This window comes from Triturus cristatus, chromosome 11 (genome assembly GCF_964204655.1).
Source record: "Triturus cristatus chromosome 11, aTriCri1.1, whole genome shotgun sequence".
NCBI classification, from domain to species: domain Eukaryota; kingdom Metazoa; phylum Chordata; class Amphibia; order Caudata; family Salamandridae; genus Triturus; species Triturus cristatus.
In genome coordinates, this window is record NC_140594.1 from 92,998,167 (window position 1) to 93,070,255 (window position 72,089).

The window sequence follows — 72,089 nt, forward strand, 5'->3', positions numbered from 1 at the left end:
GGGTCTGTCCTCTGTCCTTTCTTGAAGATTGGCACAATGGTCGAATTTGCCCAGCTAGAAGGGAAAATAAATTCCCTTGTAGCATTAAAGATATTAGTTAAAATTTTTGAGCTAAGTTCAGGAGCGCTCTTAAAAAAGTCTGCAGGGACCCCATCTGGCCCCGGTGCCTTTTTACAGAGTGTGTCTTTAATTGCTTTTTTCACCTCTTCCTGAGTAAAGGGAGAGATGTGAGTTAACGGTTTTAGAAGAGGTGTTTCGCATTCTGTAGTGGTATAAGTATGACTATAGATATTGCTAAAATGTGTCACCCACTGTTCATCTGGGATAATGCAGTCAGCTCTCTGATTATCTAATCCCACAAAATATGGGTGATTTATAACTGCCCAAAATTTAACACTATCTTTCTGTATCTCGGGCAGTAGCAAATCATTCCAGGCCTCGTCTTTTATCTCAGATTTACTCTTCCTGATGGCTAGGTTATATTGTTTCCTCAATAACGCTATCAGCACTCTGTCTCTAGGTTGAAACTTTAGGGCCATAAGAAGAGTTGAATGGGCCTTAGAACAGTTTGTATCAAACCATTTGGGGCCCTTTGGTTTATTAAGCTTTGCCTTTATAGTCAAATCTAAGTTGACTTGATGGCAAATAACACTGAAGGCCTCGACCATAGTGACACTAGGGTTTTTATTGTCTAAACAGATGGCAATTTCGCCAGCGACTTTGGCCATAGTTTCTTGTAAAAATGGTTATTGGAGTAACTTGATCCCATTTGAGCCCTCGGTTTTGATCTCTTAGCACAAGATCTGTCGCACACAGTGTGTCCATCTGCCTATTTCCCAAGACTCCTTGAGCTAAAACCTCTAAAATCACAGGGTTGTGATCACTAAAAACAGAAGTTTCTACCTTATAAGCAAGTACTTCAGGTAGAACTCTTAAAGATACAAAAATATAATCAATAATTGTGCCGGAATCATTACCCACGTATGTCGGTAACCTCAGATCATTTGAGCAGGTACATGATTCATGAAGGTTGAGGGTAGCCAAGAGCAATTCCAAAACCTCTCCGCTTGGTGTGTGTTCAAAATGCGGCGAGAAGAAATAAGAAAAAAAATTCTCAGCTTCCCTTTGACAACCCGCCTGGCAAGGGTGAATGTTAAAATCTCCCATAAGGATCACCTCATACCCATAGGAACTGTTCTCAATGTGAGTGGATAAGAGATCCTCTAGGGATAGCAAATGCTCGTTAGGAAATTGACTGGCCGGGGAATTATAAAAATTAACGAGTAAAATAGAATTACAATTTGGTGAAGTCAGTTCAACCACTAAGCAATTTTTAGATTTAGACTTAATATGTCTAGGTTTACCTTTGACGTCAAGTGAAATATATACAGCCAACCCGCCCCTTGCTCTTCCTGCTTTGCTGGGGTCTGCAGGTACAAAAAAATGAGAATAGCCATCTAAGGCCAAGCAATCTAACGTTTCCCAAGTTTCCTGAAAAGCAAGAATGTCATAATTCCTGATTTTGTCCAACCAGTTCTTATCTTTAAATTTGATTCTAAGCCCAGCAATGTTCCAGCTCATAATTCTGCAGACCCTGGCGCCTGCAGAGGACTGAGCTGACAAACCAAGAGCAGGGTGTGGTCCCTCCACATCATTGTCTTGACTTGGCAAAAGTCAGTCATTTTGGTCCATAAAAGATAGTGGCGCAAAGCGGTTAAACAGTTCTAAGGGCTGTGTAACAGGGTTAAGCATAAAAGGTTGATGACGATGAACTGGTGCGTTGTTCCTTAAGTCTTGTCCCCATCTGAAGTGAGAATCCCAGTTGGTATTCCACCCTGGGGCAGGAGTCCTTGGGATGGATACGTTCTGCTGTTCCCCATAAAAGAATTTCAAAGTGAGGGGGACCACGGTGCCTTGTCTTCGTTGGGGAGGAAAGATGTTTGCAAGAATATTAGGAAGAACGAATTGATTTAAAAAGCTCACAGCCACACAGTCACCTTTAAATTTTTTTGCCCGATTTCCCAGCCAGGGAACCCTAGTTGCTGATTTAATTACACTTACTAGGTGATGCTGTCTCCCTGGAGCTAGCCGCATATTACTAGTTAGCCAATGTAGGGCTTTGCTACACAGTGAATTAGAACTTTCCGCTATGCCTCTTCCCAGCGGAGGGACATTTGCGAGGACTAAGACCACAGGTGTGGCTTCAACAATAAATTGCAGAGGATCCGTAGTAAACATTTGGGCTTGTACTTGTGTTTGCACTGGGGGAATATTAGCCGAAGGGGTTGGGTTTGTTGGAGAACATGGTAGCGTAGAGCCCTCAACAATAGCAGTCAAAGTTGATGGCGATGGATTCTCCCCAAGCAGTTCTATTCCTTCTCCAACACCCATATCGCTTCCGGCGACAACTCCCCTAGAATTATTGCCCAAATGAGTAACTAACGTAGTTATATTTTCAATGCCACTTGCAACTGTATTTTGGAGACCACCCAGCTTCTTAACCTCTGCTTGCAGTTTATCAATCTTGGATATGAGAGGTTTAACAATGATGTTGATTTTAATCTCAATGAGATCTGCAATTTTATCAAGAAGGACTTCTTCAATAGAACAGATAGGATGATCCTCAACGTGGGTCACTTGTTTGCATTTTGGGGTAGTAGCCCTCTTCCGTTTTGTCCCTGAGCGTAACCCACCCCGCTTTAGAGGAATCTTTGTACATTGTCGTTTAGGTCTGGCTGCGTGACCCATAGAAGATTGGTCGAGAACAGAGACCTGAGACTGTGTATCTTGGTCAGAATCATTATCATTGTGGTTATCTGCATTGCCCTCAACGGGCAAGCCCTCAGAAGCCGGGGTTGCATTATCCGGAGTGCCAGGTATGACTTGGGAAGTAATGTCAACAGTCGTGGCTGCACTATAAACATCTTGCATGGTAATTTCATCAGTCAAAGTAGTAACAAGTGTGGGTGGAGACAGACAAAGCAAATCAGGAGATTGGCTCAGCCCCAATAACTCCCTCCTTTGCATATTCATCTTCTGTACGGTCTGAACAAGGTAATTGTTAATCTTGTTTTGTTGAGCTCCAACAAGTTTTTTAGGCATAGCTTATAATATAACAACTGTTAAAGAAGAACGCAAGTACAACTGTAAGTAAGATCTTATATAGGCTAGGCTTACTTAAGGAATGATAACAGAAATGAATCCTGTGGCATTTCTGGCCCTGCCCCTGCCTCCTCCTGCCGATGAGGGCCGTAGAGGGCCCGCCCTTTGCCCGGGCTTCGCCCCGGGCGTCCCGCGACGCGGGGCTCCTTCTCCCTTTATGCTGCCTGGAAGCGCTCGCTGGCGCGTGTTGCGTCACCTCCACGCGCCGCCGCGAGGCCTGCCGGGAGTTATAGTCCCCCGGAGCGGTGGCGCGGTTTCCAATGCCCAGGATTGACTCTCGACGGTGGCGGCCAAAGCGTCAGGACAGTTAGGCAATATGTGCCCAGGATTGACTCTCGGGGATGGCGACTGGGATTCTGCCCAGTTAGGTTCAGGTAAGTACTAGCAAGTGGCTCTCGGCGGTGGTGGCAGGTTCGTAAGTCTCATTCACTCACTAACACACACATACACACACTCATCCACTCATACAGTCCTCCACACATGCTGTCTTCAACACATACAAACAGTGAGTCACTCATTCATGCATCTATGCACTAAGTAATACCCCCCACCGAACCATACAGACACTCAGACACTCATACTGATACTAAAAAAATAAACTAATTACCTATATAGACACTCATGTAGCTACTCACCAACCCATGCAGCCACTTATACACAAAGTGAGAGACTGATACAGATATTGATATATTTAAACATTACTCACTAACCCATGTATTCACTAAGATACACTTAATCAGTCAGTTATACAATCAATTTTTCAAAAACAAATCATCCATTTAGACACTTATATACCTATTTATTCTTCAATCGACCTTGAGATATACATATATAAAACATATTTAATTTTCAGAAAAACACACTTTCACTGAATGATGTCATCAGTGATGTCATCAGTGATGTCATTTGAGATGTCATCAGTGATGTCACTGACCATGTCATGAGTGATGTAATATGTGACGTCATCAGCATTGCATTGTGGGCACGTGAGTTATAGTTAGCTGAACTAACTATAACAGGGGAATTTCAATGGTTTTGTATAAATATATATATATATATATATATATATATATATATATATATATATATATATATATATATATATATATATTCAGTGAAAAAACCATAGGTTTCACACACGTTATAGTTAGCTGGACATTTCACTCGTAAAAAACCAATGAAATTTCCCTGTTATAGTTAGTTAAGCTAACTATAACTCGCGCGCCCGCAATGCACTGCTGATGACGTCACATATTACATCACTCATGACATGGTCAGTGACATCACTCATGACATCACTGATGACATCTCAAATGACATCACTGATGACATCATCCAGTGAAAGTGTGTTTTTCTGAAAATTACATATGTTTTATATATGTATATCTCAAGGTCGATGGAAGAATAAATGAGTATATAAGTGTCTAAATGGATGATTTGTTTTTGAAAAATTGATTGTATTACTGACTGATTAAGTGTTTCTTATTGAATACATGGCTAAGTGTGTAATGTTTAAATGTGTAAATACCTGTATCAGTCTCTCACTTTGTGTATAAGTGGCTGCATGGGTTGGTGAGTAGCTACATGAGTGTCTATATAGGTTATTAGTTGGTTTTTTGAGTATCAGTCTGAGTGTCTGCATGGTTCGGTGGGGGGTATTACGTAGTGCATAGGTGCATGAATGAGTGACTCACTCTTTGTATGTGTTGAAGACAGCATGTTTGCAGGACTGTATGGGTGGATGAGTGTATGTATGTGTTTGTTAGTGAGTGAATGGCTGTCTCAATAGTGTCTTTATGAGTAACTACATATGTTTTAAACTAGTATATGTGACTATTGGTGTATATAAGTGAGTATATGTGAGAGTGAGAGATTGAAAGAGTTCCTGTATGAATAAGTATGTGTTTTTATAAGTGATTATTTAAAAGAGTAAGTATGTGTAAGTTTCCGTAGAAGTAAGTGTGGTGGTGTGTGTATAACTGTATATACAAATTAATGTATGTTTGATTCTTTATTAGCATGAGTGACTATGTGTGTGAGTAACTCTATGGATGAGAGGCATTGTGTTACAGGATGTATAGGTGTATGAGTACATATGATGTGTGAGTACACGTATGAGTGACTGTACAGGACTGTTGGTGAATGAGTGGATGTTTATGTGGATCTTAGAATTATTGAAGAGGTTGTTGTAATTGGTATTGGTATGTCCATTTTTTAGAAAATTTCAGTCTCTATTTTTGAATGTTTGTATCAAAGGTTATATTAGGGTGAGAGGAGGTCTACCACTCTGTCACAAGGATGATGTCATCAGTGATGTCATTTGAGATGTCATCAGTGATGTCATGAGTGATGTCACTGACCATGTCATGAGTGATGTAATATGTGACGTCATCAGCAGTGCATTGCGGGCGCGCGAGTTATAGTTAGCTTAACTAACTATAACGGGGAAATTTCATTGGTTTTTTACGAGTAAAATGTCCAGCTAACTATAACGTGTGTGAAACCTATGGTTTTTTCACTGAATTTGCAAGGTTTTTTAAATGCTAATTCCTAACTATAACGTGTGTGAAACCTATGGTTTTTTCAGTGAATTTGCAAGGTTTTTTAAATGCTAATTTCTAACTATAACGTGTGTGAAACCCATGGTTTTTTCAGTGAATTTGTATGGTTTTTTAAATGCTAATTCTTACCTATAACATATGTGATTCCCATATTTTTTTTCTTGATTTTGTATGATTTTTTTATTATAAATTCTTATATTAAATGTGTTTTTTTTTTAAAAAAAAGCAAGTTTTTTTAAAAACTTTTTATTCTCTTAAAACATTATGGTTTTTTTTTTTTAAATCTGCAATATATCAATTTTTCTCTTTTTTTTTTTAACCAAACAGCTAAGATATATTAGTATAACATAGAAAATATATATATATTTTTTTTTAGTGCGCGTACGGTAAGCGTACGGTAAGCGTACGGTTTACGCAATGTTCGTAATTTATGTACTCTGTTTGCGTATAGTTACGCAATTTGCGTAGCCGTGCGTACTGCGCGTGGGGCGCGTAGGCGTGTACGCTACACGCGCACGTTACGCGGAAGTGTTGTGGAGTGACTGTTTTGCGCATGCGCGCGAGCGCGTGTCTTTTTTACGCGCATGCGTACTTTTACCGTAAGCGCACCGTAAGCGCACCGTAAGCGTAACGTACGCGCACGGTGGGTCATGTGATCATGAAACACAACTTTTGATTGGTTGAAACTACTTTCAGTTCTAGAACTCTCCTACACCACACCCATTCCCCTCATTTCTGCTTGTGATCCCTTAGGAGAAGGAGCTGACTTGTCTTTGTGATACGATGGCAGAACAGCAGACCTCTTCTGAGAGTGAGGCTAGCAGCACTACCTTGAGGCAGAGAAGGAGGAAACAAAAGAGTTCTTTCATATGGGAGTATTTTTCTTTTCCAGCTGGCTACCGCCAGTAGGTAATATATATTCACTAAAAAAACATAGGTTTCAGGCACGTATTAGTTAGAAATTAGCATTTAAAAAAACCATAGAAATTCACTGAAAAAACCATAGGTTTCATGAATGTTATAGTTAGTTGGACATTTCACTCGTACAAAGCCATAGAAATTCCGGTGTTATAGTTAGTTCAGCTAACTATAACTTGCGCCCCCGCAATGCACTGCTGATATTGCATCATTCATGACATGGTCAGTGACATCACTGATATCATCACTGATGACATCTCAAATGACATCACTGATAACATCACTGATGACATCACAAATGACATCACTGCTACCATAACTGATGACATCATCCAGTGACTGTGTGTTTCCGTAAAGTTTAAATTTGTTTTATATATATGCCAAGCTGTATTGAAGAATGAGTGGGTGTATAAGTGTCTATATGGACGATTTAGTAGGCACATGACTAACTGTATAAGTGAGTGATTAAATGTGTCTTTCTGAATGCATTAGTTAGTGACTAAACTGTGTGAAAGTCTGTATCAATCAGTCTGTTGTTGTGTAAGCTGCTGCATGGGTTGGTGAGTAGCTGCATGAGTGTCTATATGGGTGTTTTATTGCTTGCCTGAGTATTTGTATGGCTGCCTGAGTGTGTGTATGGGTGGGTGGGAGGTGTGTGACTCTGCATAGATGTGTGAGTGGTTGATTCAATGGGTGTATGGGTTCAAGAGTGCATGTGGAAACAGTTGTATGGGTGGGTGGGTGTGTGTATGGGTGTGTTGGTGAGTGAATGGATGTCTCAATGGTACATGTGCAAGTAAGTACATATGTAAAAGGCAGTATATGTGAGTGATGGTGTATATAAATAACTGTATGTGAGAGTCAGTAATTGTGAGAGAGGCTGCATGGATGAGTGTGTATTTGTATCAGTGAGTCTATAAGAGAGTAATTATGTGTTACTTTCTGTATGAATAAGTGAGGTGGTGTCTGTATAACTGTATAGGTGAGTAAATGGAAGTATGATTGATTCTTTGCATGACTGACTAGGTGTGTGAGTAACTCTGGATATGTGGCAGTGTGTGAGTGTCTGTATAGGTGCATGAGTGCATATGATAGTGTTGTATTGATGAGTGACTGCATGTATGAGTGACTGTATGGGTGAATGAGTGGATGTGTGTGTAGACCTAGGAATCAGTCAGCGCGTATTTAGTAACTGGTATTGATGAGTCTATTTTTTCAAAAATGGTAGTCTGTATATTAGTGTGGGTGTATCAAAGGTTATATTCAGGTGTGAGGAGGTGCATCAGATTTTCATGTAGATTATGTCATCAGTGATGTGATCAGTGATGCCATTTGAGATGTCATCAGTGATGTTATCAGTGATGTCACTGACCATGTCATGAATGTTGTAATATGTGACGTCATCAGCAGTGCATTCCGGGGCCGCGAGTTATAGTTAGCTAAACTAACTATAAAACCGGAATTTCTATAGTTTTGTACGAGTGAAATGTCCAACTAACTATAACATTCCTGAAACCTATGGTTTTTTCAGTGAATTTCTATGGTTTTTTTAAATGCTAATTTCTAACTATAACGTGTCTGAAACCTATGATTTTTTTTTTTAATTTCTATGGTTTTCTAAATGCTAATTTCTAACAATAACTTGCCTGAAACCTATGGTTTTTTCAGTGAATTTCAAAGGTTTTTTAAATGAAAATGTGTAAGTCTAATGTACCTCAATCCTGTTTTTTTATTTTCTATACATATAAGGGGCAGATTTATGTTTCCTGGCGCATCCCAGCAAATCAGCAGGGATGCGCCAGGAAAGATGCGTCTCGCAAGTTTACCCTTGCGCCACCACAGATGCGCCGCATTTACAATGCAGCGCATCGTGACGCAAGGATAAACAGATGCGTGACGCACCTGATGGCGTAAGGGCAGCGCATTGCTGGAGTCGTGTCTTAAGCACGACGCAACTCCAGCAATGGTTAGGGGCTGCCGATACCTAACATGCTGCATCATGCCTTACGCCTGCCTCAAACAGGCACAAGGTTTTGACGCAGCAGCGTCGGAAAAGTGACTGAGTGAAATCTGCGTCACTTTTCCAAGGCTTTTTCCGATGGAACGCCCACCCAGCATATATTAAACCTGACGCAGGTTTAATGTGGCGCAGGGCTTTACACCGTGACGCATCTCCATAGATGCGTCACGATGTAAATAGGGCGCAACATGGCGCAGGGTTTACGCCGCCGCTGCGTCACAAAAGTGATGCAACGGCGGCGTAAAAGTGGCACCAGTCTAACATAAATCTGCCCCTAAATGTATTTTTAAAAATTGTGAATCATTTTTAGTTAGGAAAACTGTATTCATTCTTTTTTTTTTGTAATACTATACAGAAGTCGCGCACCCTTCGCGCATCCAACACAATGGCTGTGCGCATCCCGATAGCCATTTTGAAAAGTAGCGCTGGGGTCGCGACTTTGGCGTAATTTGTAAAGTATGAAATATCTTTAAATGAATTATAAATAAAAGTTTTCCTTTTAGTGGTTGTCTAAATTTATTTATGAAAGTATTTTTAAAGTATTAATTTCAATATACTTTCGACGAAAGTAAAGTTCTGAAATGCGCGGTGTAATCGCTTAATGTGCGCAACATCTCCCCACTCGTATTTCCGGGGTTGTGCCGTGATTGCACTGAGATCGAGCAGAAGTCGAGACTTCGGTGTAATTTTAAAGTTGAAAAAATGTGTTGTGTTTAGGGTTTAGGGTAGTGCAGTGGTGTTTTGGTAATGTTGGGGGTCTTGCTGTGTGTAGTGTTTTAGGGTTTAAAGTAGAGCAGTGGTGTTTGTGTAGTGAAGGGGGTCATGTTGGGGGTAGTGTTTTAGGGTTTAGGGTAGTGCAGTGGTGTTTGTGTAGTGTAGCGGGTTGTGCTGGGGTAGTGTTTTAGGGTTTAGGGTAGTGCAGTGGTGTTTGGGTAGTGTAGGCGGTTGTGCTGGGGGTAGTGTTTTAGGGTTTAGGGTAGTGCAGTGGTATTTTGGTAGTTTAGGGGGTCATGCTGTGGGTAGTGTTTTAGGGTTTAGGGTAGTGCAGTGGTGTAAGCGTAGTGTAGGGGGTCATGCTGGGGTAGTGTTTTAGGGTTTAGGGTATTGCAGTGGTGTTTGGGTAGTGTAGGAGGTCATGGTGGGGTAGTGTTTTAGGGTTTAGGATAGTGCAGTGGTGTTTGAGAAGTGTAGGGGGTCATGCAGGGGATACATTTAGGGTTTAGGGTAGTGCAGTGGTGTTTGGGTGGTGTAGGGGGTCGTGCTGGGGTAGTGTTTTAGAGTTTAGGGTAGTGCAGTGGTGTTCGGGTAGTGTAGGGGGTCGTGCTGGGGTAGATTTTAGGGTTTAGTATAGTGCAATGGTGTTTGGGTAGTGATAGGAGTGGTGCTGGGGGAGTGTTTTGGGGTTTAGGGGGAGTGCAGTGGTGTTTTTGTAGTGTAGGGGGTTGTGCTGGGGGTACTGTTTTAGGGTTTAGGGTAGTGCAGTGGTATTTGGGTAGTGTAGGGGGTCATGCTGGGGGTAGTGTTTTAGAGTTTAGGGTAGTGCAGTGGTGTTCGGCTAGTGTAGGGGGTCGTGCTGGGGTAGATTTTAGGGTTTAGTGTAGTGCAATGGTGTTTGGGTAGTGAAGGGAGTGGTGCTGGGGGAGTGTTTTAGGGTTTAGGGGAGTGCAGTGGTGTTTTTCTAGTGTAGGGGGTTGTGCTGGGGGTAGTGTTGTTGGGCTTAGCGTAGTACAGTGGTGTTTGTGTAGTGGAGGGGGAAGTGTTTTAGGGTTTAGGGTAGTGCAGTGGTGTTTGTGTAGTGTAGGGGGGTGTGCAAGGTTTAGTGTTTTAGGGCTTAGGGTAGTGCAGTGGTGTTTGGGTAGTGTAGGGCATACTGCTGGGGGTAGCGGTTAAGGGTTTAGGGTAGTGCAGTGGTTTTTGCGTAATGTAGGGGTACTGCTGGGGGTAGTGTTTTATGGTTTAGGGTAGTGCAGTGGTGTTTGGGTAGTGTAGGGGGTTGTGCTTGTGGTAGTGTTTTAAGGTTTAGGGTAGTGCAGTGGTGTTTGTGTAGTATAGGGGTAGTGTTTTAGGGATTAGGACAGTGCAGTGGTGTTTGTGTAGTGTAGGAGATTGTGCTGGGGATAGTGTTTTAGGGTTTCGGGTAGTGCAGTGGTATTTGGGTAGTGTAGGGGGTCATGCTGGGGGTAGTGTTTTAGAGTTTAGGGTAGTGCAGTGGTGTTCAGCTAGTGTAGGGGGTCGTGCTGGGATAGATTTTAGGGTTTAGTGTAGTGCAATGGTGTTTGGGTAGTGAAGGGAGTGGTGCTGGGGGAGTGTTTTAGGGTTTAGGGGAGTGCAGTGGTGTTTTTCTAGTGTAGGGGGTTGTGCTGGGGGTAGTGTTTTTGGGCTTAGGGTAGTACAGTGGTGTTTGTGTAGTGGAGGGGGAAGTGTTTTAGGGTTTAGGGTTGTGCAGTGGTGTTTGTGTAGTGTAGGGGGGTGTGCAAGGTTTAGTGTTTTAGGGCTTAGGGTAGTGCAGTGGTGTTTGGGTAGTGTAGGGCATACTGCTGGGGGTAGCGGTTAAGGGTTTAGGGTAGTGCAGTGGTTTTTGCGTAATGTAGGGGTACTGCTGGGGGTAGTGTTTTATGGTTTAGGGTAGTGCAGTGGTGTTTGGGTAGTGTAGGGGGTTGTGCTTGTGGTAGTGTTTTAAGGTTTAGGGTAGTGCAGTGGTGTTTGTGTAGTATAGGGGTAGTGTTTTAGGGATTAGGATAGTGCAGTGGTGTTTGTGTAGTGTAGGAGATTGTGCTGGGGATAGTGTTTTAGGGTTTCGGGTAGTGCAGCTGTGTTAGTGTAGTGTAAGGGGTCGTGTTTTATGGTTTAGGGTAGGGCAGTGGTCTTTGAGTAGTGTAAGGGGTTGTGTGGGGTAGTGTTTTAGGGTTTAGGGTAGTTCAGTGGTCATTGGGTAGTGTAGGGGTCGTTCTGTGGATATTGTTTTAGGGTTTAGGATAGTGCAATGGTGTTTTATGTAGTGTAGGGGGTCGTGCGGGGGTAGTGTTTTAGGGTTTAGGGTAGTGCAGTGGTCTTTGCCTAGTGTAGGGGATCGTCTAGGTATAGTGTTTAGGGTTTAGGGTAGAGCAGTGGTGTTTTGGTAATGTGGAGGGTCATGCTGTGGGTAGTGTTTTAGGGTTTAGGGTAGAGCAGTGGTGTTTGTGTAGTGAAGGGGTCATGCTGGGGGTAGTGTTTTAGGGTTTAGGGTAGAGCAGTGGTGTTTGTGTAGTGTAGCGGGTTGTGCTGGGGTAGTGTTTTATGGTTCAGGGTAGTGCAGTGGTGTTTGGGTAGTGTAGGGGGTTGTGCTGGGGTAGTGCGTTTCAGCATTTAGGGCAATGCAGTGGTGATTATCTAGTGTCGGGGTCGTGCTGGGGGTAGTGTTTTAGGATATAGTGTCGAGCAGTGGTGTTTCGGTAGTGTAGGGTGTTGTGCTGGGGGTAGTGTTTTAGGGTTTAGGGTAGTGCAGTGGTATTTTGGTAGTGTATGGGGTCATGCTGTGGGTAGTGTTTTAGGGTTTAGGGTAGTGCAGTGGTGTTAGGGTAGTGTAGGGGGTCGTACTGGGGTAGTGTGTTAGGGTTTAGGTTATTGCAGTGGTGTTTAGGTGGTGTAGGAGTCATACTGGGGGTAGTGTTTTATGGTTTAGGATAGTGTAGTGGTGTTTGAGGAGAATAGGGAGTCATGCTGGGGATAGATTTAGGGTTTAGGTTAGTGCAGTGGTGTTTGGGTAGTGTAGGGGGTTGTGCTGGGGGTAGTGTTTTAGAGTTTAGGGTAGTGCAGTGGTGTTTGGGTAGTGTAGGGGGACTGCTGGGTAGATTTTAGGGGTTAGTGTAGTGCAGCGGTGTTTGGGTAGTGAAGGGAGTGGTGCTGGTGGAGTGTTTTAGGGTTTAGGGTAGTGCCGTGGTGTTTTTGTAGTGCAGGGGATTGTGCTGGGGTAGAGTATTAGGGCTTAGGGTAGTGCAGTGGTGTTTGTGTAGTGGAGGGGGAAGTGTTTTAGGGTTTAGGGTAGTGCAGTAGTGTTTGTGTAGTGTAGGGGGTCATGCTAGGTGTAGTGTTTTAGGGTTTAGGGTAGTGCAGTGGTCTATGTGTAGTGTAGGGGATCATTCTGGGGGAGGTTGTTTTTGGGTTTGCGACAGTGCTGTGGTGTTCGGGCAGTGTAGGGGTTGAGCAAGGGGTGGTGTTTTAGGGTTTAGGGCAGTGCAGGGGTGTTTGGGCAATGTAGGGGGTCGTGCTGTGGGGTGGGGTTTTAGGGTTTAGGGCAGTGCAGTGGTGTTCGGGCAGTGTAAGGGGTCGTGCAGGGGGTTGGTATTTTAGGTTTTAAGGCAGTGCAGTGGTGTTCTGGCAGTGTAGGGGGTCGTGCAGGGGGGTGGTGTTTTAGGGCAGTGCAGTGGTGTTCAAGCAGTGTAGGGGGTCATGCAGGGGGGTGGTGTTTTAGGTTTTAGGGCAGTGCAGTGGTCTTCGGGCAGTGTAAGGGTCGTGCAGGGGTTGGTGTTTTAATTTTTAGGGCAGTGCAGTGGTGTTCGGGCCATGTAGGGGGTCATGCAGGGGTAGTGTTTAGGGTTTAGGGCAGTACGGTGGTGTTCAGGCAGTGTAGGGCGTCGTGCAGGGGGTTGGTGTTTTAGTGTTTATGGTAGTGCAGTGGTCTTCGGGCAGTGTAGGGGTCATGCAGGGGTTGGTGTTTTAGGGTTTAGGGCAGTGCAGTGGTGTTCGGGCCATGCAGGGGGTCGTGCAGGGGGTTGGTGTTTTAGGTTTTAGGGCAGTGCAGTGGTGTTCGAGCAGTGTAGGGTGTTGTGCATGGGGTTGGAGTTATGGGGTTTAGGGCAGTGCCGTGGTGTTCGGGCAGTGTAGAGTGTCGTGCAGGGGATAGTGTTATTGGGTTTAGGGCAGTGTTGTGGTGTTCGGGCAGTGTAGGGGGTCGTGCGGGGGGTAGATTGAGGGTTTAGGGTAGAACAGTTGTGTTTGGGTAGTGTAGGGGGTCTTGCTGGGGGAAGTGTTTTAGGGTTTAGGGTAGCGCAGTGGTGTTTGTGTAGTGTAGAGGGTTGTGCTGGTGGTAGATATAGGGTTTAGGGTAGTACTGTGGTGTTTGGGTAGTATATGGAGTCGTACTGGGGGAGTTTTTTAGGGTTTAGGGTAGTGCAGTGGTGTTTGGGTAGTGTAGGGGGTCATTCTGGGGGTAGTGTTTTAGGGTTAAGGGTAGTGCAGTGGTGTTTGGGTAGTGTAGGGCATACTGCTGGGGGTAGTGGTTTAGGGTTTAGGGTAGTTCAGTGATTTTTGTGTACTGTAGGGGTACTGCTGGGGGTAGTGTTTTAGTGTTTAGATTAGTGCAGTGGTGTTTGGTTAGTGTAGGGGGTTGTGCTGGTGGTAGTGTTTTAGGGTTTAGGGTAGTGTGGTGGTGTTTGTGTAGTATAGGGAGTAGTATTTTAAGGTTTAGTGTAGTGCAGTGGTGTTTGTGTAGTGTAGAGGGTTGTGCTGGGGGTAGTGTTTTAGGCTTTCTGGTAGTGCAGCGGTGTTTGTGTAGTGTAGGGGGTCGTGTTTTATGGTTTAGGGTAGTGCAGTGGTCTTTGAGTTGTGTAGGGGTTTGTGCGGGGGTAGTGTTTTATGGTTTAGGGTAGTGCAGTGGTGTTTGTGTAGTGTAGCGGGTTGTGCTGGGGTAGTGTTTTAGGGTTTAGGGTAGTGCAGTGGTGTTTGGGTAGTGTAGGGGGTTGAGCTGGGGTAGTGCTTTAGGGTTTAGGGAAGTGCAGTGGTGATAATCTAGTGTCGGGGTCGTGCTGGGGGTATTGTTTTAGGATTTAGTGTCGAGCAGTGTTGTTTCGATAGTGTAGGGGGTTGTGCTGGGGGTAGTGTTTTAGGTTTTAGGGTAGTGCAGTGGTATTTTGATAGTGTATGGGGTCATGCTGTGGGTAGTGTTTTAGGGTTTAGGGTAGTGCAGTGGTGTTAGGGTAGTGTAGGGGGTCGTGCTGGGGTAGTGTGTTAGGGTTTAGGGTATTGCAGTGGTGTTTAGGTAGTGTAGGAGGTCATACTGGGGGTAGTGTTTAGGGTTTAGGATAGTGCAGTGGTGTTTGAGTAGTGTAGGGAGTCATGCTGGGGATAGATTTAGGGTTTAGGGTAGTGCAGTGGTGTTCAGGTAGTGTAGGGGATCGTGCTGGGTAGATTTTAGGGTATATAGTAGTGCAGCGGTGTTTGGGTAGTGAAGGGAGTGGTGCTGAGGGAGTGTTTTAGGGTTTAGGGTAGTGCCGTGGTGTTTTTGCAGTGCAGGGGGTTGTGCTGGGGGTAGAGTTTTAGGGCTTAGGGTAGTGCAGTGGTGTTTGTGTAATGGAGGGGGAAGTGTTTTAGGGTTTAGGGTAGTGCAGTAGTGTTTGTGTAGTGTAGGGGGTCATGCTAGGTGTAGTGTTTTAGGTTTTAGGGTAGTGCAGTGGTCTATGGGTAGTGTATGGGGTCATGCTGGGGGTGGTTGTTTTTGGGATTACGACAGTGCAGTGGTGTTCGGGCAGTGTAGGGGGTTGAGCAAGGAGTGGTGTTTTAGGGTTTAGGGCAGTGCAGTGGTGTTTGGGCAATGTAGGGGGTCGTGCTGTGGGTTGGTGTTTTAGGGTTTAGGGCAGTGCAGTTGTGTTCGGGCAGTGTAAGGGGTCATGCAGGGGGTTGGTGTTTTAGGTTTTAGGGCAGTGCAGTGGTGTTCTGGCAGTGTAGGGGGTCGTGCAGGGGGGTGGTGTTTTAGGGCAGTGCAGTGGTGTTCAAGCAGTGTAGGGGTCATGCAGGGAGGTTGTGTTTTAGGTTTTAGGGCAGTGCAGTGATCTTCGGGCAGTGTAAGGGTTGTGCAGGGGTTGGTGATTTAATTTTTATGGCAGTGCAGTGGTGTTCGGCCGTGTAGGGGGTCATGCGGGGGTAGTGTTTTAGGGTTTAGGGCAGTACGGTGGTGTTCGGGCAGTGTAGGGGTCATGCAGGGGGTTGGTCTTTCAGTGTTTAGGGTAGTGCAGTGGTCTTCGGGCAGTGTAGGGGTCATGCAGGGGTTGGTGTTTTAGGGTTTAGGGCAGTGCAGTGGTGTTCAGGCCATGCAGGGGGTCGTGCAGGGGGTTGGTGTTTTAGGGTTTAGGGCAGTGCAGTGGCGTTCGGGCAGAATAGGGTGTCGTGCAGGGGGTTGGAGTTTTAGGGTTTAGGGCAGTGCAGTGGTGTTCGGGCAGTGTAGAGTGTCGTGCAGGGGGTAGTGTTATAGGGTTTAGGGCAGTGTTGTGGTGTTCGGGTAGTGTAGGGGGTTGTGCGGGGGGTAGATTGAGGGTTTAGGGTAGAACAGTTGTGTTTGGGTAGTGTAGGGGGTCTTGCTAGGGGCAGTGTTTTAGGGTTTAGGGTAGCGCAGTGATGTTTGTGTAGTGTAGGGGGTCGTGCTGCTGGTAGATATAGGGTTTAGGGTAGTACTGTGGTGTTTGGGTAGTGTAGGGAGTCGTGCTGGGGAAGTTTTTTTTAGGGTTTAGGGTAGTGCAGTGGTGTTTGGGTAGTGTAGGGGGTCATTCTGGGGTAGTGTTTTAGGGTTAAGGATAGTGCAGTGGTGTTTGGGTAGTGTAGGGCATACTGCTGTGGGTAGTGGTTTAGGGTTTAGGGTAGTTCAGTGATTTTTGTGTAGTGTAGTGGTACTGCTGGGGGTAGTGTTTTAGTGTTTAGAGTAGTGCAGTGGTGTTTGGGTAGTGTAGGGGGTCGTGCTGGTGGTAATGTTTTAGGGTTTAGGGTAGTTCAGAGATTTTTGTGTAGTGTAGTGGTACTGCTGGGGGTAGTGGTTTAGGGTTTAGGGTAGTGCAGTGGTGTTTGGGTAGTGTAGGGGGACTGCAGGGGTAGTGTTTTACAGTTTAGGGAGTGCAGTGGTGTTTGGCTAGTGTAGGGGGTACTGCTGGGGTAGTGTTTTAGTGTTTAGAGTAGTGCAGTGGTGTTTGGGTAGTGTAGGGGGTCGTGCTGGTGGTAGTGTTGTAGGGTTTAGGGTAGTGCAATGGTGTTTGTGTAGTATAGGGAGTAGTGTTTTAAGGTTTAATGTAGTGCAGTGGTGTTTGTGTAGTGTAGAGGGTCATGCTGGGGTAGTGTTTTAGGGTTTCGGGTAGTGCAGCGGTGTTTGTGTAGTGTGGGGGGTCGTGTTTTATGGTTTAGGGTAGTGCAATCGTCTTTGAGTTTTGTAGAGGGGGACATGCTGTGGGTATTGTTTTAGGGTTTAGGGTAGTGCAGTGGTGTTTTATGTAGTGCAGAGGGTCATGCTTGGGGTAGTGTTTTAGAGTTTAGAGTAGTGTAGTGGTCTTTGGCTAGTGTAGGGGATCGTGCTGGAGTAGTCTTTAGTGTTTAGGGTAGTGCAGTGGTGTTTTGGTAATGTAGGGTGTCATGCTGTGGGTAGTCTTTTAGGGTTTAAGGTAGAGCAGTGGTGTTTGTGTAGTGTAGCGGGTTGTGCTGGTGGTAGTGTTTTAGGGTTTAGAGTAGAGCAATGGTGTTTGGGTAGTGTAGGGGGTTGTGCTGGGGGTAGTGTTTTAGGGTTTAGGGCAATGCAGTGGCGATTATCTAGTGTAGGGGTTGTGCTGGGGGTAGCATTGTAGGATTTAGGGTCGAGCAGTGGTGTTTGGGTAGTGTAGGGGGTTGTGCTGGGGGTAGTGTTTTAGGGTTTATGGTAGTACAATGGTATTTTGTTAGTGTAGGGGGTCATGCTGTGGGTAGTGTTTTAGGATTTAGGGTAGTGCAGTGTTGTTAGGGTAGTGTAGGGGGCGTGCTGGGGTAGTGTTTTAGGGTTTATGGTATTGCAGTGGTGTTTAGGTAGTGTAGGAGGTCATGCTGGGGGTAGTGTTTTAGAGTTTAGGGGAGTGCAGTGGTGTTCGGGTAGTGTAGGGGTCGTGCTGGGGTAGATTTTAGGGTTTAGTGTAGTGCAGTGGTGTTTGGGTAGTGAAAGGAGTGGGGCTGGGGGAGTGTTTTAGGGTTTAGGGTAGTGCAGTGGTGTTTTTGTAGTGTAGGGGGTTGTGCTGGCTGTAGAGATTTAGAGTTTAGGGTAGAGCAGTGGTATTTGGGTAGTGTAGGGGGTCATGCTGGGGGTAGTGTTTTAGGGCTTAGGGTAGTGCAGTGGCGTTTGTGTAGTGGAGGGGGAAGTGTTTTAGGCTTTAGGTTAGTGCAGTGGTGTTTGTGTAGTGTAAGGGGTCGTGCTAGGTGTAGTGTTTTAGGGTTTAGGGTAGTGCAGTGGTCTTTGGGCAGTATAGGGGTCATGCTGGGGGTGGTTGTTTTTGGGTTTACGACAGTGCAGTGGTGTTCGGGCAGTATAGGGTGTTGAGCAGGGGGTGGTGTTTTAGGGTTTAGGGCAGTGCAGGGGTGTTTGGGCAGTGTAGGGGGTCGTGCTGTGGGTAGTGTTTTAGGGTTTAGGGCAGTGCAGAGTTGTTCAGGCAGCGTAGGGGGTCGTGCTGTGGGTTGGTGTTTAAGGCAGTGCAGTGGTGTTCGGGCAGTGTAAGGGGTCGTGCATGGGGTTGCTGTTTTAGGTTTTAGGGCAGTGCAGTGGTATTCTGGCACTGTAGGGGTTCGTGCAGGGGGTGGTGTTTTAGGGCAGTGCAGTGGTGTTCGGGCAGTGTAGGGGGTCATGCAGGGGGTAGTGTTTTAGGGTTTAGGGCAGTGCAGAGGTGTTCGGGCAGTGTAGGGGGTCGTGCAGGGAGTTCGAGTTTTATGGTTTAGGGCAGTGCAGTGGTGTTCGGGTAGTGTAGGGGGTTGTGCAGGGGGTAGATTTAGGGTTTAGGGTAGAACAGTTGTGTTTGGGTACTGTAGGGGGTCTTGCTGGGGGTAGTGTTTTAGGGTTTAGGGTAGTGCAATGGTCTTTGAGTATTGTAGAGGGGGACATGCTGTGGGTATTGTTTTGGGGTTTAGGGTAGTGCAGTGGTGTTTTATGTACTGCAGAGGGTCATGCTTGGGGTAGTGTTTTAGAGTTTAGAGTAGTGCAGTGGTCTTTGGCTAGTGTAGCGGATCGTGCTGGAGTAGTGTTTAGGGTTTAGGGTAGTGCAGTGGTGTTTTGGTAATGTAGGGGGTCATGCTGTGGGTAGTCTTTTAGGGTTTAAGGTAGAGCAGTGGTGTTTGTGTAGTTTAGCGGGTTGTGCTGGTGGTAGTGTTTTAGGGTTATGAGTAGAGCAGTGGTGTTTGGGTAGTGTAGGGGGTTGTGCTGGGGGTAGTGTTTTAGGGTTTAGGGCAATGCAATGGTGATTATCTAGTGTAGGAGTTGTGCTGGGGGTAGCGTTTTAGGATTTAGGGTCGAGCAGTGGTGTTTGGGTAGTGTAGGGGGGTTTGCTGGGGGTAGTGTTTTAGGGTTTAGGGCAATGCAGTGGTGATTATCTAGTGTAGGGGTTGTGCTGGGGGTAGCGTTTTAGGATTTAGGGTCGAGCAGTGGTGTTTGGGTAGTGTAGGGGGTTGTGCTGGGGGTAGTGTTTTAGGGTTTATGGTAGTACAGTGGTATTTTGTTAGTGTAGGGGGTCATGCTGTGGGTAGTGTTTTAGGATTTAGGGTAGTGCAGTGTTGTTAGGGTAGTGTAGGGGGGGCGTGCTGGTGGTAGTGTTTTAGGGTTAAGAGTAGAGCAGTGGTGTTTGGGTAGTGTAGGGGGTTGTGCTGGGGGTAGTATTTTAGGGTTTAGGGCAATGCAGTGGTGATTATCTAGTGTAGGGGTTGTGCTGGGGGTAGCGTTTTAGGATTTAGGGTCGAGCAGTGGTGTTTGGGTAGTGTAGGGGGTTGTGCTGGGGGTAGTGTTTTAGGGTTTATGGTAGTACAGTGGTATTTTGTTAGTGTAGGGGGTCATGCTGTGGGTAGTGTTTTAGGATTTAGGGTAGTGCAGTGTTGTTAGGGTAGTGTAGGGGGCGTGCTGGGGTAGTGTTTTAGGGTTTATGGTATTGCAGTGGTGTTTAGGTAGTGTAGGAGGTCATGCTGGGGGTAGTGTTTTAGAGTTTAGGGGAGTGCAGTGGTGTTCGGGTAGTATAGGGGTCGTGCTGGGGTAGATTTTAGGGTTTAGTGTAGTGCAGTGGTGTTTGGGTAGTGAAAGGAGTGGGGCTGGGGGAGTGTTTTAGGGTTTAGGGTAGTGCAGTGGTGTTTTTGTAGTGTAGGGGGTTGTGCTGGGGGTAGAGATTTAGGGTTTAGGGTAGAGCAGTGGTATTTGGGTAGTGTAGGGGGTCATGCTGGGGGTAGTGTTTTAGGGCTTAGGGTAGTGCAGTGGCATTTGTGTAGTGGAGGGGGAAGTGTTTTAGGCTTTAGGGTAGTGCAGTGGTGTTTGTGTAGTGTAGGGGGTCGTGCTAGGTGTAGTGTTTTAGGGTTTAGGGTAGTGCAGTGGTCTTTGGGCAGTATAGGGGTCATGCTGGGGGTGGTTGTTTTTGGGTTTACGACAGTGCAGTGGTGTTCGGGCAGTATAGGGGGTTGAGCAGGGGGTGGTGTTTTAGGGTTTAGGGCAGTGCAGGGGTGTTTGGGCAGTGTAGGGGTCGTGCTGTGGGTAGTGTTTTAGGGTTTAGGGCAGTGCAGAGTTGTTCAGGCAGTGTAGGGGGTCGTGCTGTGGGTTGGTGTTTGAGGCAGTGCAGTGGTGTTCGGGCAGTGTAAGGGGTCGTGCATGGGGTTGGTGTTTTAGGTTTTAGGGCAGTACAGTGGTATTCTGGCAGTGTAGGGGTTCGTGCAGGGGGTGGTGTTTTAGGGCAGTGCAGTGGTGTTCGGGCAGTGTAGGGGGTCATGCAGGGGGTAGTGTTTTAGGGTTTAGGGCAGTGCAGAGGTGTTCGGGCAGTGTAGGGGGTCATGCAGGGAGTTCGAGTTTTAGGGTTTAGGGCAGTGCAGTGGTGTTCGGGCAGTGTAGGGGGTTGTGCAGGGGGTAGATTTAGGGTTTAGGGTAGAACAGTTGTGTTTGGGTAGTGTAGGGGGTCTTGCTGGGGGTAGTGTTTTAGGGTTTAGGGTAGAGGTGGGCGGAATTTGCGAAATCCACTTTCGCAAATTATCGCGAAAATGTTATAAATTATCGCAAACACGCGGAAATATCGCGAAGATGCGGAAGTGTTTTTTCCCGCATGTTCGCGAGATTTTCTGCATGGTTGCGACTCGCCAACTTACCCATGTGGTTGCTCGCGGACGCGGCCATCTTGTTTTCAGTTGTCTCGCTGTGCATGATCGCGAGAAGAAAGATGTGATCGCGCGACGCATGACGTCACTGCGGGCGCGAACTGTCGCGAGACAGCGCAAATGGCTAAAAACAATACAACATCTCATGGAGAATGCGACCGGATCAAGAAAACTTGTCGGCGAACGCAGGGATTCAGGTAAGGCGATCGCGCGCGCGCGAGAATGAATTATTTTACAGCGCGAGCAAGAAACAAATTATCGCCAAGCTGCGGAATGCAGAAATTTTTACATTTTCGCGCTTTCCACAGAACGCGAAAATGTCAAATTATCGCAATTTCCGCGAACGGAACAAAATTTTAGCCCAGGCCTAGTTTAGGGTAGCGCAGTGCTGTTTGTGTAGTATAGGGGGTCGTGCTGGTGGTAGATATAGGGTTTAGGGTAGTACTGTGGTGTTTGGGTAGTGTAGGGGGTCATTCTGGGGGTAATGTTTTAGGGTTAAGGGTAGTGCAGTGGTGTTTGGGTAGTGTAGGGCATACTTCTGGGATAGTGGTTTAGGGCTTAGGGTAGTTCAGTGATTTTTGGGTAGTGTAGGGGTACTGCTGGGGGTAGTGGTTTAGGGTTTAGGGTAGTGCAGTGGTGTTTGGGTAGTGTAGGGGGGACTGCTGGGGTAGTGTTTTACGGTTTAGGGAGTCTAGTGGTGTTTCGGTAGTGTAGGGGGTACTGCTCGGGGTAGTGTTTTAGTGTTTAGAATAGTGCAGTGGTGTTTGGGTAGTATAGGGGGTTGTGCTGGTGGTAGTGTTTTAGGATTTAGGGTAGTGCAGTGGTGTTTGTGTAGTATAGGGAGTAGTGTTTTAAGGTGTAGTGTAGTGCAGTGGTGTTTGTGTAGTGTGGGGGTCGTGCTGGGGGTAGTGTTTTAGGGTTTCGGGTAGAGGAGCGGTGTTTTTGTTGTGTAGGGGGTTGTGTTTTATGGTTTAGGGTAGTGCAGTGATCTTTGAGTAGTGTAGGGGGTTGTGTGGGGGTAGTGTTTTAGGGTTTAGGGTAGTGCAGTGGTCATTGGGTAGTGTAGGAGATCGTGCAGCGGTAGTGTTTAGTGTTTAGGGTTTAGTGTAGTGCAGTGGTGTTTTTGTAATGTAGCGGGTTCTGCTGGTGGTAGTGTTTTAGGGTTTAGGGTAGTGCAGTGGTGTTTGGGTAGTGTAGGGGGTTGTGCTGGGGGTAGTGTTTTAGGGTTTAGGGCAGTGCAGTGGTGATTATCTAGTGTAGGGGTCGTGCAGAGGGTAGTGTTTTAGGATTTAGGGTCTAGCAGTGGTGTTTGGGTAATGTAGGGGGTTGTGCTGGGGTTAGTGTTTTAGGGTTTATGGTAGTACAGTGGCATTTTGGTAGTGTAGGGGGTCATGCTGTGGGTAGTGTTTTAGGGTGTAGGGTAGTGCAATGGTGTTAGGCTAGTGTAGGGGGTCGTGCTGGGGTAGTGTTTTAGGTTTTAGAGTATTGCAGTGGGGTTTTGGTAGTGTAGGAGGTCATGCTGGTGGTAGTGTTTTAGAGTTTAGGGTAGTGCAGTGGTGTTTGGGTTTTGTAGGGGGTCGTGCTGGGGTAGATTTTAGGGTTTAGTGTAGTGCAGTGGTGTTTGGGTAGTGAAGGGAATGGTGCTGGGGTAGTGTTTTAGGGTTTAGGGTAGTGCAGTGGTGTTTTTGTAGTGTAGGGGGTTGTGCTGGGGGTAGAGTTTTAGGGTTTACGGTAGAGCAGTGGTATTTTGGTAGTGCAGGGGGTCGTACTGAGAGTAGTGTTTTAGGGCTTAGGGTAGTGCAGTGGTGTTTGTGTAGTGGAGGGGGAAGTGTTTTAGGGTTTAGGGTAGTGCAGTGGTGTTTGTGTAGTGTAGGGGGTCATGCTAGGTGTAGTGTTTTAGGGTTTAGGGTAGTTTAGTGGTCTTTGGGCAGTGTAGGAGGTCATGCTGGGGGTAGTGTTTTAGAGTTTAGGGTAGTGCAGTGGTGTTCGGGTAGTGTAGGGGGTTGGGCTGGGGTAGATTTTAGGGTTTAGTGTAGTGCAGTGTTGTTTGGGTAGTGAAGGGTGTGGTGCTGGGGGAGTGTTTTATGGTTTAGGGTAGCGCAGTGGTGTTTTTGTAGTGTAGGAGGTTGTGCTGGGGATAGAGTTATAGGGTTTAGGGTAGTGCAGTGGTATTTTGGTAGTGTAGGGGGGCATGCTGCGGGTAGTGTTTTAGGGCTTAGGATAGTGCAGTGGTGTTTGTGTAGTGGAAGGGGAAGTGTTTTAGGGTTTAGGGTAGTGCAGTGGTGTTTGTGTAGTGTAGGGGTCGTGCTAGGTGTAGTGTTTTAGGGTTTAGGGTAGTTCAGTGGTCTTTGGGCAGTGTAGGGGGTCATGCTATGGGTTGTTGTTTTTGGGTTTACCACAGTGCAGTGGTGTTCGGGCAGTATAGGGGGTTGAGCAAGGGGTGGTGTTTTAGGGTTTAGGGCAGTGCAGGGGTGTTTGGGCAATGTAGGGGGTCGTGCTGTGGGTGGTGTTATAGGGTTTAGGGCAGTGCAGGGGTGTTCAGGCAGCGTAGGGGGTTGTGCTGTGGTTTGATGTTTTAGGGTTTAGGGCAGTGCAGTGGTCTTCGTGCAGTGTAAGGGGTCGTGCAGGGGGTTGGTGTTTTCGGTTTTAGGGCAGTGCAGTGGTGTTCTGGCAGTGTAGGGGATCGTGCAGGGGGTGGTGTTTTAGGGCAGTGCAGTGGTGTTAAAGCAGTGTAGGGGTCGTTCAGGGGGGTGATGTTTTAGGTTTTAGTGCAGTGGTCTTTGGGCAGTGTAAGGGTCATGCAGGGGGTGGTGTTTTAGGTTTTAGGGCAGTGCAGTGGTGTTCGGGCAGTGTAGGGGGTCATGCAGGGGGTAGTGTTTTAGGGTTTAGGACAGTGCAGTGGTGTTCGGGCAGTGCAGGGGGTCATGCAGGGGGTTCGAGTTTTAGGGTTTAGGGCAGTGCAGTGGTGTTCGGGCAGTGTAGGGGTCGTGCAGGGGGTAGATTTAGGGTTTAGGGTAGAACAGTTGTGTTTGGGTACTGTAGGGGGTCATGATGGTGGTAGTGTGTTAGGGTTTAGGGTAGAGCATTGGTGTTTGTGTAGTGTAGGGGGTCGTGCTGGTGATAGATATAGGGTTTAGGGCAGTGGTGTTTGGGTAGTGCAGGGAGTCGTGCTGGGGGAGTTTTTTAGGGTTTAGGGTGGTGCAGTGGTGTTTGGATAGTGTAGGGGGTCATTCTGGAGTTGGTGTTTTAGGGTTAAGGGTAGTGCAGTGGTATTTGGGTCTTTTAGGGCATACTGCTGGGGGCAGTGGTTTAGGGTTTAGGGTAGTGCAGTGGTTTATGGGTAGTGTAGGGGTACTGCTGGGGGTAGTGGTTTAGGATTTAGGGTAGTGCAGTGGTGTTTGGGTAGTGTAGGGGGGACTGCTGGCGTAGTGTTTTACAGTTTAGGGAGTGCAGTGGTGTTTGGGTAGTCTAGGGTGTACTGCTGGGGGTAGTGTTTTAGGGTTTAGAATAGTGCAGTCGTGTTTGGGTAGTGTAGGGGGTCATGCTGGTGGTAGTGTTTTAGGGTTTAGGGTAGTTCAGCGGTGTTTGTGTAGTGGGACTTGTTTTAGGGTTTAGGGTAGTGCAGTGGTCATTGGGTAGTGTAGAGGGTCATGCTGGGGGTGGTTGTTTTTGGGTTTACGACAGTGCAGTGTTGTTTGGGCAGTATAGGGGGTTGAGCAGGGGGTGGTGTTTTAGGGTTTAGGGCAGTGCAGGGGTGTTTGGGCAATGTAGGGGGTCATGCTGTGGGTTGGTATTTTAGGGTTTAGGGAAATGCAGTGGTGTTCGGGCAGTGTAAGGGGTCATGCAGGGGGTTGGTGTTTTAGATTGTAGGGCAGTGCAGTGATGTTCTGGCAGTGTAGGGGTCGTGCAGGGGGATGGTGTTTTAGGGCAGTGCAGTGGTGTTCAAGCAGTGTAGGGGTCATGCAGGGGGTGGTATTTTAGGTTTTAGGGCAGTGCAATGGTCTTTGGGCAGTGTAAGGGTCGTGCAGGGGTTGGTGTTTTAGATTTTAAGGCAGTGCAGTGGTGTTCGGTCCGTGTAGGGGGTCATGCAGGGGGTAGTGTTTTAGGGTTTAGGGCAGTACAGTTGTGTTCGGGCAGTGTAGGGAGTCATGCAGGGGGTTGGTGTTTTAGGGTTTAGGGTATTGCAGTGGTCTTCGGGCAGTGTAGGGGTCATGCAGGGGTTGGAGTTTTAGGGTTTAAGGCAGTGCAGTGGTGTTCGGGCCATGCAGGGAGTCGTGCAGGGGGTTGGTGTTTTAGGGTTTAAGGCAGTGCAGTGGTGTTCGGGCAGTGTAGAGTGTCATGCAGGGGGTAGTGTTTTATGGTTTAGGGCAGTGTAGTAGTGTTCGGGCAGTGTAGGGGGTCGTGCAGGGGTGGGCTTAGGGTAGAACAGTTCTGTTTGGGTAGTGTAGGGGGTCTTGCTGGGGGTAGTTTTTTAGGGTTTAGGGTAGCGCAGTGGTGTTTGTGTGGTATAGGGGGTCGTGCTGGAGGTCGATATAGGGTTTAGGGTAGTGCAGTGGTGTTTGGGTAGTGTAGGGAGTTGTGCTGGGGGAGTTTTTTAGGGTTTAGGGTAGTGCAGTGGTGTTTGGGTAGTGTAGGGCACACTGCTGGGGTTAGTGGTTTAGGGTTTAGGGTAGTGCAGTGATTTTTGGGTAGTGTAGGGGTACTGCTGGGGGTAGTGGTTTAGGGTTTAGGGTAGTGCAGTGGTGTTTGGGTAGTGTAGGGAGTCGTGTTGGGGGAGTTTTTTAGGGTTTAGGGTAGTGCAGTGGTGTTTGGGTAGAGTAGGGGGGACTGCTGGGGTAATGTTTTACGGTTTAGGGAGTGCAGTGGTGTTTGGGTTGTGTAGGGGGTACTGCTGGGGGTAGTGTTTAGAGTAGTGCAGTGGTGATTGGGTAGTGTAGGGGGTCGTGCTGGTGGTAGTGTTTCAGGGTTTAGGGTAGTGCAGTTGTGTTTGTGTAGTATAGGTAGTAGTATTTTATTGTTTAGGGTAGTGCAGTGGTGTTTGTGTAGTGTAGGGGGTCGTGCTGGGGGTAGTGTTTTAGGGTTTCAGGTAGTGCAGAGGTGTTTGTGTAGTGTAGGGGGTCGTGTTTTATGGTTTAGGGTAGTGCAGTGGTCTTTGAGTAGTGCAGGGGGTTGTGTGGGGGTAGTGTTTTAGGGTTTAGGGAAGTACAGTGGTCATTGGGTAGAGTAGGGGTTTGTCCTGTGGGTACTGTTTTAGGGTTTAGGGTAGTGCAGTGGTGTTTGGGTAGTGTAGGGCACACTGCTGGGGGTAGTGGTTTAGGGTTTAGGGTAGTGCAGTGATTTTTGGGTAGTGTAGGGGTACTGCTGGGGGTAGTGGTTTAGGGTTTAGGGTAGTGCAGTGGTGTTTGGGTAGTGTAGGGAGTCGTGTTGGGGGAGGTTTTTAGGGTTTAGGGTAGTGCAGTGGTGTTTGGGTAGTGTAGGGGGGACTGCTGGGGTAGTGTTTTACGGTTTAGGGAGTGCAGTGGTGTTTGGGTTTTGTAGGGGGTACTGCTGGGGGTAGTGTTTTGGTGTTTAGAGTAGTGCTGTGGTGATTGGGTAGTGTAGGGGGTCGTGCTGGTGGTAGTGTTTCAGGGTTTAGGGTAGTGCAGTGGTGTTTGTGTAGTATAGGTAGTAGTGTTTTATTGTTTAGGGTAGTGCAGTGGTGTTTGTGTAGTGTAGGGGGTCATGCTGGGGGTAGTGTTTTAGGGTTTCAGGTAGTGCAGAGGTGTTTGTGTAGTGTAGGGGGTCGTGTTTTATGGTTTAGGGTAGTGCAGTGGTCTTTGAGTAGTGTAGGGGGTTGTTTGGGGGTAGTGTTTTAGTGTTTAGGGAAGTGCAGTGGTCATTGGGTAGAGTAGGGGGTCGTGCTGTGGGTACTGTTTTAGGGTTTTAGGGTAGTGCAGTGGTGTTTTATGTAGTGTAGTGGGTCGTGCAGGGGGTAGTGTTTTAGGGTTTAGGGTAGTGCAGTGGTCTTTAGCTAGTGTAGGGGGTCATGCTGTGGGTAGTGTTGTAGGGTTTAGGGTAGAGCAGTGGTGTTTGTGTAGTGAAGGGGGTCATGCTGGGGGTAGTGTTTTAGGGTTTAGGGTAGTGCAGTGGTCTTTGTGTAGTGTAGCGGGTTGTGCTGGGGTATTGTTTTAGGGTTTAGGGTAGTGCAGTGGTGTTTGGGTAGTGTAGGGGGTTGTGCTGGGCGTAGTGCTTTAGGGTTTAGGGCAGTGCAGTGGTGATTATCTAGTGTAGGGGTTGTGATGGGGCTAGTGTTTTAGGATTTAGGGTAGAGCAGTGGTGTTTGGGTAGTGTAGGGGGTTGTGCTGGGGTAGTGTTTTAGGGTTTAGGGTTGTACAGTGGTATTTTGGTAGTGTAGGGGGTCATGCTGTGGGCAGTGTTTTAGGGTTTAGGGTAGTGCAGTGGTGTTAGGGTAGTGTAGGGGGTCGTGCTGGGATAGTGTTTTAGGGTTTAGGGTATTTCAGTGGTGTTTAGGTAGTATAGGAGGTCATGCTGGGGTAGTGTTTTAGAGTTTAGGGTAGTGCAGTTTTGTTCGGCTAGTGTAGGGGTCGTGCTGGGGTAGATTTTAGGGTTTAGTGTAATGCAGTGGTGTTTGGGTAGTGAAGGGAGTGGTGCTGGGGGAGTGTTTTAGGGTTTAGGGTAGTGCAGTGGTGTTTTTGTGGTGTAGGAAGTTGTGCTGGGGTAGAGTTTTAGGGTTTAGGGTAGTGCAGTGGTATTCGGGTAGTGTAGGGGCTCATGCTGGGGGTAGTGTTTTAGGGCTTAGGGTAGTGCAGTGGTGTTTGTGGAGTGGAGGGGGAAGTGTTTTAGGGTTTAGGGTAGTGCAGTGGGGTTTGTGTAGTGTAGGGGGTCGTGCTAGGTGTAGTGGTTTGTGGTTTAGGCTAGTGCTGTGGTCTTTGGCTATTGTAGGGGGTCATGCTGGGGGTGGTTTTTTTTGGGTTTAGGGCAGTGCAGTGGTGTTCTGGCAGTGAAGGGGGTCGTGCAGGGGGGTGGTGTTTTAGGTTTTAGGTCAGTGCAGTGGTCTTCGGGCAGTGTAAAGGTTGTGCAAGGGTTGGTGTTTTAGGTTTTAGGGCAGTGCAGTGGTGTTTGGGCCGTGTAGGGGGTCTTGCTGGGAGTAGTGTTAATGGGGATGGAAGTCGACAGATGATGGGACAATGTGTGAAATTAAATAAACAAATAAATAAAACCACTTACCTCATGCTCGCCACATTGCTGAGTTGGCGATGTGGTGAGTGCACGATAAGTGGTTTTATTGTTTTAAAATTTAATTTGACCTGTCCGGTCCTCTGTCTACCTCTCCAAGCTGCCTCACCCACACCTCAACCCACTGCCCCATCGCTCTTACCTATGCCGGCCGCGCCTGGATATCAGTATCCAAAACCACACCCTGAGATCCCCACTGACATGTGGCTGAGCTGTCTAATGGGCAACTGTGAGTTCTTGCAACCTGCATTGCAGTCTAGAGCGGGAGGGCTACCACATCCTGTGGCAGATGCCAATCTCCCATCAATCAGAGCAGGAACAACTCCGTTTTTCAGCACAGTTGTCTGACTGTTCAGTACTTCTTAAGGAATAGGGAAAGCCTTGACAGTGCCAACTATTTGTTCTGCCCCTACTGGGTCAGAAGGCCCTTGGTTCAGAGGATCCTTCTTTGCAGTTGGCTTCTTTTTGGTTCTCCTCTCCATTTCTTTTGGGGCAACTGTCTTTCAACTGCAGGAACTGGCTCTCCAGGAACTTAGGGTTGCGGGGTGCTCTGAGTAACCATCCCAATTGGGTTCTGACCAACCTCTGGAAGGTCATTGCCCAGTAGGCAATCCAAGGAGAGGTCAGAAGTGATCATCACCTTGTGCCAACTAAGGGTACCTTCCCTCTCCAGGCACACTATGGCTATAGGCCTAACTGAGACCTCCCCAGAGGCTACCCTTATCTTCTTGGCGTCTCACTTCACATACTGATCTGGGGTCGCCAACCGGTCTATCACTGTGGTGTAATTGACACAGTTGCCCCTCAGGCCAATGCAGGGATCCCATTCACGTGAATAGAGTGGAAGTGCCTTCTCCCAGCCTCAGGGATCCCCAGCTTACCATCTGGTCCTGTTTACCAGTTCAATGCTAGGACTTGGAGATCCTCCTTTTTGATGAGTCATCACCTATGACGACTCTGAGAAGTCCAGTGCTAGCTACCTTCTTCTTGGAACAGGCTGGGTCACACCTGTAGTGACCCGACTGCTGGCAGTCCAAACACAACCTGATTTCCAGAAATGTTTTAAGTTCTGGGTCTCCCTGCCTCTGCTTGTAAGAGTTGGGATGGAATTTACTCTACTCCTTTTTAGGGTTCTGAGGCCCAATGAGATTCTCTTTGGTGGGTTTATCACTTTCCTCCTTTGACGTTTGTGGGCCTAACACCCCTGTTTGGAGTCCCCCCAGGACTTCTTGGGTAACTGTGATCTTACCCACTTATCTGCTTTCTCCCCCAACACTGTAGGAGAAGTTAAATCGTAATCTACCAGATGCTGTTTCAATAACTCTGTGTTATAGTTACTCATAATGTGCTCCTTCATAATCAAATTATATAGCTCATTAGAAGTGCCCACTTTATTAACTGCTATCCAGCCCTTCATTGCTTTGGCTGAATAGTCAACAAAATCAATCCAAGTGTGGTCCTGTCTCTTAGAGGCATCTCTCACCTTTACTCTGTACTCCTCTGTAATGAGTCCAAACCCCTCAATCAGTGTCTCCTTCATGTGTGACTAGGACAAAGCCACACTCTTATCAAGGGTAAGAAGTCTAAAATCTGCCTTTCACTGCGAATTAATCCCAAAGAAGAGGGCACCAGCGTTGGTACATAACCTTCTCACTCTGCAAGCTCTGGCAACAGCTGCAACCACTTGATTATGTCATCTTTGTCACTTAAATTGGGGACAATCCCTTTGGGGACATTTGGCGTTAAACAACTACTCTTTACCTTTGTTGCGACCATCATCCTTGGGTACTAGCCCTCTAACCCTCTTTTCTTCTAGGGCTTTTCTCTTCTCTTACAGTTCCAGATCTCTCTCTCCTCCAGGGATATTTGGGCAAGCTGGTCTTGAAGAGTTCCTAATCCCCTACCAGTAGAGGGGCATCTAGAGTGACCACTGTCACTTTCCAATGGTGAGGAAGGTCTGGGTAAGGTCTGAGATTCAGGGTCATCAGATTCTTCTCCTTCATCAATTTGGGCTGTGATCATATCCTCTCCATCTTCTTCTGTGTGCCCAACAGGGGAGAAGTCTTCCCTATCTAGGTTCTCAGACTCTTAGGTTTTGAGGACCTGTTCTAAGTCCTCTCTCTTAGAGTTTACTCTGAAGCTAACTCTTCTAAGTTTGCACAACGCCCCCAGATCATTGATATTCAGGATAGAGTGAATGGGCTGATTGAATCTCAGGACATGCTCCATTATGCATTCTGCTCTTGTGTTGGTGATGTCAATGGAGAGGATGATCACCCAACTGGTGATAAGGAAGTTTTGGCTGTGGCAGTAGTCTTCTGAACTTTCGGGGGCTAAAGTGTGACGAAACACTCAGGAAGAACCCGCAAAGTTCTGGCAATGGGTGGCAGTTGGCATGTCATACTGCTAACTCTGTGATTTTGAGCCGTTAATGTGTTCCATGCTGAAAGATGAGCGTGAACGGCTGTATGCGGTGTGCCAGAGGATGAAGCTATTTGAGTTTATTTTGCTTCCACTCAAGTAGATTTTCTACTCGAGCTACAGTCTTCTGACAGTGAATAGTCGCACCTCCGTGCAAGCGCCTGCATTCAAAAATCTCAAGAGATGTCCTCCTAGCAACCAGAAGTTGCTCTAGGTGCACCAAATCTAGCGCACCCTTTATAACTTACTGTTGTGGAGCCTCACACGAGTAAGAATTAATTCACACCGTGATTGGCAGAATTTAGCTGGAAATCCGCATTAGAAAAACAAATGTCAAAACAAAACAGGGTCACCGAAATGCTGCTAATTTTGTGGGCGGAATTGTATGATCTGCCCACACCTAATAACTACCTGTTCCTATTAAAAAGTTAGCACTTATTTAATGTAATCAGAAACCCAATGTCCTATAAGAAGGGTAGGGATCAGTGACAGACTAGTGTAAACAGCAATATCGTTGGGACCAAATAGTGTGTCAAACATATCGAGGACCAAAATATTGAAAAGGTAAGTATAGATTTACTATTCTTAACTCCACATACGTACCATTAAGATTATATATATATGTATATATATATATTCACTGAAAAAACCATAGGTTTCACACATGTTATAGTTAGCTGGACATTTCACTCGTAAAAAACCAATGAAATTCCCCCGTTATAGTTAGTTCAGCTAACTATAACTCGCGCGCCCGCAATCCACTGCTGATGACGTCACATATTACATCACTCATGACATGGTCAGTGACATCACTCATGACATCACTGATGACATCTCAAATGACATCACTGATGACATCACTGATGACATCATCCATTGAGTATGTGTTTCTGACCAATGTTAATATGTTTAATATATATAGGGAAAGGCCTGTTGAAGAATGAGTGGGTGTATAAGTGTGTGAATGGATGATTTTCTAGGTGCGTAACTGACTCTTTAAGTGAGTCATTAAATGTATCTTATTGCAGACTGGTGACTAAACTGTGTGAATGTCTGTATGTGTCTATTTGTGGTGTATAATTGGCTGCATGGTTTTGTGAATAGCTATATGAGTGACTATATGGGTTATTGATTGGTTGTCTAAGTATCTGTATGGGTGCCTAAGTGTTTGTGTGGGTAGGGTGTATGTGACTCTATGCATAAATATGTGAGTGGGTGATTCTATGGGTGCATGATTTTAAGAGTGCATCTCTGATGAACTGGGTGTGTTAGGGATTGAATGTATATCTCAGTAGTACATTTGTGACTAACTACATATGTAAAAGGCAGTATATGTGCGTGTAACAGTATATAAATGAGTAGATATGAGAGTGTGTGATTGTGAAAGTGACTGTATGGATGAGTGTGTGCTTGTATGAATGATTCTATAAGAGGGTAAGAATGTGGTACTTTTTTATGACTAAGTTTACTTGAGTGTGTATAACCACATAGGTGAGTAAATGGGAGTGTGATTATTTGCATGATTGAGTAGGTCTGAGAGTACCTCTATGCATGATTGGTAGTGTGTAAGTGTCTATATAGGTGTATAAATGAATATGATACAGTTGTATGGAGTGACTGTAAGTATGAGTGACTGTACAGGTGAATGAGTGCAGGTGTATGTAGACCTAAGAGTTAATAAGTGGGTATGTAGCTATTGGTATTGCAGTATGTATGCTTTTTCTGAATGGAACTCTTAAATTTTGAGTCGGTGTATCAAAGTTTATATTAGGGTGTGAGAAGATGTGCTAATTTTTCACATGGATGACATCATCAGTGATGTCATCAGTGATGTCACTGACCATGTCATGAGTGATGTAATATGTGACGTCATCAGCAGTGGATTGCGGGCGCGCGAGTTATAGTTAGCTAAACTAACTATAACGGGGGAATTTCATTGGGTTTTTACGAGTGAAATGTCCAGCTAACTATAACATGTGTGAAACCTATGGTTTTTTCAGTGAATTTGCAAGGTTTTTTAAATGCTAATTCCTAACTATAACGTGTGTGAAACCTATGGTTTTTTCAGTGAATTTCCAAGGTTTTTTAAATGCTAATTCCTAACTATAACGTGTGTGAAACTTATGGTTTTTTCAGTGAATTTCAAAGGTTTTTTAAATGCTAATTTTTATTTTTTTTATTATATTTTTTATATATTTTTTTTTCAAAAATTTCCCCATGTATACATTAATAAATTATCTGTTTCCTTTAATTTTGTGTGGGTCATTTTTTTTTTTACTTTGATTTTGGATAAAGTTGAACAGCATAGTTAATATATTCTATTAAGTTTTGTCCACTTTATTTATTTTTTCTATAAATTCTTAGGGTGCGCGCTCAGAGCACGCACCTAGTACGTTTGCGTACGTTTTTCATGTATGCAGTCGTACGTTATCTACGTACGCATACATACGTTTTAGTGCGCGCTCGCAGCGCGCACCCAGTACGCTTGCATGCGTCGTACGTGCTCCGCGCGCTACACTCGCGCATACGCGTAGAGTACGCGCGCTGACGTTCACGCATGCGTGCATGCTGCGTATACGCGTTACGTACGCACATAATACTTATGCGCATGTGCGCGTACGCATTCGCGCATGCGTAATTGCACCGTGCGCGCTCGGAGCTTGCTCCGTGCGCGCACCTCCGGTTATGTGATTAATAAAAGAACACTTTTAATTGGTTTTCATTACTTTCAGTTTCATATTGTTACAACACCCTTATGGCAAGTCATGTGATCAAGAAACATCACTTTTCATTGGTTCAAAGTACTTTCAGTTTCAGATTCTTCCAAAACCACACCCACTACCCTCATTATTAGTTCTGATTCCCTTGGAGAAGGAACTACTCTGTTTTTGTGAGACAATGGCAGAGCACCAGCCACCTTCTGAGAGTGAGCAGGACACTCTTGAGAGACAGAGGCAGAGGAAGCAGAAAGACTCCTTTATATGGCAGTTTTTCACTTTTCCTGAGGGACAAAAGAAGGTGAATGCACCAAAGGTCACCTGCATACTGTGTCAGCGCACCTTGTCACGTGGGAATGCTAATAAGAAGTACTCTTTTAGTATTCACACTATGATGAGGCACGTTGAGGCAATGCATCCTGTGACTTTTCGTCAAGCTTCTGGAGCAAACCCTCCACCTGCTCAGCCGACTACATCTGCAGCAGCTCAGCCGAGCACATCTTCGGCAGCTCAGGCGAGCACTTCTTCTGCAACGGTGCCTTCACCTTCTAATACACCTCTGGATATTCGTCCTTGTTTTGGGAGGATGATTACACGGTGCATGGATTGTAGTACTCTTATTACTATGGGTGAGAGCAGTATTGATCTCATTCAGAGGAAATTTGAGGAGCACCCTTGCACTAAGCGATAGTTTTCTTTTTTTCTTTCGTTTCTCTCTTCCTCTGTCCCTACATTAACTCAAGGGCTCTTTTTAGAGCCACCTAAAATCCAAACACAAAAACTTGTTTTTTGAATCTATTTGTCATTTTTTTTTTTTGGGAAGCGCGCATCCAATAGGGTTTTTTAAAAAAAAAATAATCATTTTTTTCACCTTTAGTAAACCTTCAGGGACTCCCTGACAAAGAGAGGGGAGTGGCAAAGTAATTAAAAAAGAGATGGTGTACATTTCACAGATGAAGGGAAGAGAGTCTTCCTATTAAACTTTAAACTCTGCATCAGTACTTACGTATAGGTACCCAAAACCTATCAAAAAAGATAATAGCTCATTTTAGTGCTGCGTTTGAATTGGCTGTATTTACAAGGAGAGGAAAAGACACACAGAGTGGCTTATCCTCTCCTTGTAAATATGGAAAAGCACCCTGCGCCACTAGTACGTCAAGAAAAGTGACGTAGTGGTGGTGCAGGTGGCTTGTATATGTGCCCTAGAGATGTTAAGGAAATTAAGGGTAAAACAGACAAACCGAGAGTGACAGATACAGAGACAGACAGCAAACAACTGAGAAGGAGTAAGGCAGTTAAAAAGACTAAGACATATGGATACAGAGAAAGAAACATGGATGAAAAATTAGTGATGGAGATAGTAAAGGTAGGGGAGTAGTAGAGAAGGAGTGAGGGAGTTGGGGAGTAGTAGAGAAGGAGTGAGGGAGTTACAAAAGAGTAGTAAAGCAGGAAGAGAGAGTGAGAAGACAAATGAGAAAAGCAGAGTAAGGAGAGGTGAAGAAAAGGAAGCATGAAACGAAAGCAGTGACACATACAGATATGTTAAACTTACCTGACCATCAAAGTAAATTATTTTGAATTAAATATTTTTATTTAATTGCAAAGAAAACTGAATTACATCTTCTAAATGTTCTTTCTAGTTCTGAAAAAAAGAAAAAAAGTATTAATATTCAACAATACACTTTATTAAACAGTACATGTTTTTTCTTATTTAGCAAAGCAATTTTTTACCCTTTTTTTCTGTTTTCAGAATGTTTTGATTTTCACTGAAAATAGTGAAATCAATTGTATTCATCATTTAACAGCGGGCAAAAAAAAAACAATCTGAAAGATTGTTTAAAAAAGCCCCAAATGTATCCTCACTAAAACATACCTTAATAGAAATGTCAAAAATACCTTTTAAGAACAATAACAATTTTCAGGAAATAACGTCTGTAAACCTTGTTGCAAAAGAATATTTTCCAAAATAATATCTGTCAAAGAAGTCCACAATTGTTTGTTTTACCTTTCCTTGAGGGCAAATGGTAAGTTTAAAATCCCTTTTGAGTGAAATATCCAATTTTAATCCTTTTAAATTTTAATAATGCTTTCTTCCGATGATGATGTTAGTATTTAAAATTTGGGTTTCAGAAAAATTAAGTAACAATTGGGTAAATCAAATGTTGCTTGAAAATCAATTGAGAATCATTACACAGTGTCCATCCTTTTTCACATTTAAGATAAACTGTGTAATGACCAGAAGTTATAGAAGGACCATCATGAAAAATTATTGCAACTGCTAAAAAAGTTTTTCCAGATATAGATAATTGGTTGCCAACAAACTTCTTTAGTAAAGTTTCTAATTTTGTTCCATCAGCTCTACAACGTTGTACCATTAAAATTACATATTGTCCATATTTCTTTCAAAATAACGTTGATAACATTTCAGATTTACATTTAGAACATTCCATGTTGTGATTAGCATTTTTAACTAATTTACTAAAAGTCACTGTTTTACTTTCTGGTACTGGTAAATATATGAACCTTTCAGAATCTACATTACTACTGCTTGTGTTCATACAGTTATCACAACAATGTTCCCATGTATAAGAGACACCAAACAAATTTTCTACTTCTACTCCTTCATCTTCCAGTACCATCAGGATATACATCAAGAATTCCTGTGCATCTTGCTGGACATTTTGTGTAAACTGTGTACATCCAGAACATACATCTAAAAGATTTCTAACATCAGAAGCACTTTCTATTTTATTTTGATCATTACTCAGCTTCTCATAAAGGAGACTCAGCAAAGAACAGAATCTTTTTTCATGATTTAGTATTATCTGCTCTTGCAAATTTTCAAGATAAAATACAACATTCAGCACTACATTTGCGTAGCAGTTGACACCAGAGCTATTTTCAAAATGACAACCAACAACCTCTTCCACACTGTACTTTTTCTTTTTGCTTGCAGTCCCATCACTATCTTTTTGTTTTCTCTTCTGTACATCCTCATTACAGATATCCTCAAATCTCCTTTTCCGACAAACAACACGTTTTTCAAACACAGGATACTGACCTAAATGAGGAGCATAGCTTCTTCTTAATCTATTATACTCCTTTACACAGTTTGCATCAGGACTTACTTTTGAGTCATCAAAGTCTATCATGAATAAACAAGATAATTTTTTCACGCGTGACAAAGCAACATATGCCATACCTTCTTTGAACACAGTAGACCCAATGTTTACAAAAGCACTATCAACAGTTAATTCTTGAGACTTGTGAATAGTTACAGCATATGCTAGAGAAATCGGAAACTGCTTCCTACGTACATATAAGTCTTTCACTAGCAAAAAACGAACTGAACAACGACTAATCACTTTAACCTCTTCAATCTGATCAAATTTTATTTTTAAGAATTCAATTCCATCTTCTTTCTGGTACTTTACAAAACCCACAACTTTACCCATAGCTCCATTCACTAAACCTTGTTCTACATCCAAATTGCGTCTTAAAATTACTCGACAGTTCATACACACATAAAGATTCTTTTCCAAACCAGCTGTTTTTTAAATGTTTTTCTCCAGAGAATCCAATTTAGTAGCCAATTTGCCTGTCAATATAATAGTTATTCGTTCATGTTGAATTTTATCCACAGCTTCCAGTTTTATGATCTCTTCATTTTCCAATTTCAAAAGTTCTTGATTGAATACAGAGCATTCATGTAGTGTTGGCATTAAGCAGATTACAGTATTTTTTTCAGCAATTTTCTTGTATATTTTCTCTGGAACTATTTCTTCTGTTGTAAACAAATTACTCAGCAATCGACTCTGTGATGCTTTTCTGCCATGTTCTGTGAGTAGTCCAATTCTTATATCTTTCAGAATACTTGCATAATCCTCATCATTGGCTTGACTCATATTGGTAATGAGTTCCTTATACTCAAAATATGTCCAAATATTTACATTGCCTATACTTCCTAACGACTTTTTCGTGTCTTCATGTGTAAGAGTATGGAATACCGGTTGTCCTTTAACTGGAGTAAGTTGCAAAAGATCCCCAAAAACTATGACATGTTTTCCTCCAAATAACACGTCATACTCTGTCTTCAGAATTTGCTGCATTCTTAAATGCACAAAGGCAAGCATTAAGTTTGATACCATGCTTACCTCATCAATAATGAGTACTTTCAATTTCTTCAATACTCTTGAAACTTCCAAGCATGCTTCTCCTGCTAGTTTGTGGTACTGTATTTTATTCTCATGCTCTACTGGTAACATTAGCAAACGATGTAAGGTAATTCCTTTTATGTTATACGCTGCTAACCCAGTTGGAGCAGTAACAACACAAGACAAAATGGAATCCATTTTCTTCTGTAGGTAGCTTCTAATTACATTAATTAAGAAACTTTTTCCAGGTCCTGCTTGTCCACTTACATACATTCTCATTGGTTCGAAAGATGTGCATGAGCACTCTTTCTTTTCATGTAATAATCCGTGATCAATTTTTTTCCTGACTTCTTCATAAATTTGTTTTTGTTCTTCATTCAGTTGCTGCTCCAAATATGTTAAGTCTACTAAATTTTCCTGAGCTTGATTCATAGCTGTTTCTACTTCATTCATGGCTATTGCTGCTTCATTTTCTACGATCGGTTGTCCTAGAGGATCTTGACTAAATGTCCCAGAACTTTGACTGTCTTGAGAACTGTCTCTAGCTACTTCAGCTGCAATTGTTGCTTCTTGTTCAATTTCTTCATTTAACATTTGAACATAAGTTGAGAAAGTACTGCATTCTATGCTGTCTTTGCTAGCGTTGAAGGAATCTTCATAACTCTGGAATTCTCCAAGTAGTTCGTCCTCTGAATGCCATGGTTTAAACAGCTGCAAAAGTGCCAAGTAGTAAAATTCCTTTTTGTCAGGAGTGTCGCAACTCAGCTTCCGGTGATTAATCAAACTTCCTTTTGTTTGCTTCACCAAACATCCTTCCTCACCACTGACTTTATATTTTCCATTGTTGATATCTTCTGTGGCATTCCGTTTAAAAATGAAGTTCTGCAGCACTTCATAGAGACACATGTTCTCAAGGTGATGACTTCTTTGTGGGTAATATGTGTCCAACATGTTTTTTCTTAAAATGTCTGTACTTTCTGGTTCGAACTCTGCTAAATACTCAATTTCTCGAATAGATTTCAGTACCCGATTTTGCATTCCTGCAAGGCCTAAACTTACCCAAATTATTCTTCTGGATTTCGAGTACAGGCTTGCAGATGAAAACCTATCTGAGCATTCGTAGGATCCAATTTCTCGATGCGATAACATCTTTAAACTGAAACTGTATAGCTTCTTACTGACAGTCTTTTCGTGAGAAATCTCTTCCCACATTTCCTTCAATTCCGTTTTCTCAGATTTAGTGATGTAAGATGTGACATACCGAGCAACAGCAATAGAATTGTCAGCCACATACTGTATATCCATGTTAGCATTCCACATGGATAAAATGACTGGGTTTTAGTCATTTATATATTTTGACTCTTCTTTTCTTCTTAGGTTGTAGGTATTCTTAGGCGATTTTCTTGTAATAGTATGTCGCACAGCTGACATAAAACTGTTTACTCTTCCTTTTGAAAGAACAGGTCGTGGAAATCCAAATCGACATTTTGTGTAGAATTTATCTTTACTCTTGTACTTTCGTCGACAGTATTTTCCACACCGATGACTTTGGAAACGTAAAACTTTCTCTTTTAAGTTTTTCTCTTCTGTGCTTTTAGGTATAGCACATGTTGCATATCCTTCAATGAAAGATAAAACTGCTTCATCAGCATCTGTTCCAAATTTTGGGGCATCCTTGATCCACAACAGCATATGAATATGTGGAGCACCTCTTGCTTGGTACTCTTTTCTCCAAAAGAAATCCACAACTTCTGCAAGAGGTGGATTTTTTTTATTGCAGATGAAGGACATCATAGCCTCAAATCTATGATTGAAATATCTGCAAACATTAACCGGGTCTAATGAGCACAATTCTCCTGCTGTCTTGTATTGGATGTTTTCAATGTTTGAATTTGCCTCTCGCAGAAAATCCAGTAAATCATCCCAAGCGTACTCAGCACAGCTCAGGGTAAGGAACCATGTAGGAGTTCCTAAATTTCGTAACATACACTTCAATTCTCCATGGCGTTGGTACCAATATTCATTAGTTCCACGCTGACAAGCCATCAAATTGATCAATTGAGATTCCAAATGATCATCTCGCTGTTGCACTTTGTTGAGAAAGTCCTTTGCTGACACATTATGTAGATGTACTCCAGTTTTTAAAATGTGATTTACTGCATAAGATAGTGCAGACAAGTCACTTTCAAATAAAAGATGGAACAAATAAGGAATACTTTGACGAAATCTGGGATCTTCTGCATATAATCTTGTAGTCCGATACTCAGAAGCTGGAATTTGTACTGGACGTTCATCATATCGTCCACCTTTTCCTGTAGGAAACAGTTGGGGAAAACAACGAGCTTCCAAGCTCTCCTCCCATACACTCACGGGAGTTCCTTTTGCTTTTTTCATCTGAAACAGATCGATAGCATTTCCCATAACTTCTTTAGAATGAAGGGGATGTATGCTGAAATGTTCATAAATTTCCTCTTCTTTTGACTTATCCACTTTTTCAATTTGCCCAGTTGGTATTCCTGTGTCTTCTAGTATTTCTTCTTCATCTTCATCCATATAAATGGCTTCATACCATTTATTATTTTTTTTCAAATACAAATTTGCTCTTTGTACTTTTCGTACATCCACCAGCTCCTGCCAAATTTTCTTATTCTTCGTAGGTACACCATTAACCAGAATAACTAATGGTTCAGTTTCCAAAGTATCTGCATCAATTGATTCCATATTTTTTTTCAAATCCAATGGCAAATAGACAACTCTTCCTTTTAAACCTCTTTGTAAATCTGAAGGTGGTAATTTACCTGTTTTTGGCTCCATATGCACTATGGTCTGAAACGGATGGACACATTGAATAAGTATAGACTCATACGTATTTAAATCCGAAAGCTCTGGAGGAATTTCAACCAATTCTAATTTATTATGTACAGCTTTTGCTCTCATTCTATTTTCTTCTAACTTGTTATAACAGTATTTACAAATACGCTGATCTTCACCCAATTCAAAACAATTTTCCAGAAATATATATGTTGCAAAATTCTTTCCACTTATAATTATCTTCATTTTCACTTTTTTTATACAGATCAACATTCCTTGTTTGAATTTTGTAATGGCTTCTCCGGCAACAAATACAAGTAATATTTGGTCTTTCATTAGAGATGATAGCAAATTCCATTGGTGTCAACTGCATGCAACAAACTATTACTTTGAAGATAACTCTCTTCATTAAAAAATGGTTCAGTACTTGAACTATGCTTCCATTCTCCTAAGAACACTTTACAAAAGTTATTTTTTTTTACTTCTCTTCCTTTTGCTTTGTGACTTCATTGCATTTACTAATTAATCTAATCTACGCATCCTGTTCAGAATTAAAATGAATAGTTTTTTTTTATTTCTAATGCTTTGGTAACAATATTTTCAATTAATTTCTTTTTCTTATAAAATTTGGGTTTTTTCTTATATTTTTTCACATCCTTTAGCAAATTTAACATCACTCTTCTCTGAAACATTTTTCGACGAATGTTTTTAAAATCTATTTTCCGTGTTAAGTCACTCTTTCTTACTTCTGAGTCTACATTAGCATTTTGTTTTTGTTGTCGACTCTGTTGTTGTTTTGTACTTGAAACACTGTTTGAATTTATCTTTCGATCATTTTTTTTTTTTGGAAGATATTTTTAAAAAATTCTTTAGTTTGCTTACCAGAAGACTTTTTCTGTTTTCCAACACACGCTTCGCCTCCTATTTTTTTTTTACCAGTCGTCTTCAAATATAGTTGTTGTTTCTTTTCTTTTCTCTTTCTTGACTTTATAGGCATCTTTATATTTTTTCAGTGTTGCTCAGCAATACCTGCAAAAAACTAAAAAAAAATACCTTTATGTATTTTAATTTATTACAATTTCTTTTTCAACTTTTCAAATCCTATCACATGAGCTGATCCTTTCCTACGAGTCCAAGTCTTACAAAACAAGAGAAACATGAATTAAATCTCTGACAACAATTCCTGTGTGCACACAGACTCATGGTGTGATTCTAGGCAGAAAACGATATTTGTTTGGCAATTTGAAAGCACATTTACTTCTGTTGAGGAGCAAGTGATAATTACTGAGACAGCCTGACACATTTCCCTTATATTTAGAGAGGCAAAAAAGAGCACATGTCCTAATAGCTACTTGAGACCATCAGCATGTGTTACAGGGTGAGTGATTAGAGTAGAGCAAAGGAAATGTAGGGGTGGGCGGAATTTGCGTAATCGCGTTACGCAAATCTCCGCGAAACGGTAAAAAATCTCTGCGAACACGCAGAAATTCCGCGAACACGCGGAATTGCTTGTTCGCGATACTTTTTCCCTGTTTGCGATCGCTGTTTGCGTGCTCGGGGTGAAATATCTCGCGAACACGCATATTGAGAACGCGAACAAGCAAAAAATTTCACGAAGTCGCGGAACGCAGATTTTTGGTCAATTTTGCGTTCTTCGTCGGAACGCGAAATTACCCAAATTCCGCAAATTCCGCGAGCGGAACGGATTTTACCGCCCAGGCCTAGAAATGAGCATTGGTGACGTTCAATCTGTTTGCGTTACACACTGCTATCTGAAATACAACACAGAGCTGAGTATTATGCATGGGAGTGTAGGAGAAGCTGCTGCATGTGTGCAAACAGTTTGTTTCTGGAGACTGTGTATTGTCAGGTGCAAGAGAGATCTGCATGGAGACTTTTACAAGTGCATGAAGACTGCAGATATGTGTGTAAGAGTACATCTTTGGTAAAGGTTAATTGGAGTTTTGTACATGTAGGAACTACCTCACCCATTGCAAGATTGAAAGGAAAATCTACCCTGTTGATTTGAAATGTGTTACCATTTGCCTCTCATTTTTTTTATAGTGATTTCTGCTGAGTGCTAACCAACACATTTGAACAAAACAAGCTGGCCCTTTCCTGAAAGTGCAAGTTTTACAGAACAACAGCAACACAAATAAAATCTCTGACAACAATTCCTCTGTCCACACAGACTCATGCTGTGATTCTAGGCAGAAAATGATAGCTGAGTACTAACCAACACATTTGAACAAAACAAGCTGGCCCTTTCCTGAAAGTGCAAGTTTTACAGAACAACAGCAACACAAATAAAATCTCTGACAACAATTCCTCTGTCCACACAGACTCATGCTGTGATTCTAGGCAGAAAACGATATTTCCTTTGGCATTTTGAAAGCACATTTAGTACTGTGGATGGACCAAGTGATTATTCATGAGACAGCCTGACACATTCCCCTTATATTTTAGAGAGGCAAAAAAGAGCACATGTCCTAATAGCTACTTGAGACCATCAGCATGTGTTACAGGGTAAGTGATTAGAGTAGAGCAAAGGAAATGAGCCTTGGTGACGTTGAATGTGTTTGCGTTACACACTGCTATCTGAAATACAACACAGAGCTGAGTATTATGCATGGGAGTGTAGGAGAAGCTGCTGCATGTGTGCAAACACTGTGTTTCTGGAGACTGTGTATTGTCAGGTGCAAGAGAGATCTGCATGGAGACTTTTACAAGTGCATGAGGACTGCAGATATGTGTGTAAGAGTACATCTTTGGTAAAGGTTAATTAGAGTTTTGTACATGTAGGAACTACCTCACCCATTGCAGGAGTGGATGGACAATCTACCCTGTTGATTTGAAATGTGTTACCATTTGCCTCTCATTTTTCTGATAGTGATTTCTGCTGAGTACTAACCAATACATTTGAACAAAACAAGCTGTCCCTTTCCTGAAAGTGCAAGTTTTACAGAACAACAGCAACACAAATAAAATCTCTGACAACAATTCCTCTGTCCACACAGACTCATGCTGTGATTCTAGGCAGAAAACGATAGCTGAGTACTAACCAACACATTTGAACAAAACAAGCTGGCCCTTTCCTGAAAGTGCAAGTTTTACAGAACAACAGCAACACAAATAAAATCTCTGACAACAATTCCTCTGTCCACACAGACTCATGCTGTGATTCTAGGCAGAAAACGATATTTCCTTTGGCAATTTCAAAGCACATTTAGTACAGTGGATGGAGCAAGTGATAGTTACTGAAACAGCCTGACACATTTCCCTTACATTTTAGAGAGGCAAAAAAGAGCACATCTCCTAACAGCTACTTGAGACCATCAGCATGTGTTACAGGGTAAGTGATTAGAGTAAAGCAAAGGAAATGAGCCTTGGTGACGTTGAATGTGTTTGCGTTACACACTGCTATCTGAAATACAACACAGAGCTGAGTATTATGCATGGGAGTGTAGGAGAAGCTGCTGCATGTGTGCAAACAGTGTGTTTCTGGAGACTGTGTATTGTCAGGTGCAAGAGAGATCTGCATGGAGACTTTTACAAGTGCATGAAGACTGCAGATATGTGTGTAAGAGTACATCTTTGGTAAAGGTTAATTAGAGTTTTGTACATGTAGGAACTACCTCACCCATTGCAGGAGTGGATGGACAATCTACCCTGTTGATTTGAAATGTGTTAACATTTGCCTCTCATTGGTGAGATAGTGATTTGTGCTGAGTGCTAACCATCACATTTGAACAAAACAAGCTGGCCCTTTCTTGAAAGTGCAAGTTTTACAGAACAACAGCAACACAAATTAAATCTCTGACAACAGTTCCTGTGTGCACACAGACTCATGGTGTGATTCTAGGCACAAAGCGATATTTTCTTTGCAAATTGAAAGCACATTTAGTACTGTGGTGGAGTAAGTGAAAATTACTGTGACAGCTTGACACTTTTTTCTTATATTTTACACAAGCAAAAAAGAGCACATGTCCTAACAGCTCCTTGAGACCATGAACATGTGTTACAAAAAAAAAGCTGCTCCTTTCTTGCGAGTGCAAGGGTAACAGAGCAAGAGCAACATAAATTAAATCTCTGAAAACAATTCCTGTGTGCACACTGTCTCATGGTGTGATTCTAGGCAGAAAACAGTATTCCTGGGTGATACCAGTACACCTTAACTTATAGTGTATACATACTCCATAATATCTAACATGTTCAAGGCACTTAAATATCTTCCTTAACATACAATGTAAAACACCACCTTTAAAGTGGTAGGAAAATGTACCATGCAATTTTCAAATGTGTTTGCATTTGCCTCTTTTTTGTGAGTAACTAATTTCTGCTGAATGCTAACCATCACACTTTAAGCAAACAAACTGCCGCTTTTCTGCAAGTGCAAGGCTAACAGAAAAACAGCAACACAAATTAAATCTCTGACAACAAATCCTGTGTGCAGACAGACTCATGATGTGATTCTAGGCACAAAACAGTATTCCTCAGTGATACCAGTACACCTTAACTTACATTGAAGACATACTCCATAATATCTTACTAGTTCAAGACAGTTAAATTTCTCCTAATTCACAAAATGTAAAACACAACTTTAAAACAAGAATGACAATTCTATTATTTATATCAAAATACACCACATACTTCCACTCTCAAACTCATAACTCATCTTTAATATCAATTAGTTGAGAAAGAAATGTGGCACTCAAACAGAAGATTATCAGAGTCAGAATCTCAGAGCTGTACACCTCTCTCCTCTCTCCACAACCAGTAAATGGCAATTTTTCCCTCTCTTTTTTCCCACATATACATGTTAGTGTAAAATCACAGTGCTTCCCACATTTTTTTCAAATGGAATCACACATTTCTATTGGTTGCAACTTTCAACCCCTTTCCAAATCATCCCTTCCCCCAACATGACTTCTGCCTGCTACCATAGCAACAGCTCATGGAACACAGGTGTGAGCAGAGAGGTCAGAAGTTCAGCACACAATGTTTCAAATCCAAAGAGCAAGAGTGCTTGACTTTTCAAACCTAACAGCAAATCCAAAGTAATGTTCAGTGGGAACACATTTTTCTGTACCAATCCAAAACATGCTTTTAAAAATGTAAACATACAGCCTAGTTTTAACCCCTTCGGCGCTCATGACGGAACGGTTCCGTCATGAGCGTCGGTTGAGCTGTGCTCATGACGGAACCGTTCCGTCATGACCACGCCCGCGCAAGCAGCGCTCAGCACAGCGGGGGAATCCGCCCCGCATGGAAGGGGTTAACTGTAAAATGGTTTGAATCAGCCAATGAGTTCATTTTATTAAAAAAAAGTATGTATGCCTCCATTTTTCAACTGTCTTTCTTTTCATATTGCCATTCTACTGAAAGACACCTCCTGTGTGCATCCTGTTCTCCTTGGAAGATGTTCACAGTGTGGATTGTAGGTCATAGCTATGTCTTCTGGAGTGAAAAGTATGCAGAAAAAAGAGGTATTTTCAAAGACCTTGCTTTGCCAAATGTAGACATTAAATGGATTGGTCAGAGAGGGTTAAAGTGGCACCAATTAATGCCTTTGGTGAAAACCTTTCTACATCTCCCACAGCCTAACCTTATTATTGTGCACTGTGGTGGTAATGACCTAGGCACTTTAACTGGGGTAGGTCTGGAAATGCTTATTAAGGACACCTTTCTGCAATTGATGTCACTTTTTCCACAACCTGCCTTTGTATATTCTAATATATGCCAAAGGCTAAAGTGGAACTGGTCCAACCAATTTTGTCCGCAAATTGACAAAGCAAGAAAGCACGTCAATAAGTCTGTTTCTGCTTTCCTCAGAGACTATGGTATGGGTTCTTTATACCACAACAACTTGCGTTACAACATGCAAGACATTTATAGAGGAGACGGTGTACATTTCAATGATGAAGGGAACAGAGTCTTCCTCTTGAACTTTAGACTCTGCATCGGTACTTACTTGTAGGTACCAAAAAACACTCAATGAACACAAGGGCTCTTTTTAGAGCCACCTAATATCTTAACACTTAAATGTGATTTTTAATTCTATTTTTTTAATGGTTTTTTTCGGGTGCGCGCTGGGTGCGCGCACCTCGCGATGTTTTTAAAAAAAAATTAAAATCTTTTTTTTGGCCCTTCGTGGTCCTACTGTGACCCCCTGACAATGGCTAGGGGTCAAGTACCCCCTACTCTGCCCCCTATTCACGTTCTCCACCTTTCCTTTTCAGTGCGACAGACAAAATGGCGGCCGACACTTCCTGATTTCGACCGATTCGAATGTTTACTGACATCTAAGAACCAATCAGAATTACGCTCGCGCACGGCAGGGTGCGCACACAGGGCTTGCACATAGTTACATTTTATGTACCCATAGAAAACTTACCTTCATGATTTTCTTGTCCTCAATATTTTTGACACAATACTCTGTCCCACGATATTTGTGGTTCTGTTCATTCTAAATACCGAGAGACAGGCCTCACAGTAGTGAAAAACGAATTTAACATGTTTTAAGGGGTATATATGTGGGTGGCACAATACATTCAACAGGGCCACAAGTATCATTTACTTTACAGGCCCTGAGTAAATTGTATACCATCAACAAATGGCTTAGAAGTTCTCTAAATATATCATACAGGTGTAAGCAAATTTTACCATGTTCAAGGGAGAGAGCACAAGCACTCTAGCACTGTGAATAGCAGAGAATCTGCCTGAAATTTGCCATATTGTTTACACATTAAGCCCAGTGCAGGAACTACATATTTCATGTGGATATTACAAGTGGGGCTCAAGTTAAATGGGGCAGGTGTCAAAAATCATTCATTTGCTAATAACTCTGCAGATCTGCGAAAAGCTTGGCAGGAACTTAACATATTTTGCTAACTTTTGATATATTGAGTTTCCTGCAAACCCATCAAGCAATTTTGGCCATGTTGAGGAGCATTGTGCTCTACCATACAGAAGTGTAACCCAAAGTAGATTTACTAGACCTTGGGCATGGCAGTCTCATTTGAGCTCATTCCTCCATGCAAGAGTTAGCAAGTGTCAGCTGTTTGCTGTTTTCCATTTTCATGTCACAAGCCTTCAGATCATCACACGAAGCTCAAAGAGGCCGGCTATCAGTTCCTGCTTGGCTTGGACACACTGCTTGGGAGTCAACATCCTGAAGGTACATGATACTCAGCACAAACAGAAAGAAAAGCACACAAAGAAATGTGCTGCTCTGTTTATCTGTACATATATTTGTTTGTGAAATGAAGGTTTTAGAAAGTGTTCTTCTTGTCATGGTCAACCCCTACTTTTTGCTCTAGATGCTGTCTTTTTAGGTTTGGAGCTGTACTGAGACCTGCTAACCAGGGCCCAATGCCAGTGATATTCCCCTTTAACCTTAACTGTAAATTGGTAAACAGAATTGCGAAGGAGTTATCACTCCTTGTAAGTCCCTAGTAGATGGTACCAGAGGAACCCGGGGCAGGGGTGTTAAGAGGGGTCACCAGGGCTGCAGCACTTTATTGTGCCATCCTGAGGGACTCAAGTAAAACTTTCTCTGCAGGTCTGCCTTTGCAGCCCTGCACGAGCAACCTGTTGCTTAAGAAGTGCCCTGCACACACCACATGCTGCTGGGCCACCTCACTTCCTTAATGTAAGTAAGTCACTTTTAAGGTTATGCTCCTTGGCCCAGGAGATAGTATTCATAATGTTAAAGGTGAGGATATATATGTTCCTACGTATATATCCTAACAGTAACCCTGTAAAGCAAGATTTTATCGCAAGTTACCGGAATCCTATAGAGTAAGATGGGCTGGGCTACTGGGCAAACTCTAGATAGGCAGCTCCATTATGGGATGACCCAATTGTGTTGTTTTTGGTATCACCTCAAACACGATTCTCATGTTGAGGGTGAAATAGTAGGCACAGGGATGCCACCCTGCATGGCTGCCCCCTCCCTGAGATGCAAAGCTCCAATGATTTGGCTTGCTTACCCCAGTCATTTGCAGCCAAGACAGGAGTCTGCACTTCAGGTGGGGTGTGCTATCACTTTCCCAGGACAGAGCTAAAGGCCTGGGCAGGAAGGAGGACACACCTCCACCCTCCCATAATGGCTAGTGATTACAGATATCAAGGCTTTCACCGACCTTGGTCTATGGTGAGAATATTGCATGGTAAGGCCTGCCGGTCATACCACATAAAGTTCCATCTTGCATATTTTGGCACAGCAGTGGGAGAAGCCTGCTTCGGCACTTGAACTTTGCATCTCATGGGGGGCATTAACGCTGGGCTGTATTCCTGTGTGTGCTACCTCACCGTCGACACGAGAATCGTGTTAGGAGAGAAAAAACGTGATGTTTGATACCAAAAATGACATAATTCGGTCACCCCATAATGGAGCTGGCTATCTCAAGTTTACCCAGTAGCCAGCACATGTTACTCTATGCGACGCCTGTCGCTTACAGTAAAACCTTGCTTTACAGTGTTACTGTAGGTATATATATGTAGGAACATATATAGCCTCACCTTTAACATAACGTATTCTACCTTTTCAGCTAAGGAGGACAACCTTAAGAGAGGCTTACTTACATCATGGTAGTGTGGTGGTCCTGCAGTATGTGATATATGTAGTGCTCTTCTAGTACTGACAGGCTGCTCGTACAGAGCTGCAATGGCAGACCTGCAGACACACTTTTACTTTGGTCACAAAGGGTAGCACGAACAGTGCTGCAGCCCTGGTGGCCCCTTTACTACCCTTGCCCTGGGTATGAGGGGGCAAAGTACCTTGCCTATTGGGTGTACCCAATTTAACATCACTTTTAAAGGAAAGAGCATGGGCAGTGGGGCCTGGTTAGCGGTCCCAGTGAACTATCATAGTCAAAAAACAGCATCTAGTAACCTAAAATGGGGATAAGGGAGGGTGCATCTACAAAGTAGCCCATTTTCTAACATGACACCCTCCCACGGAACATGCCCAGGTAACTCAACCCAAACCTGGGAGAGTATACCTGGTTTGTTTGGGAGACTACCCCATGTCAAAAGGGATAGGACCCATTTTAAAACTAACTTTTTCCATAGCTGTTTTATTTTTTGTCTCTCCTTTTACCTTGGATAGTGAGGTGCCACCTCACGTATCCCTATATTAGCTAAGGCAACACCTACCTTACCCATAAAAGTTACCCAACACTTGAGCAAGCCCACAATAACCAACAGGGTCAGTGGGTCTAACTTTCTCTTGGCCATGGGGTCTGCCTCCCATGCCGAGAACAGTGCAGCCATGAAGGTTAGCACTCAGTAGAGGCAACTGACAGCTATCAGCAGGCGTGTCCGGCACTGGTAAGAGAGCTGGGGAGGTGGGGCGGGGCAGGAGCAGAGCGTGGTGGCGGTGGAAGTCGACAGATGATGGGATAGGTAAAATTTAATAAACAAATAAATAAAACCACTTATCTCATTCTCGGGGCATTGGAGATGTGGTGAGTGCAAGGTAAGTGGTTTTATTTTTTTAAATTTAATTTTACCTATCCCGTCCTCTTTCGACTTTCAGCTCCCCAAGCCGCCCTCCCTGTGCCGACCCAGTGCCCCACCACTCTTATCTGTGCTGGCTGCGCCAGGCGGTCAGTATCAAAACCACAACCTGAGCACTCCACTGACAAGTGGCTGAGCTGCCTCATGGGCAACTGTGGGTGTGAGAAGTTGGCCTGGTATATGCTGTCCACTAGTTATAGGGGGCACCTTGCACCAGTCCAAACAACCCCTTATTGATGATAGGTTAAAGACAACCTTATTTGAAAGCTATCATAGTGGTAGCTATGGAGAGCAGCCTTCAGGCTAAGTCTTAAAGGAATGTAAAGCAGCTTGTTTTACCAGTCTATAATCTCTTGAGTGGCTAAATGAAAGGAGACCACACCAGGTATATATATATATATATAAAATATATGTATTTATTCCTAAACACACCCTACTAGTTTCTTTATGAGGCTAGAGGTAAAAGCACATATGTTACAATTCAAATATTAAAGTACAATACACGTTAGGCCCTAGGGGCGGACCAAACCATATACTAAGAAAGTGGTATAAGAATCACGACATGACTAGACACAAGACGACGAGCCTGTAGAATCGCTGGGACCCCAAGGAACCACCCATGGTAGTGACACAGGGGACGTGTGCAGAGTGAGAACACAGCCGTGAGCTTCCGTTAGCTTCTGTGGGGAAAGTCGCGATTAGAATTTTAAAGTTTAAGGACACTTAGAGGTGGACTAGGAACAAACCCTTTTGGACTTAGATGGTTCTAGGGCCAACACTCATGGGAGCACCAGAGTACTCATGTTACCACACCCAGGGAAGCCGGGTGCATAGGTGTCAAATGATGTCAAGTCGCATCGTCGTTTTCAAGGGCAGCTTGCAGGAAAGTGCTGATGCTGGGAAGAGGAGAAGTGTCCGAAGAGATCCAAGCCTGGATCAAAGATGTGAAGAACCTGAAAGCAGAGGGGACAGAGTCTGTGTCACTTGCCAGTGACCAGGGGCACGATAGACGAATGCCCACCGATGTTGGGTGCTTCAGGTGCAAAGAGGGGAAGCTTGTCTCTTCAGCCATTAGGACCAGGAGGTGTTGAGGATGACCAGGAGCTGGATTCAAGCTGTCCCACAAAGGATGTCTAGTGCTGTAGTGTCAGTGCCCAGATTGGACACAACAAGCCTTGTCAACAGCAACCAATGCAGAAAGAGGAGAAATGATTTGGTGCAGACAAGCAAGGTCCTGGGGACTTCCCAAGCAATGGAGAGTCAGGGCACATCTGGAGCAACCAGGCAAGCCCAATTAAAGTTAAATTTTCCTTCACAGGGACCCAACAATCAATGAACCAGGCATCGCAAAGGTAACTCGAGCAAACACACAAAGGGCGGGTTCTCGGAACACTCGTGGAGTGTAGGCCAGCAATCTTTAGTGGAAAAGGTACTTGGGGTCTGGGATAAAAGTAACTTAATGCACAACCTCAAGGGATGTCGAGTAGCTGATGCACTTTCAAATGTGCACTGTATCCAGGGGTTCCCACGAGGGCTACGGGTCTTAGCTTTGCTGGGGACTCGGGTCAGCCTCTGCAAAGTCTGGAAACCCACCTCCTGTGTTGCAAAGTCTTTGGTGTCTGGCAGGAGCTTCGGAGATGCAGACCGGACAGATGAGTCTTTGGTGCCTGCCATGCAGGTGAGTAACTCCTTTACTCCAAGGGAGATTCTTCAGTCATCTAGTTGTATAGATCCTCGAAGTTCCAGGATTTCTGTAGCAGAGTTTTGTCCAGGTGTAATCTAAAGTCCTGTAGCCAGAGGTTCCTTCTTTGTACCCAAGGAAAAGGTTGGACTTACTCTGGGGACCCACCTATGGGAGGGTTTGGAAAGAGGGGTGGCTACACCAATTTCCTTTGTCCAGTTTTGCACCAGAGCAGAGGCTGGTAGCCCCTGCAACCGGTTTGAACTGGACTATGAACAGGGACACCAAATGTGCCCCCAGTGCAGACTTCAAAGCACCCCTGTAGTCCTCCCACCCATCCCTAATCCACTACAGCCTGTGACAGGAAACCTATTGTCCCGGCCTCCCCTGCTGGACTTTTGGTCAGCAGCAGGAGGCCAGACCCGTGTCTATGGCTGGCAGCATCCATTTTGTGATGCCAGGGCTCTGTTAGCTGGTACCGGGTATACCGGTGTTGTCATGTGTCTCCCTCTAGAAGGATGAGATCATATGATTCTAAGGTGTTTGACACCAAACACAACATGTTTCCATGCAGTCAGCCCAAAGTTAGCATTTACCGTTTAGTTATAATGCACTTAAGAGTACATGGTCAGGCTGCATCACAAGCAACCCTGGAGAATAGATTCCGAAAGCTGCAGAGGGGCTCTATTCATGCATGGTCACCCTCTCACATCAAACCAAGCACCCTGCCTTCAGGCTTGATAAGGCCTGCCATAGGAATGACTGATAGGTTTACATGTGCAGTGATAGGGTGAGATATAGTGAACCTATATCTCAGTAAGAGGTGCATGCACCACCTTACCCAGGCTGCAGTAGCAGAACTGTGGTGTCATTTTGGAGGGCTTCCCAGGGGTGGCATAATATATGCTGCAGCCCCTGGAAGGCCTCTGGGTACCTATGCCCAGGGTACATAGTATACCATATTCTAGGGACTTATAAGGGCACCTCATAATCCAATCTGTGATGTACCTAAGGTACATGGAATCAATTTAGAAGAGAAAGCAGATAGGCTGGGGACCTGAATTGCAGGCTCCAGCCAAACTAAGTCAAAAACCATCTAAACACCAAGAAAAAAGTGGGGGCAGCCATGTAGTCAGATTCCACCTTCCTACAGTGGGTTCTTCCAACCTGTCTTGCAGTTGAGAGTGCGGGGGCTACCACATTCTGTGGCAGGCACCCTTCTTCCAATCTCCCTTCAGTCAGAGCAGAAACAACACCCTTTTTTCTGCACAGTTGTCTGTCTGTTCAGTACTTCAGGAATTGGGAAAGCCTTGCCAGTGCCAACTTTTTGTTCTGCCCCTCGAGGGTCAAATATTTCTTGGTTCACAGGTCCCTTCTTTGCAATTGGGTTCTTTTTGCTTCTCTTTTTCCATTGCTTTTGGGACACCTGTCTCAACTGCAGGGACTGCCTCTCCAGGAACTTAGGTTTGCGGGGTGCTCTGGGCAACCATCCCATTTAGGTTCTAAACAACCTCTGGCAGTTAATTACCCAGTAGGCGATGCAATGGGAGGTCAGAACTGACCATCATCTTGTGCCATCTGAGGGTACCTTCCCTCTCCAGGGACACTATTGATATAGGCCTAATTGAGACCTCCCCAGAGGCTACCCTTATCTTCTTGACTTCTCACTTCACATACTGATCTGGGGTCACCAACCGGTCCATCACTGTGGTGTGACTAGCACAGGTGCCCCTCAGGCCAATGCAGGGATCCCATTCACCTTAATGGAGTGGAAGTGCCTACTCCCACCCTCAGGGATCCCTAGCTTACCATCTGGTCCTGTTTACCGGCTCAATGCTAAGAAACCCTCCTTATCTGATGAGTCCTCACCTATGGCAACACTGAGAAACCCTGTGCTCGCTACCTTCTTCTTGGAACACGCCGGGTCACTCCTGTAGTGGCCTGACTGCTGGCAGTCCAAACACAATCTGTTTCCTAGAAACTTTTTAAGTCCTTGGTCTCTCAGCCTCAGCTTGCCAGAGTTGGGATGGGATTTACTCCCCTCCTTTGTGGGGTCTTGAGGACAAAAGATAGTCTCTTTTGTGGGCTTACCACCTCCCTCCTTTGACATTTGTGGGCCAAACCCCCCTGTTTGGAGTCCCCCCCTGGACTTATTGGGTGTCCGGATCTTATCCACTTATCTTCTTTCTTCCCCAAAACTGTAGCTGAAGTTAAATCATAATCTACCAGATGCTGTTTCAAAAACTCTTTGGGATATTTACTCAAAATCTGCTTCTTCATAATCAAATTATATAGCCCATTATGAGTGTCCACCTTCTTAACTACTATCCAGCCCTCCATTGCTTTGACTGAGTAATCAACAAAGTCCACCCAAGTTTGGTCCTTTCTCTTTTAGGCATCTCTCAAATTTACTCTGTACTCCTCTGTGGTGAGTCCAAACCGCTCTATCAGTGTCTCCTTCATGTGTAAATAGAACTCAGCCACACTCATCAAGGGTTAGCAGTCTATATTTGCCCTTCACTGAGAATAACTTCCAAAGTAGAGAGCACCCGTGTTGGTGCATAACCTCCTCACTCTGCAAGCTCTGTCAAAAGTGGCAACCACTTGGTTATGTCATCTCTCTCACTAAACTTGGGGACAATCCCTTTGAGGACTTTGGGGTCAAACAACTCCTCTTTACCTTTGTTGCTGCCCTCATCCTTGGATACTAGCCTCCCTAGCCCTCTTTTCTTACAGGGTTGTATTTTCTCTTGTAGTTCCAGCTCTCTTACTCCTCCAGGGAGATTTAGGCAAGCTGGTCTTGAAGAGTTCCTACCCCCCTGCCAGTGGAGGGGTTCCTAGAGTGACCCCTGTCACTTTCCACTGGTGAAAAGGTTCAGGGGAAGATCTGTGATTCAGGGTCTTCAAATTCTTCTCCCTCATCAATTTGGGCTGTGACCACATCCTCTCCATCTTCTGCTGTGTGCCCAGCAGGGGAGTAGCCATCCCTCTCTGGGTTCTCAGACTCATAGTCTTTGAGGCCCTGTTCCAGGTCTTCTCTCTTACAGGTTACTTTGAAGCTAACACTTCTAAGTTTGCACAATGCCCTCAGATTGTTGATATTCAGGATAGAGTGAATGGGCTGATCGAATCTCAGGACATGCTCCATTATGCACTGTGCTCTAGTGCTAAACCCGCAAAGTTCTGCCAATGGGCAGCAGTTGGCATGTCATACTGCTTGCCCTGTGATTTTGAGCCGTTAATGTGTTCCATGCTGAAAGATGAGCGTGAACAACTCTGTGATGTGTGCCAGAGGATGCAGCTACTTGAGTTGATTTTGCTTCTGCCCAAGGAGATTTTCTACCCGAGCTACAGCCTCTGACCGCAGATAGCTGCAACCGCGTGCAAGCGCCTGCATTTAAAAAAATCTCAAGAGATGTCCTCCTAGCAACCGGAAGTTGCTCTTGGTGCACCAAATCTAGCTCGCCCTTTACTGTTGTGGAGCCTCACATGAGGAAAAATTCAGTCGCACCGCGATTGGCAGAATTTGGCTGGAACTCCGCATAACGAAGACAACAGGGTCACCGAAATGCTGCTAATTCCACTGGCAGAATTATATGATCTGGCCAACGCTAATAATTAACTGTTCCTATTAAAGTTAGCGCTCATTAAATGTAATACAGCAACCCAATGTCCTATGAGAGGCGGAGGGATCAGTGACAGAATAGTGGAAACAGCAATATCGTTGGGACAGAATATTGTGTCAAAAATATCGAGGACCAAAATATCAAGAAGGTAAGTACAAACAGGTAAATATAGACTTATTATTCTTAACTTCACATATGTACCATGAAGATGTATGCGTATATATATATATTCACTGAAAAAACCATAGGTTTCAGGGGTGTTATAGTTAGCTGGACTTTTCACTTGTACAAAACCATTGAAATTCCCCCGTTATAGTTAGTTCAGCTAACTATAACTCGCGCGCCCGCAATGCACTGCTGATGACGTCACATATTACATCACTCATGACATGGTCAGTGACATCACTCATGACATCACTGATGACATCTCCTCTTCCCCTAATATAACCTTTGATACACACATTCAAAAATAGAAACTACAATGTTCAAAACAATGGACATACCAATTCCAGTTACAACAACCTCTTCAGTAATTCTAAGATCCACATACACATCCACACATTCACCAACAGTCCTATACAGTCACTCATACATGTACTCACTCATCATATGTACTCACACACCTATACATTCTGTTACACAATGCCACTCATCCATAGAGTTACTCACACACATAGTCACTCATGCTAATAAAGAATCAAACATCCATTTACTTGCATATACAGTTATACACACACCACCACACTTACTTCTACAGAAACTTACACATACTTAGTCTTTTAAACAATCATTTATAGAAACACATACTTATTCATACAGGAACTCTTTCAATCTCTCACTCTCACATATACTCACTTATATACACCAATAGTCACATATACTAGTTTAAAACATATGTAGTTACTCATAAAGACACTATTGAGACAGTCTATCACTCACTAACACACCCAAGCACACACTCATCCACCCATACAGTCCTGCACACATGCTGTCTTCAACACATACAAACAGTGAGTCACTCATTCGTGCACCTATGCACTACGTAATACCCTCCACCGAACCATACAGACACTCAGACACTCATACTGATATTCAAAAAACCAACTAATAACCTATATAGACACTCATGTAGCTACTCACCAACCCATGCAGCCACTTATACACAAAGTGAGAGACTGATACAGATATTTACACATTTAAACATTACTCACTAAGCCATGTATTCACTAAGATACACTTAATCAGTCAGTTATACAATAAATTTTTCAAAAACAAATAATCCAAATAGACACTTATATACCATTTATTCTTCCATCAACCTTGAGATATACATATATAAAACATATGTAATTTTCAGAAAAACACACATTCACTGGATGATGTCATCAGTGCTGTCATTTGAGATGTCATCAGTGATGTCATGAGTGATGTCACTGACCATGTCATGAGTGATGTAATATGTGACGTCATCAGCAGTGCATTGCGGGCGCGCGAGTTATAGTTAGCTGAACTAACTATAACGGGGGAATTTCAATGGTTTTGTACAAGTGAAAAGTCCAGCTAACTATAACGCCCCTGAAACCTATGTTTTTTTCAGTGTAAACGCACCCTGTGGCTGTTCTAAGTTGAGAGATTAAGTCCCCTTGAATCCTAAGGGTCCATAGGGTCAAACTAGACCACTAGGTACCTCCAGTAAGCGCCACAGAGCTGCGTTGCAGAGAGTTGTAAAAAGGGGCTTGGCCTCAGAACACCTGTCTGCAGCACAGCTCCCCGGCGCATACTGGAGATGCCTGTTGGGCTAGTTGGCCCTCAGGGACCCTCAGTATTGAAGAGGAATTAATTCCCCAACTTACAACTCGCCAGGGAGCGCGTTTGCAGAGTGCTGCAAGGAGGGGGCGTGGCCTCCGGCACGATGCCAGTCTTTTATTAATTTTATGTTTTTCAAGAAGGGGGGCTGTGTGTTTCCCCTTCTTATTCTAATTTATTGGCCCTGATGAAGCCACACATCTCATCGTGAGATCTGATTGGCTGTCAGCACTTCATCCAAAAAGTGTTGGCAGCCATCTCGGGACCAATATACATGATAGCACCTCATTAAAAAGCATTGCAGTTAATAGAAGGTTTTGAGACTTTAGTTACATTATAAATCATTTGTTGATGGTACCATACTCATTTTAGGAATTGTGGTGTGTTCTAAGGTAACTTAACCATGTGAAAAAGCCTTCTGCTAGGATATCATGAATCATGTTTGAGAGAAAACTATTTTCTCATGATTTTCCCACAGAGATTTGGAAGGTGATCTATAAGCTAAACTGAGAGCATATTTTCTGTAAATTCACATTACCTTTCTCAGTCATGTGAGAATTAAGTCTGACATTCTCAGTAAAACATGTACATCCAACAAGGGCTGAGACTGTCAGTTGATTCCTTTGGGTTCTACTGCAGCTTCCCAGAGTGTTCTAAAGAACAACAAGAGCGCTAACAGTCCTACTTATGACAAACGTATTGCACACCTGAAGCCATCTTGATTGGAATAAAGTGGTAACTCTTAAAACATTTAATTTAAAAAGGAACAAAATGAGGGGTTTCATTTTGCCATAGAAAGTATGATTAGTGCTGCAGAAAGAAAAATTAGGGCACATTTTGAGTGACTTCGCAAATCCCCTTCTATTTCATAAAAAGATTCTGACATGCAGACTGAAACATGCACTTTCAATACCAGCAGCAGATTTCCCTGGTGAGCAGTAGCTTTACTACAGTGATCTAATGAGCAACTAGAGTGCTAAATATCTTCCTTAACATACAATGTAAAACACCACCTTTAAAGTGGTAGGAAAATGTACCATGCAATTTTCAAATGTGTTTGCATTTGCCTCTTTTTTGTGAGTAACTAATTTCTGCTGAATGCTAACCATCACACTTTAAGCAAACAAACTGCCGCTTTTCTGCAAGTGCAAGGCTAACAGAAAAACAGCAACACAAATTAAATCTCTGACAACAAATCCTGTGTGCAGACAGACTCATGATGTGATTCTAGGCACAAAACAGTATTCCTCAGTGATACCAGTACACCTTAACTTACATTGAAGACATACTCCATAATATCTTACTAGTTCAAGACAGTTAAATTTCTCCTAATTCACAAAATGTAAAACACAACTTTAAAACAAGAATGACAATTCTATTATTTATATCAAAATACACCACATACTTCCACTCTCAAACTCATAACTCACCTTTAATATCAATTAGTTGAGAAAGAAATGTGGCACTCAAACAGAAGATTATCAGAGTCAGAATCTCAGAGCTGTACACCTCTCTCCTCTCTCCACAACCAGTAAATGGCAATTTTTCCCTCTCTTTTTTCCCACATATACATGTTAGTGTAAAATCACAGTGCTTCCCACATTTTTTTCAAATGGAATCACACATTTCTATTGGTTGCAACTTTCAACCCCTTTCCAAATCATCCCTTCCCCCAACATGACTTCTGCCTGCTACCATAGCAACAGCTCATGGAACACAGGTGTGAGCAGAGAGGTCAGAAGTTCAGCACACAATGTTTCAAATCCAAAGAGCAAGAGTGCTTGACTTTTCAAACCTAACAGCAAATCCAAAGTAATGTTCAGTGGGAACACATTTTTCTGTACCAATCCAAAACATGCTTTTAAAAATGTAAACATACAGCCTAGTTTTAACTGTAAAATGGTTTGAATCAGCCAATGAGTTCATTTTATTAAAAAAAAGTATGTATGCCTCCATTTTTCAACTGTCTTTCTTTTCATATTGCCATTCTACTGAAAGACACCTCCTGAGTGCATCCTGTTCTCATTGGAAGATGTTCACAGTGTGGATTGTAGGTCATAGCTATGTCTTCTGGAGTGAAAAGTATGCAGAAAAAAGAGGTATTTTCAAAGACCTTGCTTTGCCAAATGTAGACATTAAATGGATTGGTCAGAGAGGGTTAAAGTGGCACCAATTAATGCCTTTGGTGAAAACCTTTCTACATCTCCCACAGCCTAACCTTATTATTGTGCACTGTGGTGGTAATGACCTAGGCACTTTAACTGGGGTAGGTCTGGAAATGCTTATTAAGGACACCTTTCTGCAATTGATGTCACTTTTTCCACAACCTGCCTTTGTATATTCTAATATATGCCAAAGGCTAAAGTGGAACTGGTCCAACCAATTTTGTCCGCAAATTGACAAAGCAAGAAAGCACGTCAATAAGTCTGTTTCTGCTTTCCTCAGAGACTATGGTATGGGTTCTATATACCACAACAACTTGCGTTACAACATGCAAGACATTTATAGAGGAGACGGTGTACATTTCAATGATGAAGGGAACAGAGTCTTCCTCTTGAACTTTAGACTCTGCATCGGTACTTACTTGTAGGTACCAAAAAACACTCAATGAACACAAGGGCTCTTTTTAGAGCCACCTAATATCTTAACACTTAAATGTGATTTTTAATTCTATTTTTTTAATGGTTTTTTTTGGGTGCGCGCTGGGTGCGCGCACCTCGCGATGTTTTTAAAAAAAAATTAAAATCTTTTTTTTGGCCCTTCGTGGTCCTACTGTGACCCCCTGACAATGGCTAGGGGGTCAAGTACCCCCTACTCTGCCCCCTATTCACGTTCTCCACCTTTCCTTTTCAGTGCGACAGACAAAATGGCGGCCGACACTTCCTGATTTCGACCGATTTGAATGTTTACTGACATCTAAGAACCAATCAGAATTACGCTCGCGCACGGCAGGGTGCGCGCACAGGGCTTGCACATAGTTACATTTTATGTACCCATAGAAAACTTACCTTCATGATTTTCTTGTCCTCAATATTTTTGACACAATACTCTGTCCCACGATATTTGTGGTTCTGTTCATTCTAAATACCGAGAGACAGGCCTCACAGTAGTGAAAAACGAATTTAACATGTTTTAAGGGGTATATATGTGGGTGGCACAATACATTCAACAGGGCCACAAGTATCATTTACTTTACAGGCCCTGAGTAAATTGTATACCATCAACAAATGGCTTAGAAGTTCTCTAAATATATCATACAGGTGTAAGCAAATTTTACCATGTTCAAGGGAGAGAGCACACGCACTCTAGCACTGTGAATAGCAGAGAATCTGCCTGAAATTTGCCATATTGTTTGCACATTAAGCCCAGTGCAGGAACTACATATTTCATGTGGATTTTACAAGTGGGGCTCAAGTTAAATGGGGCAGGTGTCAAAAATCATTCATTTGCTAATAACTCTGCAGATCTGCGAAAAGCTTGGCAGGAACTTAACATATTTTGCTAACTTTTGATATATTGAGTTTCCTGCAAACCCATCAAGCAATTTTGGCCATGTTGAGGAGCATTGTGCTCTACCATACAGAAGTGTAACCCAAAGTAGATTTGCTAGACCTTGGGCATGGCAGTCTCATTTGAGCTCATTCCTCCATGCAAGAGTTAGCAAGTGTCAGCTGTTTGCTGTTTTCCATTTTCATGTCACAAGCCTTCAGATCATCACACGAAGCTCAAAGAGGCCGGATATCAGTTCCTGCTTGGCTTGGACACACTGCTTGGGAGTCAACATCCTGAAGGTACATGATACTCAGCACAAACAGAAAGAAAAGCACACAAAGAAATGTGCTGCTCTGTTTATCTGTACATATATTTGTTTGTGAAATGAAGGTTTTAGAAAGTGTTCTTCTTGTCATGGTCAACCCCTACTTTTTGCTCTAGATGCTGTCTTTTTAGGTTTGGAGCTGTACTGAGACCTGCTAACCAGGGCCCAATGCCAGTGATATTCCCCTTTAACCTTAACTGTAAATTGGTAAACAGAATTGCGAAGGAGTTATCACTCCTTGTAAGTCCCTAGTAGATGGTACCAGAGGAACCCGGGGCAGGGGTGTTAAGAGGGGTCACCAGGGCTGCAGCACTTTATTGTGCCATCCTGAGGGACTCAAGTAAAAGTTTCTCTGCAGGTCTGCCTTTGCAGCCCTGCACGAGCAACCTGTTGCTTAAGAAGTGCCCTGCACACACCACATGCTGCTGGGCCACCTCACTTCCTTAATGTAAGTAAGTCACTTTTAAGGTTATGCTCCTTGGCCCAGGAGATAGTATTCATTATGTTAAAGGTGAGGATATATATGTTCCTACGTATATATCCTAACAGTAACCCTGTAAAGCAAGATTTTATCGCAAGTTACCGGAATCCTATAGAGTAAGATGGGCTGGGCTACTGGGCAAACTCTAGATAGGCAGCTCCATTATGGGATGACCCAATTGTGTTGTTTTTGGTATCACCTCAAACACGATTCTCATGTTGAGGGTGAAATAGTAGGCACAGGGATGCCACCCTGCATGGCTGCCCCCTCCCTGAGATGCAAAGCTCCAATGATTTGGCTTGCTTACCCCAGTCATTTGCAGCCAAGACAGGAGTCTGCACTTCAGGTGGGGTGTGCTATCACTTTCCCAGGACAGAGCTAAAGGCCTGGGCAGGAAGGAGGACACACCTCCACCCTCCCATAATGGCTAGTGATTACAGATATCAAGGCTTTCACCGACCTTGGTCTATGGTGAGAATATTGCATGGTAAGGCCTGCCGGTCATACCACATAAAGTTCCATCTTGCATCTTTTGGGACAGCAGTGGGAGAAGCCTGCTTCGGCACTTGAACTTTGCATCTCATGGGGGGCATTAACGCTGGGCTGTATTCCTGTGTGTGCTACCTCACCGTCGACACGAGAATCGTGTTAGGAGAGAAAAAACGTGATGTTTGATACCAAAAATGACATAATTCGGTCACCCCATAATGGAGCTGGCTATCTCAAGTTTACCCAGTAGCCAGCACATGTTACTCTATGCGACGCCTGTCGCTTACAGTAAAACCTTGCTTTACAGTGTTACTGTAGGTATATATATGTAGGAACATATATAGCCTCACCTTTAACATAACGTATTCTACCTTTTCAGCGAAGGAGGACAACCTTAAGAGAGGCTTACTTACATCATGGTAGTGTGGTGGTCCTGCAGTATGTGATATATGTAGTGCTGTTCTAGTACTGACAGGCTGCTCGTACAGAGCTGCAATGGCAGACCTGCAGACACACTTTTATTTTGGTCACAAAGGGTAGCACGAACAGTGCTGCAGCCCTGGTGGCCCCTTTACTACCCTTGCCCTGGGTATGAGGGGGCAAAGTACCTTGCCTATTGGGTGTACCCAACTTAACATCACTTTTAATTTAAAGAGCATGGGCAGTGAGGCCTGGTTAGCCGTCCCAGTGAACTATCATAGTCAAAAAACAGCATCTAGTAACCTAAAATGGGGATAAGGGAGGGTGCATCTGCAAAGTAGCCCATTTTCTAACATGACACCCTCCCACGGAACATGCCCAGGTAACTCAACCCAAACCTGGGAGAGTATACCTGGTTTGTTTGGGAGGCTACCCCATGTCAAAAGGGATAGGACCCATTTTAAAACTAACTTTTTCCATAGCTGTTTTAATTTTTTGTCTCTCCTTTTACCTTGGATAGTGAGGTGCCACCTCACGTATCCCTATATTAGCTAAGGCAACACCTACCTTACCCATAAAGGTTACCCAACACTTGAGCAAGCCCACAATAACCAACAGGGTCAGTGGGTCTAACTTTCTCTTGGCCATGGGGTCTGCCTCCCATGCCGAGAACAGTGCAGCCATGAAGGTTAGCACTCAGTAGAGGCAACTGACAGCTATCAGCAGGCGTGTCAGGCACTGGTAAGAGAGCTGGTGAGGTGGGGCGGGGCAGGAGCAGAGCGTGGTGGTGGTGGAAGTCGACAGATGATGGGATAGGTAAAATTTAATAAACAAATAAATAAAACCACTTATCTCATTCTCGGGGCATTGGAGATGTGGTGAGTGCAAGGTAAGTGGTTTTATTTTTTTAAATTTAATTTTACCTATCCCGTCCTCTTTCGACTTTCACCTCCCCAAGCCGCCCCCCCTGTGCCGACCCAGTGCCCCACCACTCTTATCTGTGCTGGCTGCGCCAGGCGGTCAGTATCTAAACCACAACCTGAGCACTCCACTGACAAGTGGCTGAGCTGCCTCATGGGCAACTGTGGGTGTGAGAAGTTGGCCTGGTATATGCTGTCCACTAGTTATAGGGGGCACCTTGCACCAGTCCAAACAACCCCTTATTGATGATAGGTTAAAGACAACCTTATTTGAAAGCTATCATAGTAGTAGCTATGGAGAGCAGCCTTCAGGCTAAGTCTTAAAGGAATGTAAAGCAGCTTGTTTTACCAGTCTATAATCTCTTGAGTGGCTAAATGAAAGGAGACCACATCAGGTATATATATATAAAATATATGTATTTATTCCTAAACACACCCTACTAGTTTCTTTATGAGGCTAGAGGTAAAAGCACATATGTTACAATTCAAATATTACAGTACAATACACGTTAGGCCCTAGGGGCGGACCAAACCATATACTAAGAAAGTGGTATAAGAATCACGACATGACTAGACACAAGACGTAGAGCCTGTAGAATCGCTGGGACCCCAAGGAACCACCCATGGTAGTGACACAGGGGACGTGTGCAGAGTGAGAACACAGCCATGAGCTTCCGTTAGCTTCTGTGGGGAAAGTCGCGATTAGAATTTTAAAGTTTAAGGACACTTAGAGGTGGACTAGGAACAAACCCTTTTGGACTTAGATGGTTCTAGGGCCAACACTCATGGGAGCACCAGAGTACTCGTGTTACCACACCCAGGGAAGCCAGGTGCATAGGTGTCAAATGATGTCAAGTCGCATCGTCGTTTTCAAGGGCAGCTTGCAGGAAAGTGCTGATGCTGGGAAGAGGAGAAGTGTCCGAAGAGATCCAAGACTGGATCAAAGATGTGAAGAACCTGAAAGCAGAGGGGACAGAGTCTGTGTCACTTGCCAGTAACCAGGGGCACGATAGACGAATGCCCACCGATGTTGGGTGCTTCAGGTGCAAAGAGGGGAAGCTTGTCTCTTCAGCCATTAGGACCAGGAGGTGTTGAGGATGGCCAGGAGCTGGATTCAAGCTGTCCCACAAAGGATGTCTAGTGCTGTAGTGTCAGTGCCCAGATTGGACACAACAAGCCTTGTCAACAGCAACCAATGCAGAAAGAGGAGAAATGATTTGGTGCAGACAAGCAAGGTCCTGGGGACTTCCCAAGCAATGGAGAGTCAGGGCACATCTGGAGCAACCAGGCAAGCCCAATTAAAGTTAAAGTTTCCTTCACAGGGACCCAACAATCAATGAACCAGGCATCGCAAAGGTAACTCGAGCGAACACACAAAGGGCGGGTTCTCTGAACACTCGTGGAGTGTAGGCCAGCAATCTTTAGTGGAAAAGGTACTTGGGTTCTGGGATAAAAGTAACTCAATGCACAACCTCAAGGGATGTCGAGTAGCTGATGCACTTTCAAATGTGCACTGTATCCAGGGGTTCCCACGAGGGCTACGGGTCTTAGCTTTGCTGGGGACTCGGGTCAGCCTCTGCAAAGTCTGGAAACCCACCTCCTGTGTTGCAAAGTCTTTGGTGTCTGGCGGGAGCTTCGGAGATGCAGACCGGACAGATGAGTCTTTGGTGCCTGCCATGCAGGGGAGTAACTCCTTTACTCCAAGGGAGATTCTTCAGTCATCTAGTTGTATAGATCATCGAAGTTCCAGGATTTCTGTAGCAGAGTTTTGTCCAGGTGTAATCTAAAGTCCTGTAGCCAGAGGTTCCTTCTTTGTACCCAAGGAAAAGGTTGGACTTACTCTGGGGACCCACCTATGGGAGGGTTTGGAAAGAGGGGTGGCTACACCAATTTCCTTTGTCCAGTTTTGCACCAGAGCAGAGGCTGGTAGCCCCTGCAACCGGTTTGAACTGGACTATGAACAGGGACACCAAATGTGCCCCCAGTGCAGACTTCAAAGCACTCCTGTAGTCCTCACACCCAGCCCTAATCCACTAAAGCCTGTGACAGGAAACCTATTGTCCCGGCCTCCCCTGCTGGACTTTCGGTCAGCAGCAGGAGGCCAGACCCGTGTCTATGGCTGGCAGCATCCATTTTGTGATGCCAGGGCTCTGTTAGCTGGTACTGGGTATACCGGTGTTGTCATGTCTCTCCCTCTAGAAGGATGAGATCATATGATTCTAAGGTGTTTGACACCAAACACAACATGTTTCCATGCAGTCAGCCCAAAGTTAGCATTTACTGTTTAGTTATAATGCACTTAAGAGTATATGGTCAGGCTGCATCACAAGCAACCCCGGAGAATAGATTCCGAAAGCTGCAGAGGGGCTCTATTCATGCATGGTCACCCTCTCATATCAAACCAAGCACCCTGCCTTCAGGCTTGATAAGGCCTGCCATAGGAATGACTGATAGGTTTACATGTGCAGTGATAGGGTGAGATATAGTGAACCTATATCTCAGTAAGAGGTGCATGCACCACCTTACCCAGGCTGCAGTAGCAGAACTGTGGTGTCATTTTGGAGGGCTTCCCAGGGGTGGCATAATATATGCTGCAGCCCCTGGAAGGCCTCTGGGGTACCTATGCCCAGGGTACATAGTATACCATATACTAGGGACTTATAAGGGCACCTCATAATCCAATCTGTGATGTACCTAAGGTACATGGAATAAATTTAGAAGAGAAAGCAGATAGGCTGGGGACCTGAATTGCAGGCTCCAGCCAAACTAAGTCAAAAACCATCTAAACACCAAGAAAAAAGTGGGGGCAGCCATGTAGTCAGATTCCACCTTCCTACAGTGGGTTCTTCCAACCTGTCTTGCAGTTGAGAGTGCGGGGGCTACCACATTCTGTGGCAGGCACACTTCTTCCACTCTCCCTTCAGTCAGAGCAGAAACAACACCCTTTTTTCTGCACAGTTGTCTGTCTGTTCAGTACTTCAGGAATTGGGAAAGCCTTGCCAGTGCCAACTTTTTGTTCTGCCCCTCGAGGGTCAAATATTTCTTGGTTCACAGGTCCCTTCTTTGCAATTGGGTTCTTTTTGCTTCTCTTTTTCCATTGCTTTTGGGACACCTGTCTCAACTGCAGGGACTGCCTCTCCAGGAACTTAGGTTTGCGGGGTGCTCTGGGCAACCATCCCATTTAGGTTCTAAACAACCTCTGGCAGTTAATTACCCAGTAGGCAATGCAATGGGAGGTCAGAACTGACCATCATCTTGTGCCATCTGAGGGTACCTTCCCTCTCCAGGGACACTATTGATATAGGCCTAATTGAGACCTCCCCAGAGGCTACCCTTATCTTCTTGACTTCTCACTTCACATACTGATCTGGGGTCACCAACCGGTCCATCACTGTGGTGTGACTAGCACAGGTGCCCCTCAGGCCATTGCAGGGATCCCATTCACCTTAATGGAGTGGAAGTGCCTACTCCCACCCTCAGGGATCCCTAGCTTACCATCTGGTCCTGTTTATGTTAACCTTCACTCACCTGAAAAGCAGGGCGTTCAACTTGAGAGACGTGTAGACTGTTCACGACTTCCCCCAAGAACCTCCCTTGGACTCAACTGATTAGTTACAACACAGTTTACCCAAGCGAAACTCTTAAGGGAAGGGGGAAGAGGGACAAAATAATAAACAAAGAAAACACTGCCACTTTCTGCTGGCTTCTCTTTTGGAATGACTGTTCTTTCTTCAGGAAAGCTCACTAATAATAAATAAACAACACAGGCAGACTTTAGTACAGAATCAACAAGGAGCAATAATTAACATGTAAGGTATGTCTAAGTACAGGCTGTATACCTTGATTGCATGCAGAGTTCGTGGCGCCTAGATTACGTTTTATAAAACATCGTAGCCAAAGAAAGTTATTTGGAGATTCTCATTGGAATTCTTGTATAATGCTGTTAGTTGCTTTTCTTTGTTTTAGAGCCTTGAATGCTGGGATGCAGTTGCAAGATTATGGAGTCTTTTCCTTGAAATCAGATAAGTGCCAAGTTTTTTAAGTCTCTTGTTTTGGACGTTATCACAATGTTTTGCACTTTTAGCCAAGCGTCTGTTTAAAGCGCTACTAACAACGTAGATTGAACTAAGGATTAAATAAAATCAAAGACTTACTGCTTTTATCTTCATTGTAGCCTGCCGAGTACTCACGGTGCTTTAAAAGGTCTTTTGTTTCCTTTCAGAAAGCTGGGAAGGTCTTTCTTGCCGCTCCAGAGGAAGCGCGTGTGGTTTCCAGGACTACGGGGGAAGACAGAAGCAGCCCGACCGGAAGCTGAGGATTACTCGAATGCTGAACCAGGATCGTGGAAGACGGAGCTTGATTCCTGCTCTCAGGTAAGTTGTAGGATTCAACGAGCGCAAGCGTTTTGTGAAGGGAAGGCGCGGGTTTAAATAGAAGAGCTTCAAGGGTGGGGTCGCGTCTGGGAGGGGATCGGAGTTACACGTGTTTGTCACATTGTTCTTGTTTACTCGCTAACGTGCCCTGCAACTGCCGGTTTCTCAAAAAACGTGTTACAAACGTGCAGCTTAACGAACAGATTGAGAAACAGCGAAGAGTATGGTAATGAGCTCAGTCAGAACACGTGTTTAGTCACTGCATAGTAAATCATCACGGGTACACGATTAGGAGGTTAAACAAGCATTGGCAAATGAACACTATCACAGTTTAAAATGTAAAACAAGCATTGTCATGGCTATACATTGAATAAAAGAATAACATATATCGAATCATGATTTTTAAAACCTGACATCGATTTCAAGATGCTTCTAGATGAGTTTTAGCATGGTTCTGGACAAGAATGTTACCACAAACTGTAACAGTTGCTCCCCTCAAAGGCCGACCCACCGGACGAGGCTTAAGGGGAAATTGCAGGTAAAATTGTCTCAATAGTCTTGGAGCATGAACAAATGACGCAGGTTCCCAAGAGTTTTCTGTTGTGTCAAAACCTTTCCATGCGATTAAATAATGAAGTTTACCTTGGATTCTTTTTGCATCCAAAATTTTTCGCACTTCATATTCCAAATGTCCATCAACATGAATGGGCGGAGGGGGAGGTTCTGGTCTCGTGTGTGGGTCATAGGGCTTCAATAATGATACATGGAAAGCAGGATGCACAGGATATTCTGGAGGCAAGTCTAATTTGACAGTTACAGGATTAATAATCTTATTTACAACAAATGGTCCTATGAACCTTGGTAACAATTTTTTTGCTCCTGTTCACTTTAAATTTTTTGTCGAAAGCCACACTTTATCTCCTACTTGATACTGTGGGGCATTAGTTCTATGTTTATCTACTTGCCTTTTCATGGAGTCTTTGTACCTACTTAAATGCTTCTTAGCCTGTTCTTGAATGTTTACTAAAGTAGAAAGTCTCTCTGTAACTCCTGGAGTTAAAGAGGGAGTTACTGCCATGGGTAAAGCTTGTGGATGATAGCCTTGTAAGAAATAAAATGGTGTACACTTTGTTGCAGAATGGACATTGTTATTATAAATACATTCTGCAACTGGTAACACCTTATCCCAATCAGTGGTGAATTCTGCCATTAAACAACGTAGGGTTTGTAATAACGTCTGATTCACCCTTTCTGTTTGTCCATCGGTTTCTGGATGGAAGGCGGTTGAAAGAGCTATTTCCATTTTTAAACTTTTCCCTAAATTTGTCCAGAATTTAGAGGTAAATTGACTCCCCCTATCTGAAAGGATTTTAGTGGGCAAACCATGTAACCTCACAATTTCTTTAATAAAAATATCAGTCAATTCTGCTGCAGTAGGAAGCTTCTTCAAAGGAATAAAATGTGCCATTTTTGACAAATAATCTACCACTACTAAAATAGTTGTGTAAGTGTTTGCCTTAGGTAAATTGACTATGAAATCCAAACTAATGGTGTGCCAAGGACTCGGAGGAGTAGGCAACGGTTGTAATAATCCCATAGGTGCCTTGTGTACAGCTTTATTTCTTGCACAAATGGGACAGGATTTAACATAATCTTTAATGTCAATAATCATTGACGGCCACCAGAAGTGTTTTTTACAATTCTCCAAAGTCTTTTGTGAACCTGGATGGCCTGCCAAAATGGAATCATGATGCCATGTAAGAAGTTTTTCTTGTAGACACTTGGTTGGGACATATAACAAAGAATTATGGTACAACAAACCATCTTGTACAGAATTGTGAGGATTTTTTAACCACTCTTGTGTTTTAATCTTTAAGTGTTCTTCCCTGACTTGACTTAAAAAGCCTTGTTGTAGAGTCGGAGCCACTATTTTCTGCGGAGGGATTATGGGTGGACCTGTTTCTTTTTTCAAATCTGTAGTATACCCATATCTGGATAAAACATCTGACTGAATTTGCTGAGCTCCTGGCCGATAAGTTATAACAAAATCAAAGGCACTAAAAAAATTTAGCCACCGCATTTGTCTAGGTGTTAGAGCTCTTACAGAACTAAAAAACTGCAAATTTTTGTGGTCACTAAATATAGTGACAGGAAATTTTGTGCCCATTAAATGATGCCTCCATTCCGTGAAAGCCAATTTTATAGCTAAGAGTTCCCTCTCAGCCACAGTATAATTTTGTTCCGCTGGTAACAGTTTTTTAGAATAAAAAGCTACGGGATGCAATTGACCATCCTGAAGATCTCTCTGGGAAAGCACGGCCCCCACTGCCACCTGTGAAGCATCTGCCTCTACAAAGAAAGGAAGATCTGGGTCTGGGTGTTTAAGCAAAGGTGCTGAGGTAAACTTTTCTTTAAGTGACTCAAATGCTTGAGCTGTGTGTTCTGTCCATAGAAACTTCTGTCCCTTATGCAGCAATTTGGTTAAAGGTACAACAGTTTCAGCAAAATGAGGAATAAAACGCCTATAAAAATTGGCAAAACCCAAAACCTTTTGAACTTCTTTTACAGTGGTGGGTTCTGGCCAATCCTTGATAGCTTGTACTTTTTTAACATCCATCATTATTCCTGTCGGAGATAAACAATACCCTAGGAAATCTACAGTATTAGTGTTGAATATACATTTTTCAAGTTTAGCAAATAGATGATTCGTTAACAATTTCTGTAACACTGCTCTAACTTGCTGTACATGTTCTTCCTTGGTTTTTGAATAGATAAGTATATCATCGATATATACAATTACACATACATCCAGAAATTCATGCAACACCTCATTGATAAAAAATTGAAATGCTGCAGGCGCATTACACAAACCGAATGGCATCACCGTATATTCAAACAGTCCAAACTTGGTTTTAAAAGCTGTTTTCCACTCGTCATTCTCTTTTACTCTAACAAGATGATATGCACCCCTTAAATCGAGTTTTGTGTAAATAGTGGAATGTCGTAATTGATCTAACAAAACCGGTATTAAAGGCAACGGGTATTTATTTTTAATTGTGGCCTTATTTAAACCGCGGTAGTCTATGCAAGCACGAAGACTGCCATCTGGCTTCGGAATGAAAAATAGAGGCGAGGATACTGGTGAGGTGGAATGTCTAATAAATCCTGATGCCAGTAAATCATCAAGGTAGGTTCTCAAATACCTTGTTTCTTCTTCTGTGAGGGCATAAACTCTAGTATTAGGCAAGGTGGCTCCAGGAATTAAATCAATACGACAGTCGTAAGATCTGTGTGGTGGCAAAGAGCTGGCCTTAACCGGATCAAATACATCTTTAAAGTCTTGATATTCTGGAGGTAAACCAACCAACTGTGTGTGTGAGATGGCGCAGTGTAGAGTAGTCATAGATTCGTTGAGAGCTTCTTGATAACAAGATTCTCGACAATATGTGGAATCTAAAGTTACTGTTCTCAAGGTCCAATTAATTTTAGGGTTATGCTGAGTCAACCATGGTACCCCTAAAATTAACCCAAAAGTGGGTGTGTCAATTAAATCAAAGCCAATCTTTTCAGTATGGCCATTCTGGCATACCATCACCAATGGCGTAGTTTTCTTGGTTATCATACCTGAGGATAAAGCTGTCCCATCAACAGCACAGACCGCCTCAGGTTGAGTTTTCCATTCAGTGGGAATTTGTAACTGCTCTGCCATTTTTATGTCCATAAAATTCCCTGTAGCTCCGCAATCTAATAAGACTGGCACAGAGTGTCGTACATGAACACTAACAATCAGGACTACCTGTATTATAAAATGTCTTGGTATTCTTGGCACCAGATTTGCAGAAACAATGGGGGTCAATAAACCTCCCTTACTCGTACAAGAGACCCCCCTCCTTGACGAGCTGCTTAGTTTTCCTGTTCTGTAGGGTTTGTAATTACTGAATTAACCTTCTTTGGCCCTTTAGGTTTTATAGGACACTCTTTGGCATAATGCCCAGATTTTGCACAATACAGACAGAGGTTTAATTTTCTTCTCCTATCCTTCTCTTCTGTTGACAAAGGACCTTTAATAGTCCCAATCTGCATGGGCTCAGACTCTAAAGATTTGGCATCAGTTTCCTTTCTATCACTTTTGGAGACAGAAAACCTTGGTTCAAATCGTACTTTATCACCTTTTCGCTCTCCCAATCTGTGATCTAATTTTACCACCAAGTCCACAAATTCAGAATATTCCTCTGGAATATCCACAATATGGGCCAGGGCATCTTTCAGTTCGTCACGTAAACCTCTATAAAACAAGGAGGTACGTTTTTCCTCTGGCCACTGAGTTTCTGTCAAAAGCCTATTAAACATGGTGACGTAGGTTAATAAATCCTGTTTACCTTGTTTTAGATTTAGTAACTCATTGTCACTAGCTTGTAAATACGTATGTTTTGCAAATAATTTAGTCATGGTATTCTTAAATAAAGACCAATTATGTAAAATGGGGTCGTCTCGATCAATATAAGGTATGGACCAATTTGCTGCCGTGCCTCCCAGATAAGAAAGCACAAAAGCAACTTTGGTGGCATCATTGGGAAACAACTGCGGTTTGCATATAAAATGTAATTGGCATTGACTAAGAAATACATCATACTTATTGGAATCACCCAAAAAACGTTCAGGGGCTGCCAAAGGAACCACATTAGGAACTGCCACCGTCACTTGAACTGGGGCTGCATTTGAGTCCGAACCCATGAACACTTTAGAGGTTTTAGATCTACTACCAAAACCCAAAGAATCCGAGTGTTGAGATAAAACAGGATCTCCCCATAAAGAGTCTCTCGGTTTATAGCGAAGGACTTCCTGCTTTAACACTGCGTTTTCGTGTTTC